The 72,089-nt window shown below is 40.9% G+C and overlaps 3 protein-coding genes across 4 annotated transcripts; all 3 read left to right on the top strand.

The window, feature by feature from the left end:
* On the top strand, positions 20,856–22,398 carry BEX1 (brain expressed, X-linked 1). Its single transcript, NM_001244771.1, has 3 exons — positions 20,856–20,959; positions 21,347–21,424; positions 21,758–22,398. The coding sequence occupies exon 3, from the start codon at positions 21,763–21,765 to the stop codon at positions 22,150–22,152; it is 390 nt and encodes a 129-aa protein (NP_001231700.1). The 5' UTR covers positions 20,856–20,959; positions 21,347–21,424; positions 21,758–21,762; the 3' UTR covers positions 22,153–22,398.
* On the top strand, positions 52,426–52,959 carry TCEAL5 (transcription elongation factor A like 5). The gene is given in 4 exon segments (XM_021079944.1): positions 52,426–52,788; positions 52,790–52,851; positions 52,853–52,928; positions 52,930–52,959. Coding segments are annotated over 4 exon segments (531 nt in total).
* TCEAL8 (transcription elongation factor A like 8) lies at positions 68,008–70,243 on the top strand. Of its 2 annotated transcripts, XM_003135262.4 has the most exons (3): positions 68,008–68,142; positions 68,545–68,618; positions 69,215–70,243. In XM_003135262.4, the coding sequence occupies exon 3, from the start codon at positions 69,255–69,257 to the stop codon at positions 69,606–69,608; it is 354 nt and encodes a 117-aa protein (XP_003135310.1). In that variant the 5' UTR covers positions 68,008–68,142; positions 68,545–68,618; positions 69,215–69,254; the 3' UTR covers positions 69,609–70,243. The 2 variants fall into 2 exon arrangements, with proteins under 2 accessions (XP_003135310.1, XP_013846435.1); XM_013990981.2 differs by lacking the exon at positions 68,545–68,618 and having other exon boundaries at positions 68,012–68,142.

The following is a 72,089-nucleotide window of genomic DNA, read 5'->3' as shown; positions in this document are numbered from 1 at the left end:
AGGTGAGGACAAAGAGGCATTATGTATCAGGGGAAAAAAACCCTCCAATACTTCGGAACTGATACATTCATAAGAGCTTACCAAAAGGTATCTAAATCAGTTTATCTACAATAAAAATTGTCCCAGTTCTTCCTCCAAATCAGTGTAAGAAACAGGTAAGGGTGAGAGAGAAAGAATTGCGGGAGCCATTGGCTTTGTGGGGAGTTCAGTGTTGTTCATTATAACAACAATAACAACAACAACAACAACGCCATCAATAGTACTTCACGCTTATATAATACTTCTTATGTACCAGGGCTCTTCTAAGTTTGCTTTACATATACTAACTTAATTACTACTCAGAATACTATTATTAGGAAGCTAAGGAATACAGGGTTAAGTAGCTCGCCCAAAGTCACAGAATAAATAGTGGAGCTAGAATTTTAACCACAGTATTCTGACTCCAGGTTTTACACATAGTAAAAGTCAATTCTATCCATTTCTCGTGGATGAGAGGAAGAGCATAATTCTTTCCTATTTTATTTTATTTTATTTTATTTTAATTTTTTGTCTTTTTAGGGCTGCACCCCCGGCATATGGAAGTTCCCAGGATAGGGGTCTAATCAGAGCTACAGCTGCCGGCCTACACCACAGCCACAGCAACATGGGATCCAAGTCGCGTCTGTGACCTACACCACAGCTCCCAGCAACACTGGATCCTTAACCCACTGAGTGAGGCCAGGGAGCAAACCCACAACCTCGTGGTTACTAGTCAGGTTCGTTAACCACTGAGCCATGATGGGAACTCCTTTCCTCTTTTAAACTAAGTGAACATGGAGTCTCTAAGAGAATTTCATATAGAGGTCTGCAAGAACAGAGTACTGGTGTACAATCCTTAGATCACTGCTCATCCTGTTGATCCAAAAGAGATAACAAGGCAAAGATAGAGGCATAGTGCACTCCCACCCTTGCTATGGCAAGGATGGGTGAATTTTCTTGTGGGTTATGTAGACACCAGGTTGACTTGCTGGTTCCTTTTCCAATACAGCTTCATACAAGGTGAAGGAACTCTACAACAAATTGTCTTTTTTTTTTTTTTTTTTTTTGTCTTTTTGCCTTTTCTTGAGCCGCTTCCTCGGCATATGGAAGTTCCAAGGCTAGGGGTCGAATCGGAACTGTAGCCACCGGCCTACACCAGAGCCACAGCAAAGCGGATCCGAGCCACGTCTGCAACCTACACCACAGCTCACAGCAATGCCAGATCCTTAACCCACTGAGCAAGGGCAGGGATCGAACCCGCAACCTCTGTGGTTCATAGTCGTATTCGTTAACCACTGAGCCACAATGGGAACTCCCAAATTGTCTTAAAATTGTACAAAATATGCTAAAATAAACCAAATGACAGATGATGGACAAACTGGGATCAGGCATATCCCCCTTCACTGAAGAACTAGATAACTAGACAAATACGTCAAACAACTACAAATGTTTTTAGACTGGAAAATTGGCAGTAAAAGGGCGTGGTCTCTGAAAGAAGAGAACTAATCAAGGTGAGCCCTATGACTGCTTTGGATTTTGAATAAAGGCATCCTATGGATAGTGGCTTAGAGAGAAGGAATGTTTGCCTTCCTGAGTTGACAGGACAGGTTGGAGGTAGAAGTGGCTGAAGTTTGTGAGGAAGAATACCTGAGATGAGGGTTTAGCGCAGGAAAACATTCTCCAAAAGTCTTTAAAAAGTTGCCCTTGAGGAGTTCCCATTATGGCTCAGTGGGTTAATAACCTGATATAGTGTCTTTGAAGATGCATGTTCGATTCCTGGCATGGCTCAGTGGAGTAAGGATCAGGTTTTGCCACAAGCTATGCTATAGGTCACAGATGTGGCTCAGATCCAGTGTTGCTGTGGCTGTGGTATGGGCCTCAGCTGCAGTTGTGATTTGACCCCTAGCCTGAGAACTTCCATATGCCACGGGTGTGACCCTTGCACCTATTGCTATATATTAAGGTGCACATACATAAAGTGAAATTTCATGAGGCTGGGCAAAGAATGACAAATGAGTTATAATGGCCATATATTGTATGACTGTATTTGTATTAAATGTCCATAATAGACAAATCCATAGAAACACAAAACAAAATAATTGTTTCCAAGGGCTAAGAGAGGAGAGAATGAGGAGTGAATGCTTAAGGGGCCTGGGATTTCCTTTTGAGATGAAGAAAATATTTTGTAACTAGATAGTTTTGATAATTGTACACTGTGAATATACTAAAAGGCACTGAATTCTACAATTAAAAATGGTTAGAGGGGAGTTCCCATCGTGGTTCAGTGGTTAACAAACCCAACTAGTATCCATGAGGATGTGGGTTCAATCCCTGGACTTGCTCAGTGGGTTGAGGATCCCACATTGCCATGAGCTGTGGCGTAGGTCACAGACACTGCTCAGATCCACTGTAGCCAGTAGCCTGGGAACCTCCACATGCCACAGGTGTGGCCCTAAAAAGACAAAAGACAAAAAAAAAAAGTTTAGGAGTTCCTGTCATGGTGCAGTGGTTAACGAATCTGACTAGGAACCATAAGGTTACCGGTTCAATCCCTGCCCTTGCTCAGTGGGTTAACAATCTGGCATTGCTGTGAGCTGTGGTGTAGGTTGCAGACGTGGCTCGGATCCTGCATTGCTGTGGCTCTGGTGTAGGCCAGTGGCTACAGCTCTGATTCGACCCCTAGCCTGGGAACCTCCATATGCCACAGTGGCGGCCCAAGAAATGGCAAAAAGACAAAAAAAAAAAAAAGTTTAGAGCTGTAGGCAAGATGGTGGAGTAAAAAGACCCTGAGCTCACCTTCTCCCACAGACACACCAACTTTACAACTATTTACAGAACAGCTGTCTGTGAGAATAACCTGAAGACTAAAAGGAAACATTTTCTACAACTAAAGAAAAAAGAAGGAACCACAATGAGAAGGTAGGAATGGTGGAGGCATGGTATAGTAAAGACCTGCACTCTTGAGTAGATGACACACAAATGAGAGGATAATCATGATTGTAGAGGTTCTCCCCTAGGAGTGAATTGTTCAAGCTCTACATCAGACTTCCCAGTCCAGAGTTCCTGGACTAGGGAAGCAAGTCCTCAGAAAATCTCCTTTGAAAGCCAGTGGAGCTTGTGTGCAGGAGAGCTGGAGGGCTGTAGGAAACAGAAACTGCTCTTAAACAATGCACACAAAATCTAACATGATCCAAGTGGTAGTGCAGAGGCAATAATTTGAAAGGTGCCTGGTTCAGACACTCTCACTAATTTTGGAGAGTCTCCCAGAGAGGCAGGAGGTGACTAGGACTCTCTCAGAGCCATAGACCATGGCAGCAGCCATCTTGAGGAGCTCCTTCTACCACAAGGACACTGGTGCTGGCAAATGCCATTTTGGAGACCTTTTTCTAGCCTATTAGCAACAGGAGCTTATCCAACCACCAGCAAGCTTGCACCAGTCTTAGGCCCCCCCAAGACCCAGCCCTACCCATGAGCAGACTGATAGCCATGACAGGAGGTAAATCCTGGCAACCAACTGGGCTGGGGGCCAACCCTGCATACCAGTGTGCCCACAGTAGTCTGCCCCACCACAATAGAAGAGCCCACATAACCCACATAGGGGGCACCCCAAGAGTATATAGCTCTGGTGACTAGAGGGGAGTGTGCTACTGGGCCACCAGGACATATCCTATATAAGGCCACTTCTCCAAGATGAAGAAATGTAACCAACCTGCTTAATATATAGAAATGAACACAGAGAATTAGGCAAAATGAAGAGATAGAGGAATATGTTCCAAATGAAGGAACAAAACAAAACCCCAGGAGAAGAGATAAGCAAAGTAGAGATAAGCAATCAACCCAATAAGGATTTCAAGGTAATGATCATGAAGATGCTCACTGATCTCAGGAGAATAATGGATGAGTACAGTGAGAATTTCAACAAAGAGCTGGAAAATATAGAGTCAAAGAGAGCTGAAGAATACAATAACTGAAATAAAAAGATACAGTAGAAGGAATCAATTGAAGATTAGATGATACAGATGAATGGATCAGCAAACTGGAAGATGGAATAGTGGAAATCACCCAAGACGAATGGAAAAAATAAAAAAGAATTTTTAAAAAATGAGGATAGTTTGGAGTTCCCAACATGGCACAGCAGAAATGAATCCGACTAGGAACCATGAGGTTGTGGGTTTGATCCCTGGCCTCGTTTAGTGGGTTATGGATCTGCTATCACCGTGAGCTGTGGTGGAGATCACAGATGTAGCTTGAATCCCATGTTGCTGTGGCTGTGGCATAGGCTGTCAGCTGTAGGTCTGATTGGACCGTTAGCTTGGGAACCTCCATATGCCGGGGGTGCAGCCCTAAAAAGCAAAAAAAAAAAAAAAAAGATGAGGATAGTTTGAGGCCTCTGGGACAACATAAAGTGTACTAGCATTCACATCTAAATATATAAAACAAATATTAGCAAACAGAAAGGGAGAAATTGACAGTAACACAATAATATTAGGGGACTTTGACACCCTAATTACATCAATGGACAGATCATTCAGACAGGAAACCGATAAGGAAATACTGAACTTAAATGAAACATTAGACCATATGATCTTAGTGGATATATGTAGAACATTCCATCCAAAAGCAATGAAATACACGTTCTTTTCAAATGTACACAGAATATTCTCCAAGACAGATTACATGCTAGGCCAAAAACCAAGTTAGTAAATTTCAGATTGAAATCATATCCAACATCTTTTCTGACCACAATGGTATGAAACCAGAAATCAAGTACAAGAAAAAAAACTGCAAAAAACTCAAACACGTGGAGGCTAAACAATATGCTACTAAAGACATAAAGGAATAGGAAATATTCTTTGGAATAAAAGGAAAATGGGAACATATATTCCTTTGGAGACAAAGGAAAATGGAGACATAATTATCCAAACCTATGGAACACTGAAAAGCAGTTCTAAGAGGGAAGGTTATAGTGACACATGCTTACCTCAGGAAATGAAAAATCTCAAAGAAGAAACAACCTAACTTTACATCTAAAGCAACTAGAACAAGAAGAACAACAAAACCCAAAGCTAGTAGAAGAAAAGAAATAATACAGATCATAGCGGAAATAAATGAACTAGAGACTAAAAACAAAAACAAAAAAACAAGAAAATAGCAATGAAACTTAGAGCTGGTTCTTTGAAAAGACAAACAAAAATGATAAACCTTTAGCCAGATCCGTCAAGAAAAAAAGAGGGCCCAAATAAAATCAGAAATTCAAGGGAAGTTACAATCAACACCATAGAAGTACAAAGGATCATAAGAGAGTACTATGAACAATTGTATGCCAACAAAATGGACAGCCTAGAAGAAATGGATAAATTCCTAGAATTGTGCAATCTCCTGAGATTGAATCAGGATGAAATAGGAAATATGAAGAGGGAGTTCCTGCTGTGGCACAGCAGGTGAAGTATTCAATGCTGCCACAACTGTGGTATAGGCCCTAGCTATGGCTCAGATTCAGCTGCTGACCTGGAAACTTCCATATGCTGTGGGTGCAGACAAAAAAGAAAAAAAGAGAAGATATGAAAAGACCAATTACCAGTAATGAAACTGAATCAGTAATAATAATAAATTCCCAACAAACCAAAGTTCAGGATCAGATAGCTTCACAGGTTAAGTCTAATAAAAATTTAAAGGAGCGTTAAAACCTATCCTTCTCAAATATTTTCAAAAAATTAAAGAGAAAAGAGTACTTCTGAACACATCCTATGAGTCCAACATCACCCCAATACCAAAATCGGACAAGAGACCACACAAAAAAAGAAAATTACAGACCAATATTACTGACAAACACAGAGGCAAAAATCCTCAACAAAATATTAACAAACTGAATTCAGTAATGCTTAAAAGGATCATATGTTATGATCAAGTGAGATTTATCCAAGGGATGCAAGGATGGTTAAATAAATCAATGTGATACACCACATTAAAATTTAAAGAATAAAAATCACATGATTATCAACAGATGCAGAAAAAGATGTTGATAACATTCAACATCCATTTATGATAAAAAATCTCAATAAAGTGGACATACAGGGAACACACTTCAAAATAATAAGGACCACACATGATGAACCAACATGGTAAACAACACGGAAAACATTATGGAGTTTCCTCAAAAAATAAAAAATAAATGTTATTATTTTAAGCCCCTAAGTACTGAGGTTATTTGCTATGTTTCAATACCAAACACAGACGGTCAAACAATAGAAAGGAACATACCGATGCAGGCAATAACATGGATGAAGCCAGGCATAAAATAATATATACAATATGATTCTTTTTATACAACATTTCTGAGCAGGTAAAACCTATCTATAGTAATAGAAATAGGTTTTTTTGTTTCCTGGAATAAAGTTTATTGAGGTACCAATTGCAAAGTTTCTGAGGTAATGGAAATGTTCCATATCTCCAATGCAGTAATGATTATGTAGGACTATACACTTGTCAATACTCACCACTCATTTGAAATGTATTCTTCATATGTATACAATTTAATGTGTGTAAATTATATCTCTAACAGTTGTTTAAGAAAAGTGATCAATCCTAACGAAAAACCCCAAGGTTAACCTAATGTCTCTGCAAAGTGAGGAAATCAATTTGGACTATGAAAGGCTATAGGGAGCTCTTCAACTGTCATAGCTTTGTAGCATTTTTATCCTAGATAGATATTGCCTGCAGATTGAATGAAAACCATAATGATATTTTGAATAATTGCATGCAATTGTAGAACAAAGAAATAAAGGACTAGTTGTATAAACGGGGAAATCAGAGTTGATTCAGGTGATAGAATTCTTAACAATCCTGATCTTGTTTATTATGAGGTCATTAGGAGACCCTGAGATCTCAACATTACTAGCCTGCTATGATGTTATGATTCTTGAAAAGTTGTCTTAGATCTTATTCATGTTAAAGAGAGAGCTTGTAAGTTTTAAAGCATTTTTATTATAAAATATAACCCAGAGACATTTAAAATGTACAGGTCAGTGAAATATTATGAAGAGAACACTCTTGTAACCATAATAAAGGTCAACAAATAGAACTTTTTCAGCGACTCCAGAAGTTCCGCTGGGTGCCCCATCCTAAAAGAAACTTCCTTCTTTTCCCCTGAAAGTAAATACTATTCTGTTTATAGTAATCACTTTCTTTGGTTTCTTTATGGTTTTATCTTCCAGTTGTACATATCTGCACACTACAGTTTTTCTTGCTCTTTAAACAAAGTTTATGTTTATTTAAAGTCTCTATTTATGTACGGGTTTTTCCTCCACCTCTTTCTTTTCCTTGCAAATTATCTGTGGAAGAGCTTGAGCTGTTTCACTTGTAGGATTTCCCACACTCTGGATTTTGCTAACCACCTATTTATGGTTCAACCTGATCCTCTTTTCTCTAATCCTGCAAATTTGCAACTATATCTAGGAGATGAAAATATTGATTCCAACCGTTTGCCATTATCCAAATGATATCATTTGGTCCCTACCGGTCTATGGGAGCCAACTTGACTTCCAGGCCTTCTGTTGATATTTTGTAGTTCATCTTTGAGTGAGATCTTGTGCTGCCATATTAACTTGTCTAGTTCCTCTGTCTTGAAATTCCAGAGCCTTGTCTGACACTCACTCCTTTTGATGGCCAGTAAGCCTCTACCTTTCTTTACTATGACAGCTGAATCATTATGCTGGTTTAATACCCTTCTGACCTTTCATCTGATCTTTTAGGGCACACTATCTCTGGTGTTCTTCCCTCCATCCTCTCCCTCTCCCCTTTTGAGAGGTTTAAACAAGGTTTAAATTTGAAAGGTTTTGCATGGCTGGTTAGTGTTGAGTCTGGAAACCAGCCTAAGTTTTAGAATGGAGACTGTCTAGGAGTTCCTGTTATGGCTCAGTGGGCTAAGAACGTGGCATAGTATCCATGAGGATGTGGGTTGGATCCCAGGCCTCGCTCAGTGGGTTAAGGATCCAGCGTTGCCGTGAGCTATGGTGTAGGTCGCAGATATAGCTCAGATCCGGTGTTTCTGTGTCTGAAGTGTAGGCCTACAGCTGCAGCTCTGATTCGACCCCTGGCCCGGGAGCTCCCTTATGCCAGGAGGTGCTGTCCTAAAAAGAAAGGAAAAAAGAATGGAGACTGTGTCAATATAACCTCTATGTTCTCTCATACTCTCCAGGCGATCCCTTCCCTTTGTCACGGTTTAGTCATTAGTTACTTTGGGGGCCCCTTCAGATACCCAGCACTTCCCTGTGTGCTCTGAATGATAAGGTTTAGGTCTCAGAGGAGGGCACTATGCTAGTGAAAGTTATACTCTCCCTGGGTAGGCCAAATGCCTCTTCACTTGAGGCCATCTGGAAAAAACTAAAAGAAAAGGTGAACTGTTGGACCAATAGGACCTAGGAAACAGCAATGGCCAGGTTGGCTCAAAATAGAGAAAGCCTCGGAATTCTCTGGGGGCACAGTGGGTTAAGGATCCAGTGTTTCATTGCTGTGGCTCTATTTATTGCTGTGGTGTAGGTTTGATCCTTGGCCTGGAAAATTTCACACGATGTGGGCACAGCCAAAAAAAAAGTGTATTTAATGATAAAGCTTTCATGATTTATACTTTAAATAATTGAAAAGTAGATTAGAAATAGTATGCTCAGTTGGATTATAATATACATCTATACGCATATATATATACATAGAATGTAATAGATAAAATATGTATCAATTGTTATTTCTGAATATTTTTATTTAAAAACAATTTTTTTCTTTTGTCTTTTTAGGGCCACACCTACAGCAGATGAAGGTTCCCAGGCCAGGAGTCAAATTGGAGCTCTAGCTATCAGCCTACACCACAGCTGCAGCAACACCAGATCTGAGCCGCGTCTGTGACCTACACCACAGCTCACAGCAATGCCGGATCCTTAACCCACTGAGCAAGGCCAGGGATCAAACTCGTGTCCTCATGGATACTAATTGGGTTTATTAACCACTGAGCCAGGACTGGAACTCCTGAATATTTTTATATAATCAATATTAAAACAATTTCTACACATAAAACACTGAAAACATGGCAATTAACAAACTAAGAAATATGAACAACATGCATCATGAATTCATTTTAACCTCATTTTCCCATGTTTCAGGAGAAAAAAGGTGATGTACAAAAATCCTTCCCTTTCACATGGAAAATCTATCATTTCTTTCACAAGTTTATTTAGGATAGAGGATAAGCCACTATAATACAGAGAAGCCCCCCCCCATACAATGTTTCAAACAAGAGAGAAGTATATTTCTTTCATACAAAATAGTCCAGACTTAAGCACTTCTGAAGGAGGACTAAGTGGACAGAGTATTTAGTAGTAAGTACACTAGGCCTGGCTTCAGTCAGACAGATCTCCTCTCTTTCCCACCCTACTTCTAAGTCCTGTCCATGTTCTGAGGCCCAAGTCAAGGTCCTTTTCCTTCTTGAGGCTCTCTCTTTCTCTCTGTCTCTCTCTCTCTCTCTTTTTTTTTTTTTTTTTTTTTTTTTTTTTTTTTTTTTTTACAGTGCTCAGGTCATTCGGAAATTCCTGGGCCAGGGATCAAAAGTGCACCATAGCAGTAACTAGAAGTATAGCAGTGACAACAGTGGATCTTTAACCCACTGAACCATCAGGGAACACCTATCCGTAGACACACTTTTATGGTATATTTTATTTTATTTTTAAGATTTTATTTTTCTATTATAGTTGATTTACAATGTTCCGTCAATTTCTGCTGTACAGCAAAGTGATCCAGTTATGTATATATACATACATACTCTTTTTTCTCATATTATCCTCCATCATGCTCCATTACGAGTGACTAGATGTAGTTCCCTGTGCTATACAGCAGGATCTTACTGCTTATCCACTCCAAATGCGAGAGTTTGCATCTACTAACCCCAAACTCCCAGTCTGTCCCACTCCCTCCCACTCCCCCTTGGCAACCACAAGTCTTTTCTCCAAGTCCATGAGGTTGTTTCTTTTCTGTAGATAGGTTCATTTGTGCCATATGTTAGATTCCAGATATGTTATATCACATGGTATTCGTCTTTCTCTTTCTGACTTAACTTCACTTAGTATAAGAGTCTCTAGTTCCATCTGTTTTGCTGAAAATAGCATAATTTTGTTCTTTTTATGGCTGAGTAGTATTCTATTGTCTATATATACCACATCTTCTTAATCATTCATCTGTTTATGGACATTTAGGTTGTTTCCATGTCTTGGCTATTGTGAATAATGCCGCAAGGAATATAGGCATGCGTGTATCTTTTTGAAGGAAAGTTTTGTCTGGATAAATGCCCAGGGGTGGGATTGCTGGTTCATATGGTAGTTCTATATTTAATTTTCTGAGATACCTCCATACTGTTTTCCATAGTGGTTGTACCAATTTACATTCTTACCAACAGTGAAGTAGAGTACCCTTTTCTCCATACCCTCGCCAGCATTTGTTATTTGCTGACTTAATAATGGCCATTCTGACTTGTGTGAGGTGGTACATCATTGTAGTTTTGATTTGTGTTTCTCTAGTAATTAATGATAAGCATTTTTTCATGTGCCTGTTGGCCATCTGTATATCTTCTTTAGAGAAATATCTATTCAGGCCTTCTGCCCATTTTTTGATTGTGTTGTTGTGGTTTTTTGTTTTTGTTTTTTTTTTTTTGAGTTGTTTAAGTGGTTTGTATATTTTAGAGATTAAGCCCTTGTCAGTTGCATCATTTGAAATTATTTTCTCCCATTCTGTAGGTTGTCTTTTTGTTTTTGTTTTTTTTCATGGTTTCCTTTGCTATGCAAAAGCTTGTCAGTCTGATTAGGTCCCATTGGTTTATTTTTGCTCTTATTTCTGATGCCTTGTGAGAGTGACCTAAGAAAGCATTTGTACGGTTGATGTCAGAATATCTTGCCTATGTTCTCTTCTAGGAGACTTATGGTGTCTTGTCTTATTGGTTTAAGTCTTTAAGCCATTTTAAGTTTATTTTTGTGCAAGGTGTGAGAGTGTGTTCTAGTTTCATTGACTTACATGCAGCTGTCCAGTTTTCCCAGCACCACTTGCTGAAGAGACTGTCTTTTTCACATTTTATATTCTCGCCTCCTTTGTCAAAGATTAATTGACCATAAACCATACATTTTAATCATTTAACAGAACTCAGTTATGTGGATAGGCAATAATTTGTTTAAGCCCAATAATCTATATTTGCATATTTTCTTTTTTTCTGGTTTCTTCTTCATTCTTTTTTTTTATTAGAGTGTACTTGATTTACAGTGTTGTGTCAATTTCTGCTGTACAGCATAGTGACCCTGTCACACACATACATATATGTACATTCTTTTTCACATACTATCTTCCATCATGTTCTACCTCAAGAGACTGGATATAGTTCCCTGTGCTATACAGCAGAATTTCATGGCTTATCCATCCTAAACATAATAGCTTGCATCTGCCAACCCCAAACTCCTTGTCCATCCCACTTCTTCACCCCCCGCCAACGGCAACCACAAGTCTGCTCTCCATGTCTGTGATCTGTTTCTGTTTTATAGATAGGATCATTTGTGCCTTATTTATTTATTTATTTTTTAGGGTAGCATCTGTGGCATATGGAGGTTCCCAGGTTAGGGGGTCCAACTGGAGCTGCAGCTGTCAGCCTACGCCACAGCCACAGCAATGCCAGATCCAAGTCACGTCTGCTACCTACACCACAGCTCACAGCAACACTGAATCCTTAACCCACAGAGCGAGGCCAGGGGTTGAACCTGAGTCCTCATGGATGCTAGTCATGTTTGTTAACTGCTGAGCCATGATGGGAACTCCATGTGCCCTATTTAAATTCCACATATAAGTGATATTGTATGGCATTTGTCTTTCTCTTTCTGACTTACTTCACTTAGTATGAGAATCTCTATTGCATCCATGTTACTGCAAATGGCATTATTTCATTCTTTTTATGGCTGAGTAGTATTCCATTGTATATATGTGCCACATCTTCTTAACCCATTCATCCATCAAAGGAAATTTAGTTTGTTTCCATGTCTTGGCTACTGTGAATAGTGCTTCAATGAACATATGGGTGAATGTGTCTTCTGCAGTGAAATTTTTTTGTGTGGATATAGACCCAAGAGTAGGATTGCTGGGTCATATGGTAGTTCTATATTTAGTTTTCTGAGGAAACACCATACTATTTTCCATAGGAACTCTTTGCATATTTTCTTTTTTCTATTGTTTTACTTTATTTGTTCACTGTAATGAACATCTTTGTGCACAAATCTTTCCACACGTCTGACATTTACTGTAGAATAAAAGTAAAAAATTAAACGGCTACATCAAGTAATATGAACATTTCTTTTAATAATTACTGCCAAGTAGCCCTCCAGAATGAATGTACCAAATTACATACCCAACAATAGTGTGATAATTTTTTCTTTAAGTTTAACAATTTACTATGAGAAGAATGATGTATGTCTGTTTTGCATTTAGGAAACGTCTGAATAGAGTATAAAATACAAGTACCCAAATCATAATTACGTAGCTCAATGAAGTTTTACAAACTAAAACCATTTAAGGAACACTCGAAACAAAACAAAAAACCTAGAACATTAACAACACTATGAAAACTCCATTCCAGTCGTTATCCAAGGATGTTACCATGAATTCTAACATCATAGATAATTTTGTCTATGTTTAAATTCACATAAACTCATATACATTACTCTGTTTCATTTTGGTTTCTTTATCATTTTTTTTTCTCTTTATGGATACACCTGCACCATATTGAAGTTCCCAGGCTAGGGGTCGAATTGGAGCTGCAGCTGCTGGCCTACACCACAGCCACAGCAATGTCAGATCTGAGCCACACTGGGAATTCCTGGCTTCTTTATCTTAATATTATGCTTGTGAGATCCATTCATACTATGTGTAGTTGTGATTTGTACATTCTTATTGCTGAACAATATTCCACCGTGTAATACACAATTAACATATACATGTTCTCAGTGAAGAACATTTGAGTATTTCCCAGCTTTTGGCAATTTAAATAGTACTATTATGAACATATAATGTAAATGTTGTTTGGTAAGCCAATGCACACATTTTTATTATGAGTATATCTAGAGTGAGAGTGCTGGGTCATAGAGTACACATAAGTTTACTTTTATATATTCTGCCAAACAGTTTTCCAAAGAGGTAGTACCAGTTCTTGTTGTACTTGTAAAATACTTGATGTTTTCTGTCTTTTTTATTTCAGACATTCTGGGTGGTGTTTAGTGGTATCACATTCTGGTTTTAATTTGCATTTCTCTGCAAACTAATGAAGTCAAGCATATTTTCACAAATTTATTAGACATTTGGAGATTCTGGTTTTTGGACTGCTTTTTTAAGGTGTTTGCCCATTTTTCTATTGGATGGCCTCTCTTTTTCTTTCTTTATTTGTTGTCTTTTGTCTTTTTAGAGCCGCTCCCGTGGCATGTGGAGGTTCCCAGGCTAGGGGTCAAATCGGAGCTGTTGCTGCCGGCCTACACCAGAGCCACAGCAACATCAGATCCAAGCCGTGTTTGCGACCTACACCACAGCTCATGGCAATGACGGATCCTTAACCCACTGAGTGAGGCCAGGGATTGAACTAGCAACCTCATGGTTCCTAGTCAGATTCGTTTCCGCTATGCCACGACGTGAACTCCATGGCCTGTCCTTTTCTTATTCATTTGTAAGAGTTCTTTATACATTGTAGATAAACATTATACATATATTATTTCTCAGATGTGTCTTCCAAAAAATCTCCTAGTTTGTAGTTTCCTTCCTTGTTCTTTTAATAGTGTCTTTTGATTAATAGCAGTTTCTGATTTAATAAATTTCAATTTATAATCTTTTTACCCTTTGTAATTAGTCATTTTTGTGTTCTCCTTAAGAACACTTTAAGAACTGCTCCAAAGTGATGAAGATGACTTCCTGTGTATTTCACATTAGAATGACATTTTCCCCTTTCCTATTTAGATATGCAGTCCATTGGGAGTTAATTTTTGTGTATTACTTTGGATGAAGTTAAATATTTTTCACACATGGATATTCAACTAATCTGCTATGACTTTTAAAACAAATACTTTCTCCACTTCACTACATTGTCTTCTTTCCCATAAATCAAGCAACAGTATGTGTAGGTATCTTTCACAGGTCCATATGTGTATGAGTGTGTGTGTATACACATATATATTAATATTTGAGAAATGATGATACTATTTATTCACTACAGCATTGTATCAAATTAGGTGTCTAGTATGGGAGCCTTGAAGGTCTCTTCTTCAAGGTTGCCTTTGCTATATTTGACTTTTCATCTTCATATAGTAATTGGAATCAGCTTGTCCAAAAAGAAAATAATAACCTGCTAAGATTTTTATATGGATTACATTGAATTTATAGATGACTTTCTGAAGGGTTTTTATCAGAAATGGGTGTTGGATTATGTCAAAGGCTTTTTCTGCGTCTATAGAGAGGATCATATGGTTTTTATTCTTCAGTTTGATAATGTCATGTATCACACTGATGGATTTGTGGATATTGAAGAACCCTTGCATCCCTGGGATAAATCCCACTTGATCATGATGTATAATCCTTTTAATGTATTGTTGGATGCGGTTTGCTAGTATTTTGTTGAGGATTTTTGCATCAATGTTCATCAGTGAAATTGGCCCGTAGTTTTCTTTTTTTGTGGTATCTTTGTCTGGTTTTGGTATCAGGGTGATGGTGGCCTCATAGAATGAATTTGGGAGTATCCCTTCCTCTGCAATTTTTTGAAATAGTTTCAGAAGGAGAGGTGTTAGCTCTTCTCTAAATGTTTGATAGAATTCGCCTGTGGGCATAACGGGAACCTACCTCAACATGATAAAGGCCATATACGACAAACCCACGGGGAACATCATTCTCAATGGTGAAAAGCTGAAAGAATTCCCACTGAGATCAGGAAAAGACAAGGATGTCTGCTCTCTCCACTACTCTTCAACATAGTTTTGGAAGTCCTAGCCACGGCAATCAGAGAGGTAAAAAGAATAAAAGGAATCCAAATTGGAAAGGAAGAAATAAAACGATCACTATTTGCAGATGACATGAGACTATACCTAGAGAACCGTAAAGACTCTACCAGAAAACTGTTAGAGCTCATCCATGAATTTGGCAAATTCGCAAGATACAAAATTAATACACAGAAATCAACAGCATTTCTATACACCAACAATGAAAGATCAGAAAGAGAAATTAGGGAAGCAATCCCGTTTACCATCACATCCAAAAGAATAAAATACCTAAGAGTAAACCTACCTAAAGAGACAAAAGACCTGTACTCTGAAAACTGTAAGACACTGATGAAAGAAATCAAAGGTGACACAAAGAGATGAAAAGACATACCATGCTCTTGGATTGGAAGAGTCAATGTTATCAAAATGACTATACTACCTAAGGCAATCTACAGATTCAATGCAATCCCTATCCAATTACCAAGGATATTTTCCACAGAACTTGAACAAAATATTTTAAAATTTGATTGGAAGCACAGAAGACCCAGAAAAGCCAAAGGCATCCTGAAAAAGAAAAATGGAGCTGGAGGAATCAGGCTCCCAGGCTTCAGACTATACTATAAAGCAACAATCATCAAAACCACATGGTACTGGCACAAAGACAGACACATACATCAGTGAACAGGATAGAAAGCCCAGAATTCAACCCATGCACCTACAGCCAACTAATCTATGAAAAAGGAGGCAAGAGGATACAATGGAGAAAGGACAGCCCCTTCAATAAGTGGTGCTGGGAAACCTGGACAGCCACATGGAAAAGAATGAAATTAGAATACTCCCTAACACCATACACAAAAATAAGCTCCAAATGGATTAAAGACCTAAATATAAGACCAGATACTGTAAAACTCTTAGAGGAAAACATAGGCCAAACACTCTCTGACATAAACGACAGCAACATCTCCTCAGATCCACCTCTTAGAGTAATGACAGTAAAAACAAAAATAAACAAATGGGACCCAATCAAACTTCAAAGTTTCTGCACAGCAAAGGAAACCCTAAACAAAACAAAAAGACAACCCACAGAATGGGAGAAAATCTTTGGAAATTAATCAACTGACAAGGGATTAATCTCCAAAATTTATAAACACCTTCTGCAGCTCCAGACCAAAAAAACAAACAAGCCCATCAAAAAATGGGCAGAAGATCTAAACAGACAGTTCTCCAAAGAAGACATACAGATGGCCAAAAAACACATGAAAAGATGTTCAACATCACTCATTAGTAGAGAGATGCAAATCAAAACCACTCTGAGGTACCACCTTACACCAGCCAGAATGGCCATCATCAAAAAAGTCTACAATCAGTAAGTGCTGGAGAGGGTGTGGAGAAAAAGGAACCCTAGGACACTGTTGGTGGGATTGTACATTGGTGCAACCACTGTGGAAAGCAGTATGGAGAGTCCTCAGAAAACTACACATAGAACTACCATTTGATCCAGCAATCCCACTCCTGGGCATCTATCCAGAGAAAACCATGACTCGCAAAGACACATGTACTCCGATGTTCATTTGAGCACTATTTACAATAGCCAAGACATGGAAACAACCTCAATGTCCATCGACAGAGGAGTGGATCAAGAAGAGGTGATACATGTACACAGTGGAATATTATTCAGCCATTAAAAAGAATGAAATACTGGCATTTTTAGCAACATGGATGGACCTAGAAACTATCATGCTAAGTGAAGTCAGACATGCCATGAGACACCAACATCAACTGCTTTCACTGACGTGGAATCTGAAAAAAGGACAGACGGAACTTCTTTGCAGAACAGATACTGACTCACAGACATTGAAAAACCTATGGTCTCTGGAGGAGACAGTTTGGGAGGTGGGGGGATGTGCTTAGGCTGTGGGATGGAAATCCTGTGAAATCAGATTGTTATGATCATTGTACAACTACAGATGTGATAAATTCATTTGAGTAATTTTTTAAAAAAAGCAAAATTTAATAAATAAAAAAATAACTAGAAAAAAATAATAATAAAATAAAATAAAACTATAAAGCCATCTAAAAAATTTATAGATCTGAGAATAATTGACAACTTTAAAATATTGAGTCTTTCAATCTATATTTCTTCACTTAGGTTTTCTTTACTCTTTCTCAAAATTATTTGTATTTAAGTATTTAAGTAGATTTATTCCTAGATATTTGATTTTTAGTCATCTTTATTGGGGTATAATTTATTTTTTTAATTTTTTAATTTTTTTGTTTTTTTGCCATTTCTTGGGCCGCTCCTGTGGCATATGGAGGTTCCCAGGCTAGGGGTCCAATCGGAGCTGTAGCCACCGGCCTACACCAGAGCCACAGCAACGCGGGATCCGAGCCGCGTCTGCAGCCTACACCACAGCTCACAGCAATGCCGGATCCTTAACCCACTGAGCAAGGCCAGGGATCGACCTGCAACCTCATGGTTCCCAGTCAGATTCGTTAACCACTGAGCCCATCCCCCCACCACCCCCCATCGTGGGGGAACTCCGATTGGGGTATAATTTATGTACAATAAGAGAAACACACTTCAACTATACAATTCAATGATTTAATTAAATATATTTGTTGATAGAGTTACTACTTCGTCAAGATAGAGAACATTTCCCTCAGCTGAGCAAGTTCTGTTATGCTCCTTTTACGGTCAGAAAAATCACAAACTTCAAGCCTGGCAAACAGTGATTTGATTAAATTTACATCAATACAATCTGGTTTTGCCTCTTCTAGAACTTCATATAAATGAAATCATGCAGAATTCACTCTTTTGTGTCTTGTATCTTTCCCTGCATATAATATTTTTGAGATGCATCTTTGTTAATTCTTTTATCCATGGTTTGTTTCTTTTTATTGCTTATAGTATTCTAGTGCATGAATACATCACAATTTGTTTATCTATTTCTTTCTTTCTTTCTTTTTTTTTTTTTAGGGCCACACCAGCAGCATATGGAGGTTCCCAGGCGAGGGGTCCTATTGGAGCTGCGGCCACCAGCCTACACCACAGCCACAGCAATAGCAGTTCCCCAATCTGCTGAGCAAGGCCAGGGATCGAACCTGCATCCTCATGGACACTAGTCAGATTCATTTCTGTTGAGCCATGGTGGGAATTCCTATCTATTCATTTCTTGATGGACATTTGGATTGTATCTACTTTGGGACCGTCATAAATGAAATTTCTATGAACATTCCTATGCAAATCTGTTTGAGGAAATATGCTTTAAATTCTGTTGGGAAAATTCCAAAGAATGGAATTTCTGGGACATATGGTAAGTGTAAGTTAACTTTTCAAGAAACTGTCAAAGTCTTTTGAGGTGGTTGAACTTCTCACCAGCTATGAATGAAAGTTCCAGTTGTTCCATATCCTCAGAAATACTTAGGATTGTCAGTCTAATTTTAGCAATTCTTTTTTTTTTTTTTTTTTTTTTTTTGCTTTTTAGGGCCGCGCACTCGTGGCATATGGAAGTTCCCAGGCTAGGGGTCTAATCCGAGCTACAGCTGCCAGCCTACACCACAGCCACAGCCGCCTCTGTGACCTACACCACAGCTCACGGCAACGCTGGATCCCCAACCCACTGAACGAGGCCAGGGATTGAATCCACAATGTCACAAATACTAGTTGGATTCACTTCCACTGAACCACAGTGGGAACTCCCAGTTTTAGCAATTCTGATGAGCACGCAGTGATATTTCACTCTGTTTTTTTCTTTACATTTTCCTGATAATTAATGAAACTAAGCATCTTTCCATGATGCATATTGTATATATACTTAATTTTTTGTTTCAATCTTTTGATCATTTTTGTTTTCTTTTTTATTTTTCATTTATTATTTCCAATTATTTTAATTGCATTGTTTGCCTTCTTATTTTGAAATCTACTTCCTTACCTTATATATTTTCTGAATACAAACATTTTGTCAGTTACACATAAGTATTTTCTCCCAGCTTCCAATTCCACTTTATTAACCATATCTTGCAAAGAGAAGTTTTTTTTTTTTTTTTTTTTGCCTTATCTAGGGCTGCTCCTGTGGCATATGGAGGCTCCCAGGCTAGGGGTCCAATCGGAGCTGTAGCCACCGGCCTACACCAGAGCCACAGCAACGCGGGATCCGAGCCGCGTCTGCAACCTACACCACAGCTCATGGCAACGCCAGATCCTTAACCCACTGAGAAAGGCCAGGGACTGAACCCCCAACCTCATGGTTCCTAGTCAGATTCGTTAACCACTTCACCACAACGGGAACTCCAAAGAGAAGTTTTTAATTTTGCTAAGTCCAATGGCTAGTACATGCCACTACTCCACTACCTTTACTGCTACATCATAAATCTTCAACCTAGATAAATAACGCAATTCTCCAGATTTGTGGTTTTCTTTATTTTTTTCTTTTTAAAAAAATTACAATTGATTTACAATGTTGTGCCAATTTCTGCTGTACAGCAAAGTGACTCAGCTATACATATATATCCTAGTAGATTGGATATAGTTCCCTGTGCTATACAGTAGGACCTTGTTTATCCAATCTAAAAGTTGTGGTTTTCTTTTCAAAATTATTTTGTCTATTCTAGGTCCTTTGAATTTCCAAATAAATTTGGGGGTAAGTTTGTCAATTTATATGAAGATGCCTGCTGCAGTTTTGATTTTTATTGCACAGAATTAATAGATCAATTTGGAGAGAATTACTCTCTTAATAGTACTGCATTTCTTGATACAGGACCATGGTTTTTCACATTTATTTTGAACTTTAACTTCTTTCAGCAGCATTTTGTTGTTTTCAGTGTATAAGTTTTCTACATTTTCTTAAATTTATCCCTGTGTCTCACGTTTTTGGAAGCTGTCATACATTTCTCTCACACACACACACACAGACAATTATCAATTTCCAATTGTTCATTGCTAGCAGAAAGGAACACAATTGAATTTTTGTATATCTACCTATAACTACAACTTTGTTAAATTAAAATTTTCGTTCAATGTAGGTTTATTATATATCCCTTGGGATTCTTATCAATACAGATAGTGTGATTTGCAAATAGACATACTTGTTGCCTTTTGAACCAGAGCTCTGTGAAGGAGTTTTAGTTCTGAAAAAGAAACAATACTCTGCTGCACATTTACTGGCTCACCTCACGGAAGGGCCTCATTATGTACGGACCCCTCACAAGAGAAACAATCAGCTGCGTGTCCTTTTCCAACTGTTAAACACGTAGCTGCCTGTAGAGTCTATATTTATATAATGACTTGGCAGAGGAGACAGGTGGTTGGGGTTTTTTTTTCCCCAAGATTAATCCTGTTTCTCAAATAAAAATACCTATTCCTTATTTGCTTTAAAAAAGATATTTTGACTTTTTTGGGTTAAAATAAAGGGAACAAAACAGATACTAAGAATGTTTAAAAAGCCACTCTCTTGGGGTCTTTTCCGGGCACATTTCTTCTGTGCATTTTAGTGGAGGGAAAACGGAGAGCACTGGGTAGCAGAAAGGACAGCAGGTGGAAGGAGGGCGTATCCTGGGAGCTGAGGGAGGAGAGGAAGATCCCCAGAAAAGAAGTGGGAATGGCCAAAGACTCCCTAGGAAGTTAGGGCCTTTGGGCGGCTGGCAGAGAAAGGCCCAGGAACACAAACAGAACAGAGTCAGGGCCCAGCCAGGCGCCCAGACGGGGGTCGCGGAGGGCGGGGGGCGGGGCGTGTTGGGGGCGTGGTCGCCCACCGTGATGAAGGCACCACGTGACCGGCCAGCGCAGACTCGCGCGCGCCACTCCTCAGCGTCAGACGCGGCTGTCGCACTCTCCATTCTCGGTCCTTGCTCCCGTCTGGCCTGAGGGAGTGCGGGCCGGGGGCGGCCCCCAAGCGTTGGAGGTGCAGGGAAAGCAGGTAAGGGACTCGGAGAGAGCTCCCCAGAGGTGGCGTGGGCTAGCGGACGCGGCCTGCAGACCCCTCCCCGGGGGTCCAGCTGCCCCAAAGCGGAGACCGCAAAACCCACGTCCCCCGCAGTCGGACATTTGGCCCCTAGAAACGGTCGGCTTTCCTTGGGGCGGGCCTAATGACCGCGAGGCGACTACTCCTCGCAGACACCTGCTTCTCGCACCCCCGCAAGTTTTTCCGACATCCCCGCCCCGCACCCGTTCTTCTTGGTGTGGAAAATGGTGGTCTGTGCGGGGGTGGGGGCGAGGAACGCGGGGAAAGCGGGGGTGTGTGGGGGGGGCGCGGGGCCGACTCCCGGCTGCAGCAGCCCCTCTGCCCCCACCCCGGCCTCTGCAGGTCTGCGGGTTTAGGTGTCGCGGCGGTGCACTCGTGGTGACAATCGGGAGGAGCAGGAGACAGCAAGGATAGGCCCAGGTCGGTGTGGGGGACAGTGGGGGTCGGGGGGAGGGTTGGAAAGCCCTGAGACCCCAAACGAGGCCCCCCCCAGCCCGTCCTCCATTTTGGTGCCTGCAGAGGCCTGGGCATGGATGGGCAGGGAAAATGGTGGGTTGGGGGGAGGGAGGGGGGGAGCCCGGACTGGGGGCCCCCTAGAGGGCCTAGGGAGCCTCTCAGGTGGGAGAAGGAAAATTTGAAAAGCCTTTGACTTGTGGGGAGGGGAATCTCGAGAGGTGCGTAGTAGGGCCTCTGTCCTCGGTGCTGATCGGTCCACCAAGAAAATAGTCCCTTCTCTCGCCTTTTGTGTCCTAGGAGCAATGGCGTCCAAAGAGGAGCAGCAAGCAGTGAAAAATCTCAGCATGGAAAATACCACCAAGGAGAATGAAAAAAAAGAAGAAAAGGGGCAAGATGCTAATAAAGGAGAGCCTTTGGCCCTCCCTGTGGAAGCTGGTGATAATTGCGTACCTAGAGGAAATCGTAGGCGGTTCCGTGTGAGGCAGCCTATCCTGCAGTATAGATGGGATATGACGCAGAGGCTTGGAGAGCCACAGGCAAGGATGAGAGAAGAGAATATGGAAAGGATTGGGGAGGAGGTGAGGCTGCTGATGGAAAAGCTGAGGGAAAAGCAGTTGAGTCATAGTCTTCGGGCAGTTAGCACTGACCCCCCTCACCATGACCATCACGATGAGTTTTGCCTTATGCCTTAAATCCTGATGTTTTCGCTGAAGTTAATGGGGAGACACATCTGCTTCCTAAACTTACATGTTTGTGATGTATTTGTTGTAAACCTTTTGGTGTTACTTGTTTCCTGTGGGTCTCCTATTACCAGCTTCTAATTGAATGTTGTGTTTTTGACCCAATCTGTACGTTTTTGTCAGCAGGAGAGTTTTACCTGTTGCATGGAGAGATGTTCATTATATATTGTGAAGTTAATAAAGCAGTTTAAAAAAGCATTCTCTTTTATTTACTTAAAATTTTATGTATTTTATGTATGAACACACAATATAAAGTAAAAATCAAAGTATCTCTTTATGGTAGAATTATGAATAATTTTTTATTTTTTATCTCTGTTTTCTCATTTTTCAAAACTGAACACATATTGCTAATTGAAGGAGCTTGACCACCTGTTAAAAGCAAGGTGAGCACTTATTAAGTGCTTGGGACAGAATCTCGGTTTAGCTTACCTTGATCTTTTATTTAGAGGTGTAAACCTAATGATAAGAGACACATCTCCTTAAAAATCATTACATTTACTAGCAAGATGAAGATAATAATCACCTCCAGAGCTTCTCTGTGCACTTGATGAGGCAGTAAGTTTGTGAGCTTTATGCTCTTATTCCCACTGGTGTAGATATGGCCCAACCCTTTAGATATTACTTCCAGCTATTTGGGAAAGTACCCAAAGCCAGGTCTTCCCTATACTCACAAACAAGTCCGATAGACTAAGGGGTAGGTACTTGTGGATAAATCCCCTTTCTGTGTTTAGCTTCATAGGTCTTTCTTTTTCTTTCTATGGCTGCACCTGTGGCATATGGAAGCACCCAGGCTAGGGGTTGAATAAGAGCTGCAGCTGAGGCTTACACCATAGCCTCACCAACACCAGATCCGAGCCATATCTGCAACCTATGCCACAGCTTGTGGCAACACTGGGTCCTTAGCCCACTGTGTGAGGCCAGTGATCAAACCACATCCTCACAGAGACGCATTCAGTCCTTAACCCACTGAACCACAATGGGAGCTCTGGTTCTTTCTTTTCTTAGATGGAGTTCTTTTCCAAGAAACCTCCCCTATTCATTAGACTATATAAGATGTAGCTCACTTAGCATTTGAGATAGGCACTTCTCACACTACGCCTTTGAATTCAAACCAATGAATGTAAAAAAAATCCTATATTGAGTTGATTGCTTGGAGATCATGTCAGTGAATTCAGAGGATACCTAAGTATGGACATCTTTATGAGAAGACCAATTGGAAGGCTGTTGGATTTAAGTATCCCAGTAGAACTTGGTAAATAAAGTTGCCTTGCAGTGTGCTAAGTAGGTGAAACATATGTATGAAAGAAAGTCTTTTGCAGAAATAAACTTAGAAGTTAGGATTCTAGAACAGAATTGGCAAACCACAGCCCATGAGCCAAATCTGGCCTACTGAGCTGAGAATAAGTTTTATGTTTGTTAATGATTGAAAAAAATCAAGAATATATTGTGACATGAAAATTAGATTCAAATTTTGGTGTCCCTAAGGTTTTATTGAAATATAGCCATATTTATTAACTTACATATTGTCTATGGCTGGTTTTGGCCTAAAGTGGCAGAATTGAGTAGTCGTGAAAGAAATGGTATGGCCTGCTTGCAAAACCTACATATTTAGTGTCTGAGCCTAACAGAAAAAGTTTGGCAACCTCTGCTCTAGACTATAACATCACAATAGCACTTATGAAACCAAAACAGAAAGTGGGTAGATAGGTGAAAATGTCATGCAACACAGCAAACGCCCAGACATCATGAATCAGATGCCTAATCAATTCCAAAGCCCTCCCTCAGAGTGCTTGAGACACAAGGCACATTCCTGCAAGACAAAAGTTTATAAAAAGAAAGGCTAAAGTTGAAAAGACAGGAAAACTGGTGAACAGAGAAGCTTATGTTCTACCAGACTTCTCACTCTTGTTTGCCAATGTTTGTACCAGTTTCTATGGAAAACAGAAGAATTCTGGCTTTATTGGCTTAAGGATATTCAGCATTTCCTTTGTGAAGAGAAATTGGAGGCTAACATATGAATGAATCCATGACATCTCTCTATCCCTCTCTCTCTCTCTTTTTTTTTTTTTTTTTTTTTTTTTTTTTTGCTTTTTAAGGCTGCACCTGTGGCATATGGAAGTTCCTAGGCTAGGAGTCGAATCAGAGCTATAGCTGCCAGCTTATGCCACAGCCACAGCCACAGCAACAGATTTGAGCCACATCTTCAACCTACACCACAGTTCACGGCAACGCTGGATCCCTGACCCACCAAATAAGGCTGGTATCGAACCACATCCTCATGGATACTAGTCGGGTTTGTTTCTGCTGCACCACAACAGGAACTCCCCATGGCACATCTTTTTTTTTTTTTTTTTGTCTTTTTGCCATTTCTTGGCCCGTTCCCGTGGCATATGGAGGTTCCCAGGCTAGGGGTGGAATCGGAGCTATAGCTGCCAGCCTACGCCAGAGCCACAGCAACGCGGGATCCGAGCCGCGTCTGCAACCTACACCACAGCTCACGGCAACACCGGATCGGTAACCCACTGAGCAAGGGCAGGGATCGAACCCGCAACCTCATGGTTCCTAGTCGGATTTGTTAACCACTGCGCCACGACAGGAACTCCCATGGCACATCTTGATAGAAGGTTAGAGATGCATATTCCGGAAAAAAATGTACATGTCTTTGTGTATAGACAGATCCAAGGTGCACTGTCAACCTCAGAGAAGAGTGAGTTTAGAATTCTAGTACCCAGACAGAATGCTTTCTGCTAACCAACTTCCCTTGACTTTTAACTTGGATCTGAAAGTGCATGTGAGGGAGTACTATGTGGGTGGTCAGGCTCCACCAAAAATGCTCAGGGAACAAACAACCAGCAGAAAATAAGCAAAAAACAATAAGGGAATAGGGCAAGAGATCACCTAGAGGGAAGAGCCATATCATGCAGCAAGAGGTCTGGCTGCATTTGCCTATTGACATCATTTCTATTTGGTGAGCCTCCTTCTCTCCCTCAGAGTGGCCATCCTCCACAAAAGGAATAGGCAGATTACTATCATAAGTGCCTAAAAAAATCTAGCAAAGAGGAGGCATGGAGATTAGGGAGTGTGCCTTTCGTTATTACAGAAAAAAGGGTGTTCAAGAAATGTTTGAGATGTAGATGTGAATTGGGCCATTGGAGTTTTAGCACATCTTGTATAGTTAGCAGACATCTGATGAGTGAAAAACTTAACAAGTATAGATTTAGTGGTATTCAGCAAATGATAACAAGGATACATATTTGAATCTTTATGTCTTTCTAACAAAACTGAAATAATACTGCAGATATCTCATAACTTTTGAATAGAAATAATGACTGGATTTGTTTCTTAAAAACTTCAAATCCATTGAAGTTCAGAAAATAAACTTAAGGGCCACCTTGTGACCAAACAAAGTAATGCAGTTTGAATTTTCTAGCCAGAGGCAGAGCAGGAACAGTGCACTGACACTGGACATTTCCAGGAAGCCCAGATAACATAGGAAATGCATTTTGGTTAGAAGTGAAATAAAGCCTTCATGATTAAAGATCATTTAAAACATCAATCCACATTTATGTTTCAAATAAAAATGGAGTAACAGGAACTGAATGTACTTCCCTGCAACAACTAAAATCTGGACAAAATATGTGAAGCAACATTTTCAGTTATGAACATCAGATAGTGGAGGGAAAAGTTCTCTGAGAGAAGAGAAACAACATGAGCCTTCTTACTGCCATGAACTTACTATGTATTGTAGGATTTATAACGTGTGGGGATAAAATGTGTGTCAATAGTAGCACAAACGCCAAGAGAGGGAGAATGGAAGTATGCAATTTTAAAGTTCTTACTCTATACATTAATATTATTTGAAGGTAGGAGTTCCCATCATGGCTCAGCAGTAATGACCCAACTAGGATCCATGAGGATGCGGGTTCTATCCCTGGCCTTGCTGGGTGGGTTAAGGATCTGGCCTTGCTGTGGCTGTGGCATAGGCTGGCAACTACAGCTCTGATTCGATTCCCTAGCCTGGGAACTTCCATATGCCGCGGGTATGGCCCTAAAAAGCAAATATATATATATCTTCAAGGTAGATTCTGAAATGTTAAAAATGTATACTATAAACCTTAAAAAAATCATGAAAAAAGTACCTAAGAAGCCAACATATGAGATAAAATAGAACCTTCAAAATAGTCCATTAAAAAATGTTAAGATTTCCCGTTGTGGCTCAGCAGGTTAAAGACAAAACGTTCTCTCTTTGAGGATGCAGGTTTGATCTCTGGCCTCGTTCAGTGGGTTAAGGATCCAGTTTTGCCATGGTGTAGGCTGTAGCTGCAGCTCTTATTGGAGCCCTGGTCCACGAACTTCCATATGCTGCAGGTGCAACTGTAAAAAGAAAAAAAAATATTAGAGGGAAAAGAGAATAAAGAATAGATGGGAGAGAGGACAAGATGGCGGAGGAGTAGGGGGACACGCCCTCTCCCACAAACACAACAAAAAAAGCACATCTACAGAATAAATGACTCGCACAGAACAGCAACCAATCGCTGGCAGAGGAACCTAAACTCCAATAATGGCAAGAAGTTCGTGACATTATTGGGCAGAACGGGAGAAAAGAGGAGAGTGAGAGAAGGTGAATCCAAGCGGGACGGGCGCTCCCGAAAGGGAACTGCGGAGGAGAAAGGGATCCCGCACCCTGGAAAGTCACCTACCGGGGGAAAGATCAAACGAACCGGAGCAATCTCCAGATGCAGAGAAGAGTGTAGCAGTAAGTTGGAGTACGGAAAAGCCGATCAAGAACCCAACGGACCATCTGAACTACGGGCACAGTCACCAAAAATTGAGACGCCTGGGTGGGGGCTGGGCACCGAGACCTCGGCTCCAGAGATTAGTCCCTGGGCTAGGGGGGTGGGGCGGAGCGGAAACTGCTTGGGAGGTCTAGAAACCATTTGACGGGGCAGAGACTGCCTGGGAGACTAGAAAACAAAGCTGTCGCAGAGGAAGGGAGCAATAGTCTAGGAGTGGGGAAGTGGAAAGCCGCATCAGAGGGAACCTGGGAGAAGAGCCTGGTCTGCACCCGTGCTGGGGAGGGGAGAGAAGAAGGGGTGGGTCCCCATAGAATACCCCCCACACCACAGCAAGCTTACAGGCCCGCTAGCTAGCTGAAAGCTGTGCTTCCCAGTGCATCCCCTCCCTCCACCTCCGCCACCCCCTACGCTCTCACGGACCTGGGGCTGCCTGCCATCCAGGAGGGCTGGCCTCAACAATTGCCTGAAGCCTACCACCACAGGGGCTGTCCCCGCATAGACCTGCTTGCCCTTTGGAGGGGCTACACTTCCACAGAGCAGCACCAAACACCACCAGCCCCCGAGAAAAGGCCTGCAGCCCAGAAAAGCTAGAACAAGCTTAGCCAGGTTGTGAATAGATCGGCCTAATTCTCGTACGGTTTTTCTGAGTCGGGTTGCCCCGAGGAGGAGCCTCTTGGGTCTCCAACGGCCCTGCTACCCGCCCAAGCCCCCAGGGGATGCTCTAGTGGACCAGCTGCATAGGACTGCCAGCTCTAGGCAGGACCCCCTGCAGCCCAGAAAAGCTGCAACAAGCCTGGCCCAGTCGGGAAAAGATCTCAGACGGTTTTTCTGAGTTGGGCTGCCCTGGGGAGGAGCCTCTTGGGTCTCCAACGCCCCTGCTACCCGCCCAAGCCCCCAGGGGGTGCCCCACTCCCGTGAAATAACTGCTCAGCACCACCAGCCCCCTGGAAGAGCCCCTGCAGCCCAGAAAAGCTGCAACAAGCTCGGCCAGACTGTGAAAAGATCCGCCTACATTCTCAGGCTGTCCTTCTGAGTTGGGCTGCCCTAGGGAAGAGCCTCTTAGGTTCTCAGTGGACCCAGATAGCTGCTCCAGCCCCCAGGGGGTGATGCACCCCTGAAGAGCAGCTGCCCAACACCACCAACCCCCTGCAAGAACCCCACAGCCTAAAAACGCCAGAGCAAGCTCTGCATGACCAAGTGAAATCTGCTACCATCGTGGTGGGGACCTCCCAGGCCTGTCTGCCCTCAGGAAGCCCTCCTTTGGTTCAAAGAAACACTGTTAGCCCCATCAACACTCCAGAAAAGCCACACTGCCTCAAAAAAGATTCACCAACAACGCCAGCCCTCAGGCAATATTCCACGGCAGTGACAAGGCAAACACTGCCCATAACGGAGAGTACAACTCCCTCAGGAGAAAGAAAACAACAAGCAAGATGAAGAAGCTGAGAAACCACCCCCAGTCAAACCAACAGGAGAACTCACCTAAAACAGTCAACAATGAAACAGATCTCTGCAGTCAGACGCACCTGGAGTTCAAAAGAGAAATAGTGAAAATACTGAAGGAATGAAGAGAAGATATGAACAGTAATGCAGATACCCTCAGAAAGGAACTAGAAAGTATAAGGAGGAGCCAAGAAAAACTAGAACATTCATTTGCAGAGATGCAAACTGAACTAAGGGCAGTAAAAACCAGAATGAATAATGCAGAAGAACGAATCAGTGATATGGAAGATAGAATAATGGAAATCACTCAATCCGGTCAACAGACAGAAAACCAAATCAAAAAACTGGAAAGCAATATAAGAGACCTATGGGATAATATAAAGCGGGCCAATCTACGCATAATAGGAATTCCAGAAGGAGTAGAAAAAGATAAGGGGATGGAAAATATATTTGAAGAAATTATCGCAGGAAACTTCCCAAATCTAAAGGATACTGGATTCAAGATACAAGAAGCACAGAGCGCCCCAAACAAACTGAACCCAAACAGACCCACAGCAAGACACATCATAATAAAAATGGCAAAAGTTAGTGATAAAGAGAGGATCCTAAAGGCAGCAAGAGAAAAACAGATGTTACCTACAAGAGAACCCCCATAAGAATATCAGCCGATTTCTCTACAGAAACACTACAGGCCAGGAGGGAATGGCAAGAGATATTTAAAGTGCTCAAAGGAAAAAATATGCAACCTAGAATACTCTATCCAGCAAGAATATCATTTAAAATAGAAGGGGAAATAAAAATTTTTCCCAACAAACAAAAACTTAAAGAATACAGCAACACAAAACCCAGGTTCAAGGAAATATTGAAAGGGCTTCTCTAAACCAAAAAGAAAGGAAGGAAAGGGAAGAAAAAAGAAAAGAAAAAAAAAAAGAAGAAGAAGAAGAAGAGGAAGAACTAGGACTGAGGAAACCACAATCAGAGAGCAGTCACTCAAATAAGCCAGCATACAGATTTAATCATGAACATGCTTCAAACAAAATAAAATTAAAAAGAAAAAAATAAAAAAGAGTCACAAAACCATAAAATGTTGGCAAGGGATGTTAGGAGGTAAATAACCCTTTTTGTTTGTATGTATGTCTCTCTTCTTAATTTTAATATAGTAATGAAGTGTTTGAACTTACAGGACCATCAGGCTAAAACACACAATTATGGGAAGGGGTTAGCATACTTAAAACACAGGGCAACCACAAGCCAAAACCAAATATTGCATTCGCAAAAAATGAAAAAAAAAATACACTCAAGCAGATAATAACAGGAGACCATCCAACCAAAAAAAAAATAAAAATAAAAGAAAGGAAGAATGGAGAACCATAGAATCAACTGGAACACGAGGTTCAAATGGCAATAAATAATCATCTATCAATTATCACCTTAAATGTCAATGGACTGAATGCCCCAATCAAAAGGCACAGAGTGGCTGAGTGGATAAAAAGGCAAAAACCTTCAATATGCTGCCTACAAGAAACTCACCTTAGAACAAAAGATACATATAGATTGAAAGTGAAAGGGTGGGGAAAAATATTTCACGCCAATAGACATGACAGAAAAGCAGGAGTCGCAACACTCATATCAGACAAAATAGACTTTAAAACAAAAGACATAAAGAAAGACAAAGAAGGACACTATTTAATGATTAAGGGATCCATCCAAGGAGAGGATGTTACTATCGTCAACATATATGCCCCAAATATAGGAGCACCCAGATACATACAACAAATATTAACAGACATCAAGGGAGATATTGATGAGAATACAATCATAGTAGGAGACCTTAATACCCCCCTCACATCAATGGACATATCCTCTAGACAGAAAACCAATAAAGCAACAGAGATCCTAAAGGAAACAATAGAAAAGTTAGACTTCATTGATATCTTCAGGACACTACATCCAAAAAAATCAGAATACACATTCTTCTCAAATGCTCATGGAACATTCTCAAGAATCGACCACATATTGGGACACAAAGCTAACCTCAATAAATTTAGGAGCGTAGAAATTATCTCAAGTATCTTCTCTGACCACAAGGCCATGAAATTAGAAATCAACCATGGGAAAAGCGGAGAGAAAAAACCTACTACATGGAGACTAAACAACATGCTACTAAAAAACCAATGGGTCAATGAGGAAATCAAGAAGGAAATTAAAAACTACCTTGAAACAAATGATAATGAAGACACAACTTCTCAAAACCTATGGGATGCTGCCAAAGCAGTGCTCAGAGGGAAATTTATAGCAATACAGGCCTTTCTCAAAAAAGAAGAAAGATCCCAAATTGACAAACTTAACCCTCCATCTAAACGAACTAGAAAAAGAAGAACAAAAAAGTCCTAAAGTCAGCAGAAGGAAGGAAATTATAAAGATCAAAGAAGAAATCAATAAAATAGAGACTCAAAAAACAATAGAGAAAATTAATAGAACCAAGAGCTGGTTCTTTGAAAAGGTGAACAAAATTGACAAACCCCTGGCCAGACTCACTAAAAAGAGGAGAGAAAGAGCCCAAATAACCAAAATTATAAATGAAAAAGGAGAAATCACAACAGATACAGCAGAAATACAAAAAAACCATAAGAGAATACTATGAACAACTATATGGCAACAAGTTTGACAATCTGGAAGAAATGGACAATTTTCTAGAATCTTACAGCCTGCCAAAACTGAATCAAGCAGAAACAGACCAACTGAACAGACCCATCACTAGAAATGAAATTGAAGAGGTCATAAAATCACTCCCTACAAATAAAAGTCCAGGACCAGATGGCTTCACAGGTGAATTCTATCAAACATATAAAGAGGAATTGGTGCCCATCCTCCTTAAACTCTTTCAAAAGGTTGAAGAAGAAGGAATACTCCCAAAGACATTCTATGAGGCCACCATCACCCTCATTCCAAAACCAGACAGAGATACCACCAAAAAAGAAAACTATCGCCCAATATCATTGATGAATATAGATGCAAAAATTCTCAACAAAATCTTAGCCAACCGAATCCAACAACATACCAAAAAATTATACACCATGACCAGGTTGGGTTCATCCCAGGTTCACAAGGATAGTTCAACATACGCAAATCAATAAGCATCATACACCACATTAACAAAAGAAAAGTCAAAAATCATATGATCATCTCAATAGACGCAGAAAAAGCATTTGACAAAGTTCAACATCCATTCATGATCAAGACCCTCGCCAAAGTGGGTATAGAGGGAACATTCCTGAATATAATCAAAGCCATTTATGATAAACCCACAGCAAATATAATCCTCAATGGGGAAATACTGAAAGTCTTCTCACTCAAATCTGGAACAAGACAGGGATGCCCACGCTCACCACTGCTCTTCAACATAGTTTTGGAAGTCCTAGCCACAGCAATTAGGCAAACAAAAGAAATAAAAGGCATCCATATAGGAAGAGAAGAGATAAAACTGTCACTGTATGCAGATGACATGATACTATACCTAGAAAACCCTAAGGACGCAACCCCAAAACTCCTTGAACTGATTAATAAATTCAGCAAAGTGGCAGGATATAAGATTAACATTCAGAAGTCAGTTGCATTTCTGTATACCAGCAATGAAACATTAGAAAAGGAATACAAAAATACGATACCTTTTAAAATTGCACCTCACAAAATCAAATACCTCAGAATACACCTGACCAAGGAGGTAAAGGACCTATATGCCGAGAACTATAAAACTTTAATCAAAGAAATCAAAGAAGATGGAAAGAAATGGAAAGATATTCCATATTCCTGGATTGGGAAAATCAATATTGTAAAAATGGCCATACTACCCAAAGCAATCTACAGAGTCAATGCAATCCCTATCAAATTACCCATGACATTTTTCACAGAACTAGAACAAACAATCCAAACATTTCTATGGAACCACAAAAGACCCAGAATTGCCAAAGCAATCCTGAGGAACAAAAACCAAGCAGGAGGCATAACTCTCCCAGACTTCAAGAAATACTACAAAGCCACAGTCATCAAAACAGTGTGGTACTGGTACCAAAACAGACAGACAGACCAATGGAACAGAATAGAGAATCCGGAAATAAACCCTGACACCTATGGTCAATTAATCTTTGACAAGGGAGGCAAGAACATAAAATGGGAAAAGGAAAGTCTATTCAGCAAGCATTGCTAGGAAACCTGGACAGCTGCATGCAAAGCAATGAAACTAGAACACACCCTCACACCATGCACAAAAATAAACTCAAAATGGCTGAAAGACTTAAATATACGACAGGACACCATCAAGCTCCTAGAAGAAAACATAGGCAAAACACTCTCTGACATCAACATCATGAATATTTTCTCAGGTCAGTCTCCCAAAGCAATAGAAACTAGAGCAAAAATAAACCCATGGGACCTCATCAAACTGAAAAGCTTTTGCACAGCAAAGGAAACCCAAAAGAAAACAAAAAGACAACTTACAGAATGGGAGAAAATAGTTTCAAATGATGCAACTGACAAGGGCTTAATCTCTAGAATATATAAGCAACTTATACAACTCAACAGCAAAAAAGCCAATCAATCAATGGAAAAATGGGCAAAAGACCTGAATAGACATTTCTCCAAAGAAGATATACAGATGGCCAACAAACACAGAAAAAATGCTCAACATCGCTGATTATAAGAGAAATGCAAATCAAAACTACCATGAGATACCACCTCACACCAGTCAGAATGGCCATCATTAATAAATCCACATATAACAAGTGCTGGAGGGGCTGTGGAGAAAAGGGAACCCTCCTGCACTGTTGGTGGGAATGTAAACTGGTACAGCCACTATGGAGAACAGTTTGGAGATACCTTAGAAATCTATACATAGAACTTCCATATGACCCTGCAATCCCACTCTTGGGCATCTATCCGGACAAAGCTCTCCTTAAAAGAGACACATGCACCCGCATGTTCATTGCAGCACTATTCGCAATAGCCAGGACATAGAAACAATCCAAATGTCCATCGACAGATGATTGGATTCGGAAGAGGTGGTATATATACACAATGGAATACTACTCAGCCATAAAAAGGATGACATAATGCCATTTGCAGCAACATGGATGGAACTAGAGACTCTCATCCTGAGTGAAATGAGCCAGAAAGACAAAGGCAAATACCATATGGTATCACTTATAACTGGAATCTAATATCCAGCACAAATGAACATCTCCTCAGAAGAGAAAATCATGGACTTGGAGAAGAGACTTGTGGTTGCCTGATGGGAGGGGGAGGGAGTGGGAGGGATTGGGAGCTTGGGCTTATCAGACACAACCTAGAATAGATTTACAAGGAGATCCTGCTGAATAGCATTGAGAACTATGTCTAGATACTCATGTTGCAACAGAAGAAAGGGTGGGGGAAAAACTGTAATTGCAATGTATACATGTAAGGATAACCTGACCCCCTTGCTGTACAGTGGGAAAAAAAAAAGAATAGATGGGACAAATAAAAACAAGTAGAAAGAGAGTTGATTAAAACACAAACATGTCGATACCAATAATCACATTAATGGAAATGGTCTAAAGACCTCATTATAAGTTAGAGATTGTCAGATTGTATAGAAAAGGATATAAAACTATATACTGCCTATAAGAACTTTATTTTAAATTTAAAGATACAAATTAACTACAAGTAAAAGAATGGAAAAAGATGAACAATCTTAACCCCAATTTGAACAAAGCTTGAGTGGCTATACTGATATCAGATACAATAAATTTCAGAGAAAAGAATAATACCAGGGGATATTATGATCATAGAATTTCATTACATAATTTCAAGTGATGACTTTGTCAAGAATACATAACAATCATAAATATTCACATATTACAGTGGTTCAAAATACATGAAGGCAAAATTGATAGAACTGCACGGAAAAACAGACAAATCCACAATTACAGTCAGTAATTTCAACATCCTCTTTAAAAAAATTGATACAAGGTGTAGATAGAAAATCAGCAAGTACATATAAAACCTGAACAACACTATGAACCAATTTACTTGGTGGACATTGATAGAACTTGACACCAATGACAGTAGAATATACGTTTGTTTCACAAGCACGTGGAATGTTTACCAAGATATCCGTATTTAGGGCCATAAAATAAGGCTTTATATGTAACAGGATTCAAGTCATACAAAATATGTTCTCTGAGCACAACAGAATTAAATGATAAGCTAATGACAGAAAGAACTCTGAAAAATCCCCATATATTTAACATCATATAACACAGGTAAAATGATTCAAAGAAGAAATCAAAAGGGAAATTATAAAGATACATTGAACTAAATGAAAATGAAAACTCAGCATATAATAATTTGCAGGATATGGCAAAAGTAGTACTCAGGAGATTTTATAGCATAAACATCTATATTGGGATAGAAGAAAGCCCTATAGCTATTAAATAAGTGGAAATTTTATTTAAAACACTTCCTACAAAGAAAAATGTGAGTCAAGATGGCTTTACTGGTAATTCTACCAAACGTTTAAGGATGACAAAACACTAATTCTCTGCAAAATCCATAGAAAACTGAAGAAGAAGGAATACTTTCCAACTCAACCTACAAAGCTGGAATTACCCAGATAACTAACCAGGCAATTATATTACAAGGAAAGATAACTACAAACAAATCTTCATGGCCATATATGCAAAAATTCTTAACAAAACTTGAGAAAAATCTAATTATATATAAAAATTACAACATATCATCACCAATTAAGTTTATTCCAAGGATTTGAGGCAGGGTTAATGTTTGAAAGTTGTAATTCACCACATTGACATAAAAGAGAAAAACTATATGAGGGGAAATGAAAACACATTTGCTAAAATTAAAAAATTTATTACTGATTAAAAATACTCCACAACCAGGTGTAGAAGAGATCTTTCTCAACCTGTTACAATACATGTATGAAAAAAAGTACATAATGATGTGTGCCTAAAGACTAAATGTTTTCCCCCAAGAAAGAAACAAGGTTAAAAATTGCTGCTTTCACAAATTAGATTCAACATTGATTAGAGGTTCTAGTAGTAAAATAAGATGAGGAAAAGAAATGAGTCACACAGATTACAAAGAAAAAACAAAACAAAACAAAACAAAAAAACCCAGGACCTTGCATTCCTGCATCTGTGGCATAGGTTGGAACTGCAGCTCAGATCTGATCCCTGGCCCAAGAACTCCATATGCTACTAGGCGACCAAAAAAGAAAAAAGAAAAAAAAATTTGTATGGACTCTCAAGAGACCCTAAAGAGCCAATCAACCTTGAAATTGAAGAAAAAAATTGCAGGACTCGCCCTTCATAGGTTACATAATTTACTACAAAGCTACAGTATCAAACAGTGTGGTACTGGCATAAAGACAGACATATATACCAATAGGATAAAATAGAGATCCCCCCCAAATAACTCATATATAAATCAAATGAATTTTGACAAGGGTGCCAAGAGCATTTAATAGGGAAAGGAAAGTTTTTTTCAACAAATGGTGCTGAGAAAAACTGAATATCCAGTGCAAAAGAATGAAGTTGTTCTTTACCTTATACCATACACAAACTCAAAATGGAATAAAGATCTAAAGATAGATTTAAAACTATAAAAATTTTAGAGGAAAACATAAGGGGAACACTTCATAACACTGGATTTGGCAATGATTTCTTAGATATGCCACCAAAAGCAGAGGTAACAAAAGAAAAAATGGATAAATTGGACCTTCATCAAAACTGAAAACTTTTGTGCATAAAAGGGCATTATCAATAGTGAAAAGACAGAGTTCCTGTCATGGCTCAGTGGTTGGCGAACCCAACTAGTAACCATGAGGTTGTGGGTTTGATCCCTGGCCTTGCTCAGTGGGATAAGGATCTGGCATTGCCGTGAGCTGTGGTGTAGGTCGCAGACACAGCTTGGATCTGGCATTGCTGTGGCTGTGGTGTAGGCCAGCACCTGCAGCTCCAATTAGCCCCTAGCCTGGGAATCTCCATGTGCTGCGGGTGCGGCCCTAAAAAGACAAAAGAAAAAAAAATAGTGAAAAGGCAACCCATAGAATGGGAGGAAATATTTACAAATCATATATATGATAAGGGATTAATATCTAGACTATATGAAGAAATCCTACAACTTATCAACAACAACAACAAAAACAACCCAATTCAAAAATGGGTAATGGACTAGAATAGACAAGTCTCCAAAAACAAATAGCTTTGTGAAAAGATGCTCTGCATCAGTAAGTATTAGGGAAATCAAATAAAAACCACAATGAGATATCACTTCACATCCACTTGGAAGAATATATAAATAACACCCGTTGGCCAGGATGTGGAGAATTTGGGACATTTGTGCATTGCTGGTGGGAATGTAATGTGGTATAGCCACTGTGGAAAACAACATGATTGTTTCTCAAAAAATTATAACTAGAATTACCATGTAATTCAGCAATTCCATTTTAGCTATATATCTAAAAGAATTGAAAGCAGAGATTCAGGTACTTGTATGTCAACGTTCATAGCAGCATTATTCACAATAGCATAAAGGTGAAAATAATTCAAGTGTCCACAGACAAATGAATGGATAAAGAAAATGTGGTATATACATACAACAAGATACCATTCAGCCTTGAAATTCTGACAAATGCTACAACATGGATGAATTTTGAAGATACTATGCTAAGTGAAATAATCCTGATACAAAAGGACAAATATTATATGATTTATCTTACAGGAGATACCTAGAATAGCCAAACTCCTATGGACGAAAAACACAATGGTATTTGCCAGGGGCTGAGGGTAGGGAGAGATGGGGAATTATTTTTTAATTGGTATAGAATTTTAGTTTGGGATGATGAAAAATGTCTAAAGACAGATAATGGTGATGGTTGCACAGCAATGTGAATATACTTAATGTCACTGAAATGTATGCCTAAGAGTGGTTGAAAAGATTAAGAAAAATGTGTATATTTTTCCACAATAAAAGAAAAAAGAACCAAATATGTGCAAAGTTTTGAATTGTCAATTCTAAAAAGAAGATATGTATATATATATATATAGCCAATATTCCCATTGTGGCTCAGGGGTATCAAACCTGGCTAGGAGCTATGAGGATGCAGGTCTGATCCTTGGCCTCGGTCAGTGGGTTAAGGATCCTGCGTTGCTGTGAGCTGTGGTACAGGCTGGCAGCTGTAGCTGCAATTTGACCCCTAGCCTGGGAATGTCCATATGCCACGGGTGATGCCCTAAAAAGGAAAAAAAAAAAGGAAAAAAGAACCAAATACGTGCAACGATTTGAATAGTCATTTCTAAAAAGAAGATATATCCGTGGCCAATAAGCCCATGAGAAATAGCTCAACTTTATTAGTCATCAGAAAAATGCATAGTAAGACCATGATGAGATGCACATGCTAGATAGCATTAATGAAAAAAGTCAGATAATAGCAAGTGTTGACCAGGATGTGAAGAAATCAAAAACCTCATACAATAGTGGTCAAATGTAAAATGGGGCAGTCACTTTGGAAAACAATTTAGCCACTCCTTATAACTTTAAACACAGAGTTACCATTTGACCTGGCATTTCCACACCTAGATATCTATTCAGAAAAGATGAAAATATATGGCCACAAAAATATCTCATGCATGAATGCTTTTACCAGTACTATTCATAATAACCAAAACCTGGAAACAACCCAAATGTCTATTAACTGGTAAGTGGATAAACAATACATAGTATATCCATAAACTGAATATTATTCAGCCATTAAAAGAAATGAAGTACTGTTATGTACTACAATAAGAATGAATATGGAATGATTGGCTAACGGGGACCTGCTGTATAGCACAGAGAACTCTACCTAGTATTCTGTGATAATCTATGTGGGAAAAGAATCTGAAAGAGAATGGATGTGTGTACACGGAAAACTGAATCACTTTGTTATGCAGCAGAAATGATCACAACATTGTAAATCAACTATACTTCAATAAAACTTTAAGAAATGAGAAAAAAGAACGAACCTTGTGATAAATGCAAAAAGTTAATCACAAAGACCGCATATTTTGTGATACCATTCATGTGAGATGTTCAGAACTGGCAAATCCTTAGAGACATAAAATAGATTAGTGGTTGGTTTGGACTTTAGAGGGTGAGGGGAAAGGGGGGGTTCATTATTAAAGAGTATGACATTTCTTACTGAGGTAATGAAAATGCTATAAAATTTATTGTGGTGTTTGTTGTATATATTTGTGAATATATGAAAAGTATTGAATTGTATATACACTTGAAATGGATAAATTTTACAGTTTGTGCATCATATCTTAAAAAAGCTGTTATTAAACCAAAAGGAATAATATAGAGGTACCTTGTACAACTTGTCCAGTTTTCCCCAATTGTAACATTTGAATGACTATAGTACAATATCATAACCAGGAAACTGACATAACTGTAATCAACTGACATTCAGATTTCACCACTTCCACACTATGAAACTCTTTTGCATGTGTATACATCTATGTATTTAGTTCTATGTGTCTATGTATTTAGTTCTATGCAATTTTCTTACATGTGCAAATATGTACGATCACCACTACAGACAAGGTACACCAATGGTCCCTGATTCTACCCTTTTATATCTATAGTCATCTCTTTACCTCCTCCCCTTCCATCCTCTGGCAATATAATCAAACCTGTACATAAATGTTCAAACTAAATTAAACTCCATCCCTACAGTGGTTGTTTTAAGAATGATATATAAATGGATGTATAATTTGATATTTTTGACAGCATAATTTCCTTGCAATCCATCCAATTCTGATGTACATCAGTAGTTCATTCCTCATCACTGGGTACAATTTCATGATATGGATGTACCACAGATTGTTTAATTATTCACTTCTTGAAGAACATTTGGATTATTTCTATCTTTTAGCTGTTACAAATAAACTTGTTTTGAACATTTATGTACAAGTTTGATTATATTCTGGACGCTTTGGTTATTCTGAGATGGTGGATCATATTTTATCTTTTTTTTTTTTCTCTTTTTTTAGGTCCGCACCCACAACATATGGAAGTTCCCAGGCTAGGGGTCAAATTGGAGCTGCAGCTGCCAACCTACGCCACAGCCACAGTAACTCAGGATCCAAGTCGTGTCTGCGACCTACACAACAGCTCACTCTAACACCAGATCTTTACCCCGCTGTGCCGGGTTGGGATTGAACCTGTGCCCCAGCGCTCCCAAGAGGCCCGCTAATCCTGTTGGGCCACAGCAGGAACTTCCTGATCTTATTTTTTTTTTTAGGAGACAGCTCCCCTGTTGAGATGAAGCAAAGACTGGGTGGGTGTGTATGTTTGGCTTCACTCTGAGTCTTGCTGACCTCACCCTGGCAAAAATGCAGAGCTGGTTCACACTGCATCTTTGTAGATGTATGGCATGGAAGTTCAGCTTCCCCTTTGGCCCCCACTGACACTCTCTTGTTGAAAATGGGCGTAAAATGTCACTGCTTCCTTTGCCTCTGAGTAGGGCTGTAAGACCAGCTCTCCACTGGACTCAGTTTCCACCAAGGTGGGTGCCAGGAGAGGGCTGACTAACAAAGGCTTATTGCTGTAGGCTGGCTCCACTTCCTGTTTGAAGCCACTCATACCAAGAGAGGAGACGGGAAAAGCCAGGTGTGGATTAGTTCCACCTTCCACTTCTTTGAATGATTCTTTGATGCCAGGTGTCAGCTCCCCACTAGATCCTGTTGAACTGAGATGAAACCTAGTGGTGACTATCCTCATCTTGCACAGCCTTTTTAAAGTTAAGTCTTGTTGCTGTTAGGTAGGAGTAGAGGCTCAGCTTGCCGCTGGACCTATCTGACTCTACTGTGAAGAGGTAGTCAGAACACTGCCTCGCATCCTCCAGGTGGAGATGGATGAGCTCCCTTTTGGTCCTGCCAACAGTATCTGGGCTGGAGAATCAGGAAGCCAACCAGCTTCTTTCAAATGGTCGTGAGTGGAATGAAATGGAAAGTCAGCTCCCTCTTGCCCCACCCTGTGAATGGTGGGATTTGGAAAGAGTTTTCCCTTTGGCGTTCTTCTAGTATATGGTAGTTGTTGCAAAAGAAAATGTTTTCTCTTCTCTTAGATAACCATTTTCTCAGTCCTTGGTGGGGGGAACAGATTTTCTTGGAGCTTTTCTTGCCCATGACTGTTGGATGCTCCTGAGTGGGGGCTTCTGCAGTGCCCAGTCCAGGCTATATAGGAGACAATAAGGATATTCACACACCTATATTCATAGCAGCATTACTTACAATATGTGAAAAGATGGAGGAGAAGTTATACAAATGGTCAACAGTTATATGAAAAGATGTTCAACATGATTAGTTATTTGGGAAATGTAAATCAAAAGTACAATGAGGTATCCCCTTATGCCTGTTAAAATAGTTATCATAAAAACGATGAGATAAAAAAATGTCAGAGTGGATGTGGGAAAAAGGGAAGCTTTGCACACTTGTTGGCGGGATTGTAAATTGGTATAGTCAGTATGGAGATTCTGCAAAAAATTAAAAATGGGACTATCATATGATCCAGCAACTCCACTTGTGGGAATACATCCAAAAGAAATGAAAACACTAGCTCAAAGAGATATCTGCATCTCCATGTTCATAACAGCATTATTTACCATAGCCAAGACATGGAAACTACATAAGTGTCCACTGATGGATGAGTGGATAAAAAGTTGCAATATGTATGTGAATATTATTCATCCATAAAAAATGAGGGAATCCTACCATTTTTGACAACTTGAATGGACCTTGAATGCAGTATGTTAAGTGAAATAAATCAGAAGTATAAAGACAAATATTGCATAAATTCACTTATACTTGGATTCTAAAAAAAAAAAAAAAAAAAAAAAAAAAAAAAAAAACCAAACCACTCTTCCCCACACCCGCCCACAAACCCCACCAAACTCACAGAAAAAGAGAAGATTTGTGGTTACCAGAGATGGGAGGAGAATTGGAAGAAGGTGGTTAAAAAGTACAAAGTTGGAGTTCCCATCATGGCTCAGTGGTTAAGGAACCTGACTGGTATCCATGAGGACACGGGTTCAATCCCTGGCCTTGCTCAGTGGGTTAAGGATCCAGCATTGCCATGAGCTGTGGTGTAGGTTGCAGCTGTGGATCAGATGGGATCCAGCATTGCTGTGGCTGTGATGTAAGCTGGCAATTACAGCTCCCATCTGACCCTTAGCCTGGGAACCTCCATATGCCACCGGTGCAGCCCTAAAAAGACCAAAAAAAAAAGGTACAAACTTGCAATTATAAAATAAAAAGTTAGGAGATATAATGTACAGCATGTGACCATACTTAACACTCTGGTAATGATATATAGGAAAATTGTTAAGAGTAGATCCTTATAGTTCTCATTACAAGGAAATTTTTTTTCTCTTTTTCTTTCTTTTTTTAATTTAATTTAATTTTTATTTATTTATTTTTTCCTTTTTAGGGCCGCACCCCAGCATATGGACATTCCCAGACTAGGGGTCGAATTGGAGCTGTAGCTGCCGGCCTATGCCACAGCCACAGCAACTCAGGATCCGATCTAATCCACGTCTGCAACCTACACCACAGCTCACAGCAATGCCGGATCCTTAACCCACTGAGCAAGGCCAGGGAGCGAATCCATATCCTCATGGATACTAGTCGGGTTCATTACCACTGAGCCACAACAAGAACTCCACCTCCCTTTTTATTGTATCTAAATGAGATGATGGATGTTAACTAAACCTACTGTGGTTATCATTTCACAATGCATATAAACCAAGCCATCATGCTGTATATCTTAAACTTATACGGTGATCAATTATGTTACATAATTTACATTATGTGTGTATATACAGTAATCTGTATTACATACAGTAACCAGTTAGGACTAGTACATCAATTGTTTCTTAATAAGACTGGAAAAAAAGTGGAAACAACCCAAGTGCCCAACTGACAGAGAAATGGATAAATAAAATGTAGTATATACATAAATGAAACATTATTCAGCCTTAAAAGGGAATGAATTTCTGACACATGTGGCAATATAGATGAATCTTAAAAACATTATGCAAAGTGAAGTAACACAGACAAAAAACCCAAATGTTATATGATTTTATTTATACAAAATACCTAGAATAGTCAAACTCCTAAGGACAGAAAGTAGAATGGTGTTTACTGGGAACTGCAGAAAATGGGGACTAGGACTTATTGTTTAATGTGTACAGATGTTCAGTTTGGGAGAATGAAGAAAGCTCTGGAGATGGGTGAAGATGGTTGCACAGCAATGTGAATGTACTTAAGGCCACTGAAATGGATACATTATTTATTTATTTATTTTTGTCTTTTTGCCATTTCTTGGGCTGCTCCTGCGACATATGGAGGTTCCCAGGCTAGGGGTCGAATTGGAGCTGTAGCCACCAGCCTACACCACAGCCACAGCAACTCCAGATCTGAGCCACGTCTGTGACCTACACCACAGCTCAGGGCAACGTCAGATCCTTAACCCACTGAGCAAGGCCAGGGATCGAACCTGCAACCTCATGGTTCCTAGTCAGATTAATTAACCGCTGAGCCACAACAGGAACTCCTGAAACGGATATTTTAAATAATAGCTAAAAGGGTAATTTTATGTTATGATTTACTACAATTAAAAAAAATCTGCAAGTCAAGCTCCCAGACCCAACACTGCCTTCAAATTCTACAAGCATCTCAGCCTCCTTACAATATCAAAAAGCCACAAAAACATGAATGACATCAACCCTAGTGGATATCTACTTGGAAAGGATACCCCAATCTCACATTCCAAATGGCATAGCCCCAACCCGGAAGCTCACCACTGGAAATGATGTTGCTTCAGATGATATTGTCCCCATCCAAGACCTCACTAATAGAAATGCCTTTGCGGGAGTTCCGTGGTGGTGCAGTGGTAACGAACCCAACTAGTATCCATGAGTCCCTCTCAATGGGTTAGGGATCCTGCATTGCCGTGAGCTCTGGTGTAATGGCTATGGTGCAGGCCAGTGGCTACAGCTCTTATTCAACCCCTATCCTGGGAACTTCAATATTCTGTGGGTGTGGCCCTAAAAAGGCAAAGAAAAAGAAAAAGAAAAGAAAAGAAATAATTTTGTTTCCTACATAGGGGAAAACTTCACACCAGCCACTAAGACCAGAGTCCTAGCAATACCCATGTGCTACCTTTCCTAAGACTCTGACAAATTGGACACAATACATTTATTTTCTTCCTTTGAATTCAGCGATTTTTATGACATGTCCTGAATTATCATTTACTTAGACCATGATCCTGTTATATGTGCTCTCTGCCAAAAGGTATACACCTCTATAGTCCTATGCCTAAAGGGAAATCTTATAGATGTTATATCTATTAACACCATTCTAAAAATTAAGGCAACTACCTCCTAGACCACCTTCAACCACCTGGGAAGAGGACTTCCCACTCTGCAACACCTTATCCTCCTCTCCCACTCCAACTTTCCACCATTACCTCTTGTCTTAATGTTTCTGACCATGAACACAACCACCCCTTCTCCTTGGCTATAAATACCACTAACTTCTTTTTCTGTATAGTTTACTAAATTATCAGTTCGTACCCTCCAACAACATAACTACTGGGCTTGTCAACGAGATATTTTTGTCATAAAATATATAATTCATACTTATAATTATTTACAAGTCTACCAAAAATATTGTTAGAGACCTTGAAAATTTAAGATCTATTTTCTTGGCTAATGCCACATAAGTGAGGAATTTGTTTATGGTTGGCCTCCTTATGCTTCTGTTTATTTTCTTCCTTTTAATCCACACAATAAAATGGTCAACAAATGCCCACTTTCTGTAATTTTTCTCTACTATTTGGGCCACTCAAATATTCCAGATAATCTAGCTTAAAACAAATGTCAAGACATCAAGGGGTCGATTGTAATATTTTTGGAAAAATGCCTTTTATCCATTTGAGTGATAGTATGTTGTGCTCTGCCATCAAAAGATGGGCAAAGGACGTGAACAGATATTTCTCTAAAGAAGATATATAAATACCCAATAAGCACATAAAAAGATGCTCAATATCTTCAGTCATTAGGAAAATTCAAGTCAAAGAAACTTCTCACCCACAAGGATTACAAAAATTAAAAACAGAAATTAACAACCTATTTGCAGATGACCTGATACTATACCTAGAAAATCCTAGGGGAGTTCCCATCGTGGCACAGTGGTTAACGAATCCAACTAGGAACCATGAGGTTGCAGGTCGATCCCTGGCCTTGCTCAGTGGGTTAAGGATCTGGCGTTGCTGTGAGCTGTGGTGTAGGTTGCAGACGCAGTTTGGATCCCAAGTTGCTATGGCTCTGGTGTAGTCCAGTGGCTACAGCTCCGATTTGACCCCTAGCCTGGGAACCTCCATATGCCATGGGAGCAGCCCTGGAAAAGACCAAAAAAAAAAAAAAATCCTAAAGACACTACCAGAAAACTGTTAGAGCTTATCAATGAATTTGGCAAAGTCACAGGAAACAAAATTAATACACAGAAATTTACTGCATTTCTATATACTAACAATTAAAAATCAGAAAGAGAAATCAGAGAGACAATCCCATTTACCATCGTATCAAAAAGAATAAAATACTTAGGAATAAACCTACCTAAAGAGGAGAAAGATCTGTATTCTGAAAACTATAAGATGCTGATGAAAGAAATCAAAGATGACACAAAGAGATGGAAAGACATATCATGTTCTTGGATTGGAAGAATCAATATCATCAAAATGACTATACTACCCAAGGCGATCTACAGATTCAATGCAATCCCTATCAGATTACCAAGGACATTTTTCACAGAACTCGAACAAAATATTTTAAAGTTTGTTTGGAAGAACAAAAGACCCAGAATAGCCAAAGCCATCCTGAGAAAGAAAAATGGAGCTGGAGAAATCAGGCTCCCTGACTTCAGACTATACTATAAAGCTACAGTCATCAAAACCACATGGTACTGGCACAAAGACAGAAATATAAATCAGTGGAACAGGATAGAAAGCCCAGAAATAATCCCAAACACTTACAGCCAACTAATAAATGACAAAGAAGGTGAGAATATACAATGGAGAAAAGACAGCCCCTTCAATAAATGGTGCTGGGAAAACTGGACTGCCACATGGAAAAGAATGAAATTAGATCACTTCATAACACCATACACAAAAATAAACTCCAAATGGATTAAAGGCCTAAATATAAGACCAGATACTATAAAACTTTTAGAGGAAAACATATGCCAAACACTGTCTGACATAAACCATAGCAATATCTTCTCAGATTCACCTCCTAGAGTAATGACAATAAAAACAAAAATAAACAAATGGGACTTAAAAGTTTCTGCACAACAAAGGAAAACCTAAATGAAATGAAAAGACAACCCACAGAATGGTAGAAAATATTTGCAAATGAATCAACTGCCAAGGGATTACTCTCCAAAATTTATAAACACCTTCTGCAGCTCAATACCAAAAAAACAAACAAGCCCATCAAAAAATGGGCAGAAGATCTAAACAGACAGTTCTCCAAAGAAGACATACAGATGGCCAAATAACACATGAAAAGATGCTCAACATCACTCATTATTAGAGAGATGCAAATCAAAACCACTCTGAGGTACCACCTTACACCAGCCAGAATGGCCATCATCCAAAAATCTACAAACAATAAATGCTGGAGAGGGTGTGGAGAAAAGGAAACCCTCATACACTGTTGGTGGGAAAGTAATTTGGTGCAATGAGTGTGGAAAACAGTATGGAGATTCCTCAGAAAACTAAAAATAGAATTACCATTTGATCCAGCAATCCCACTACTGGGCATCTATCCAGAGAAAACCATGACTTGAAAAGACACATGTACTCCAATGTTCACTGCAGCAGTATATACAATAGCCAAGTCATGGAAACAACCTAAATGTCCATTGACAGAGGAGTGGCTAAAGAAGACGTGGTACATATACATGATGGCATATTACTCAGCCATTAAAAGGGACAAAATAAGGGCATTTGCAGCAACATGGATGGACCTAGAAATTATCATGCCAAGTGAAGTCAATCAGTGAGACACAAACATCAAATGCTATCACTTACATGTGGAATCTTAAAAAAGGACAAAATGAACTCCTTTGCAGAACAGATACTGCTGACTCACAGACTTAGAAAAACTTACGGTTTCCAAATGAGACAGATTGGGGGCTGGGAGGATGCGTTGGGGGTTTGGGATGGAAATGCTATAAAATTGGGTTGTGATGATTATTGTACAACTATAAATGTAATTGAGTAATTAAAAATGCTGTAAAAATAAAATAAAGGAAGCTGCCCTCACAATAAGAAAAAGAAGGGGGAAAAAAAAGGGGGGATCTGGCATTACCACAGCTGCAGCATGGATTTGATCTCTGGTTTGGGAACTTCCATATGCCATGGGTGTGGCTGAAAAAGGAAAAAAAAATTCCTAAAAAAAAAAGGAATAGATCCTATCCTAGGCAAATGTACACACCGAGTAAAAATGTACAAATCCTAACCCCCCCAACACACGTGCACATCATTTTGAACATAATTCCAGGGGTTTCTTTAGTTAAGAATGCCTGAACCTCCCTGGCCATCTTGGTGGCTGCTCTTGGTTGGGAGCATCCTCATTGTGAAAAGTGGAAAGTATGTTCTGGGGTACAAGCAGACTCTGAAAATGATCAGACAAGGCAAGGAGAAACCGGTCATCCTCGCCAACAACTGCCCAGTCTTGAAGAAATCTGAAACAGAATATCATGCCGTGTTGGCCAAAACTGGTGTCCGTCACTACAGTGGCGTTACATTGATTTGAGCACAGTGCATGGAAAATACCACAGAGTGTGTGCGCTGGCTATCATTGATCCAGATGATTCTGCTATCATTAGAAGCATGCCAGAACAGACTGGTGAAAAGTAAATCATGCACAATTTTTCTTTAATAAAACCAGGCGGAGCTGGTTTAAAAAAATAAAAAGGGAGCAGGTCCCCAGAGTTCGCGAAGAGACTGCTCCCCAGGCTGTAGTCCATAGGAAGGTCCCCAAATACAACTTGGTTTTTCTTTAGTCAACAATCTATATATTCTTTGCCATTTTTTTTCTTGTATTTCAAATCACTTCAGGGATAATTTCCCTTCTTCCAGAAGTATGTTCTTTAAAAATTCCTTTGCTGAGGGTCTCTTTAAGGTAAACTTTGTTGCTGTTTGTCTGAAAATATGTATCTTTATTTTGCCTTTTTTTTTTCTTTTTAGGGCCACACTTAAGGCATATGGAAGTTCCCAAGCTAGGGCTCAAATCAGAGCTGTAGCTGCCAGCCTACACCACAGATCCAAGCTGGGTCTCCAACCTACACCACAGCTCATGGCAGTGCTGGATCCTTAACCCACTGAGCAAGACCAGGGATCGAACCCACACCCCCATGGATACTAGTCGGGTTCGTTACTGCTGAGCCATGACAGGATCTTCCAGTAGCCCTTTTAGATAAAATAACAATCCCATACTCTGTAGATTAACTGTACAGAGAAATCAAACCATGTCTTCCTTTGTTGAAGAGCCCTCCATATTTTTTCACTTAGCTGGCTCTATTCAGTTTGTTGAATCACTTGAAAAACATTACATTTAGTTGCTTTTGTGAGATTCTCTAGTGTCCGGGTAGAATAAATAAATCCTTGTCAAGGATTTCTCCAGTGAATTTTCTTCAAAATATCTAAGTTAGGGCATATCTAAGACCACATTCTGACTTTCACAGGCCCTGAGTACTTTTTCCTTTGTGAACCCCTTCCACCAACAAAACAATGTTTTAAATTGTCTTTTATAGAAAACATAAATAAAAAGGATACTTGAACCCAAAGAGTAAATGCTTCCCTTTTAACATAGCTCAGCTGCTATTTGTCTCTTCCTTCCTGTCTCATTACCAACTAAGCTTCTTCCCCTTCTCCTCTTTGTCATTTCTCTACCTCATAGATTGTGCTTCTTCATGATGTCAACCTGCTCATTTATCAGGGTTTCTGAGATTCCTAGGGTACAGATCTTTTCATAAGTGCACATACTCTATTAGCTTCCAAACACATGCAACCTTGCATATCATTTCAGGTGTTTTCCACAGATTTCCTCAGTTAAAGACACCTGGTCCAGGTCAATCAGTATGGTCAGCCTGTCACAGTTCCTTAGACACTGGTTTCAGCCTGGCTGAGAATGCACCAGTGTGGGTAGGCACTGGCAGGCAGCAACCCTGCAGGGTGGCTAGGCTCCTCCTAGGTGCCCTGGAGGGAAAGATAAGAGAGTTAAAAGACCCCAGCAGGCTGCATCTTCTCAGTTAGGTGGTGGGCAACAGAAAGGGTCGGGGGAGTTTCCACCTGGGCACTGGGAATAAGGGCAAAGAGCAGGCAGGTCTGGAGCCCCACCCCTGGCAATCACTTCTCCAGGCTTTATGGAAGCCCATGGCTCCAGGGATCTAGAAGGCATTTGTTTTGGTCTCCCATTGTCAGAAACAGCATTCCTGTCTCTGCTGGAGTTGAGAAACCTCTATGGGAATTTAGGGGAGAGAGGGAAGGAGCCATAAAGCCTTTACTGAAGTTACCACCTTGGTTACCTCTCCATGTGTATTTTTGGAGCAAGCAGCAGTCAGATGCCTGAATGCAAAGGATGAAAGGTTCTGGAAGGTGAGACAGAGTCAGGACAGCATATTTCTCCCCCTCTTGATAGGGAAGGGAAGACCAAACCATGCCGCCCCCCCCCACCCGTCATATCCTCAGCTGCCTTTGCCCACAGCTAAACCTCTGAATGACAATAGCCAGGGGCCAAATTTTCAAGACTGATATTTTTATTAGCCATGAGATTTCAGCAAGTGTACTAAGCATTCAGCACTCAGCGACTGTCTGGGAACATTAAATACATGTATTTTGAATCGAACATGACAGACCAGCTATTTAGGAAAACTTAAAGTCTTTTGTATGTTGCCAATCCAATCCATTTTCTATACTGTAAAAATTAATATTAGGAACTTCATTTGCTCTCAGAATTTGGGGATCTTGGTTTCTCCCTCTATCTTCAACATGTTCTTTTTCCCAGATGAAAAGAGCTTTATTTAACTTTTTGTGTATAGGACTAGCCTGTGCTGAGGGGAACACAATAAACACAACTGAAAAAAAAATATTTAGAAGAAAATGAAATCCCTATTTCAACTACCTGCTTCCCTCCCCACCAGTCCACTCTGTACTTATTATGTGAAGGACTGGAAGACAGGAGTGAGCAGCAGTGACCAGGTGGAGAAATAGATGGAGGGGGGTAGGTGCTTTGAGATCAAAGGAGAGAAAGAAAAAAACAATCCTCAGACATGTACCAATGGGGCCAGTAGCCCTGGGAGAAGATGCAGCCCCTGATAAGGCAGAAGAACAAATACATACCATTGGGCGACCTGGGCCACTTTTGACCTCTGGGATTAGCCAAGACCAAAATGAATGACAGGGCCTCAAGTGGTGAGGGGAGGGGTCAGAAGGGGGGGCGAGGCTGAAAGGGGCTAATGAAGGGAAGGCGTGGGCTGGCTCCTGATGCATTTTCTGCTGGTGGGAGGTGAACTAGGGACCCAAGGCCACTGGTGACGTTTCCTTCACTGGATCAGGAGCTGACCGCATGCAGAGGTCCTTCTCCTCGAGGTATGAGCCCTTATTTCCTTGGAGAAAGATTGATTTCAGACTGAGGGGACCAAGGGGGCTGAAAACTGCCCTATAGCAGGTCGCAGGTTAGTTACCAGCCTGAGCGGGGAAGGGGACACCTGAGGTAGGGGTGGTAACAGACAGAGGCTACCTGGGATCTGGTCTGCTTTCCAGATCCCACTCTCCTCCCAACCCCCATTCATTTTGGTGCTGAAAATTGTGGGAGTTTGTGGGGAGAGGTCCGGGTACCATCCATCTCTTATTTCCCTGGGTAAGTACTGGCTTGGGGCAGCAAGAAATGTGAGAAGGGGTTATGCTCCTGAGATGGCCAGAAAGCCACTGCTGTCTTCTGACCGCTGGGGTGGGGGTGGCAGAGGGCAAAGACCAGAGCAGGTCCAAGACTGGATTCTCTCTACCCCTTCCCTGATATCCATCCTTTTGGTACAAGAAATGGAGGGCTTTGTGGGAGGTGATGGAGAAGGGCCAGGGGTTGAGAATGGGGATGAGTTGGGATTTCATAGGAAGCAGGTTATCAGCAATGTCTGATCAAAGCCTGTGAGCCCAGGATGAAGAGGGCAGAGACCCCTTCGAAAAGGGGCCAGGTCTGTGTTTCTCTATCTCTTCTCCACCTTAGGTCCATTTTGGAGCTGGAAATGGTTGGAAGAGGGGATGAGGGGAGGGAGAGAGGTGCTACAGAGAAAGGGGACAACAAGAGGTTCAGTCTGGAGACCAGCTTCCTACAGCAGAGGGGCAGCTTATGACATAGGGATAGTGGAGAGGAGGTGACATGGACCAAACTTTTTACTGTGTTTGGAAATAATTTCTCTTGCATGGTGGGAAAATGTGGTCTTTCTACGCATGTGGAGAGGGAGGAGGTGGCCAAAATGCTCTGGACATTTCTGCCCTGTTTCTTGACTCTACCACCTGCTCCTTGACTCTGTGATCACCATTTTCAGAATAAGTGGTGGGCACGTTGCTACTGGGTGTCCTAGGGAGGGGGATTGAAAGGCAGAGACCTGAGCACAGCTGGATCAGCCTTCTGAACATCACTGTCCCGAACCTTACAAGAAAAAGTGAGATAGAAATGTGGATGGAGGATCCGGAAGTGTAGAAACATGCTGGAAATAAGCCTTCTCTGCCATTGGAGAAAAATGCAGGTTGTTAGGGAGAGACTGTAGAGGGGGATCAGAGCAGCAAGGGCAAGAGAATGGTGCGAGTTAGGAAAGTTTTGACAACTAGAATCTAAGAAGATGCGGTGTCCCTTCCAGCTGCCAGTCATTCACTTCTCAACCCCCTACTCACCATTTGTCTCCTGTCTCTCTACAGGTCTTTGGGTCCGTGCTTATAGGCACCAACTCAGACAAGAAAAGGACCTGCATTATCAGTGAAGGTCAGTGGGAGAGGGCAGGACCCCTGGGAGTAGGAGTGACTTAAGCCTGAACAGAAGCTGGGAAGGTCGCTCCCTGCCACCCCTCCTCCAAGCCTCCCTGTTCCTATCTCAGAATATATGGCCTCTGTCAGGACCCCAAAGGAACAGGAAGTTTTATGGCTGGTGAGGACAGAGGGGAAACACAAGGAAATGAGAAAAGGGAGGCATGAAATCTGGGAAGCCCCTTGAAGATATCAGAGCATCCCCGACATCTGAGAACCGGCCATTGTTCTGTTGTGTCTGCAGTTCTATAAGTCTTACCACTGTATACAAAGGGGAAAAGAAACTGGCCAGGATTCTTGAGGGTCAGTCTAAGTTAGGAATATCCAGTTAAAATTGTTTTGGGGGGGAGGGATGGGATGAGCTTTGGGATGGAAATGCTGTAAAATTGGGTTGTGATGATTGTTGTACAACTATAAATATAATAAAATTCATTGAATTAAAAGCCCCCCTCCCAAAGGAAAAAGAAAAAGACACTGGCAGCCTGAATTCAGAAAAAAAAAATATTATGGGTATGGCCAAGGACAAAGCAAAGTTTAGGGACAAACCTCTTTAGGGACACTTGTCAGCACAGCCCACTTAAACATAGGGAGAAACACCCATGAAAGTGTCTGTAAGGTTAGCTCATGTAACCCAGAGTGAAGTGGGAAGGAAAGGAGAAAATGTATGGGCGGGAGTGCACCCAGAAGTTGGAAAATCCTAAATCATAGAGGCGAGTACCTGTATTTTGCCACCCACATCCTCAGTCTCCTTTGTCTCCATTTTGTCTCCTAGGACAAGCAAAGGAGGGCAAATCTCAACATGGAGAAGGTCTACAGAGAAAATGAGGGAAAGCCAGAAAATGAAAGCAACCTAGACAAGGTGGGAAAGTCAGAAGATGTGGTGGATACAGAAGATGAAGGAAATTCAGATGAGGAAGAAAAGCCAGAACATGAGCAAAAGCTCCAGAACGAGGGACAACCAGAAGATGAGGGAAAACCAGAAGACGAGGGGAAGCAAGAGAAGCAGGGCAAGTCTGAAGATGAGGGAAAACCACCTGGTGAGGGCACGATGGAGTTCCAGGCAAAGCCAGAGAGTGAGCCACGGGCTGCCGAAAAGCGCCCTGCTGAAGATCATGTACCCCGGAAAGCCAAAAGGAAAACAGACAGGGGGACGGAGGATTCCCCCCAAGGACAATGAGGAGGACTTACAGGAAAGGCATTTGGGTGGTGAGCAGGTGATGAGAGAAGGTGGAAGAGCTAAGGAAAAGACAGAAAATGGGTGGTTTTCATAGGATGCAAAGAGGTATACAGGATCCATTCACCCCAAGGGGGCAACGGGGTGTCAGGGGAATGAGGGGCGGAGGTAGGAGCCAAAGGGGCTTATATGATATCCCCTATCTTTAATGCCTTTGGCCTTCAATTCTGATTCTCTGATGAGAATGTCACTGACCCTGCTTTCCCTGGCAGGCATTTGCCAGGCTGTGTGCTTTAACCTTAAGCTGATATTTTGCTTTAGGTGTCACTGTTACCAGCAGCCTTTTGGTCCAACTACAGTGCTGTCTGTGTTTCAGTAGGGGTTTTTCACCCATGTGCATGAAAGAGATGTTCATGGTACACTGTAAAATAACAATAAAGAAAAATAATTTTCAGAACTGCATACACAGCATCACCCCTTTTTCGAAAAAAAAAAAAAATACATACCTGTGTAGGGAAAACTGAAACTGAGTAGACCAAAGGGGAAATACTGTGTTTCTGTCATCAGTGAATTGGGGCTAGAACTTGCCTTCCAGGGCTGTGGTGAAGATCCGATGAGACCCTGAGTGTGTGAGCTGTGTTGGGCTGGCTCCTGCCCTCTCTCCTGCACGAGCAGGACCAGAACCCCATCAAATGGGAGAGGGATGTGGGAGGTCTCGCATGTGTCCATAAGTAAGTCCAGACAGCTGAGAGGTGGGGGCCATTCTCCCCTGGGAAATGCCAGGATTCTTGGGCACCATGCCTCTTCTAATGGGTCCTGTACTCTCCTAAGGGCCTCTCTGCTGCTCAGGAGCCAGAGTCCTCAAGGTAACAAAGCCCCTTTGATTTCCCCAGAGTTCCTAGTCAGTTCCACCCCATTACATTCCCTTTTAAACTATGGAGAAGGTCCCTCTTCTCATGTTGTTTTATTAATCCTGACATGAACTGTGAAAAAATGCCTTGGACAATCCTAATTAATGCATTTTTCAGACCTTATAATTAGCCCACTAGACTTGCCATTTTCAAAGCAAAGAATTTATCTTAATCTGTTCTGGTACCCACAACACATAATAGAAGCTTTAAAAAAATCAATACAGAGAGTTCCCCTTGTGGCTCAGCGGAAATGAAACTGACTAGTATCCATGAGGATTCGGATTTGGTCCCTTGCCTTGCTCAGTGGGTTAAGGATCCAGTGTTGTGGTGAGCTGTGGTGTAGGTCGCAAATGCAGCTTGGATCTGGCATTGCTGTGGGGGTAGCATAGTCTGGCAGCTGTGGCTCTGATTCCACCCCTAGCCTGGGAACTTCCATATGCCACAAGCGCGGCCCTAAAAAAAAAATTAATGATTGAGTCAGAAAGCCTCAGTTCTTTGCCCAGTTTTGTCCCTGATTGAATACATAGGCTTGAGCATGTATTTTCATTCTTTAGCAGTTGAAACTTGCCACTCCAAAAGAAATACAGCAAGAGAGGGATTATACTACCATCCACTCTAAATGATTTTATCATTGGATATAGCAGTGTTTCTCAAAGTTCACTAGCTACCAGCGGACCACCTACATGAAAATCACCTCTATTGTTGAAAATGCAGAATCCTGGCTCCTGCCTCATATCCAGTGTTTCAGAATCTCTTATGACTTGGCCTCAAAATGTCTCTGTGGGGTAGGTGTCTTTTGTTTTTAGGTCATTTTTATGGATACGTGTATCAAATTTAAAAATCTGATAGTGTAAAAGGGTTTATTATTAAAAATTTCAATCAGCTTCATCCTTCCACATTCCCACTCTCCAGAGGCAATTAACATAAACATTTTTGTTTCTTCTGGCACTTACCTCCACATTTCTAAAGAATATGCTTACTCTGCTGTTTCTTTTTTTAATACCATTATTGAAATGTAATTCACATATCACAAAACTCAGCCTCTTTACATAAAAATTCACCATTAAATTAAATTAAATTAAATTAATTAACTAATTTTGCTTTTTAGGGCCACACCCGAGGTATATGGAAGTTCCCAGGCAAGGGGTCAAATGTGAGCTGCAGCTGCTGACCTATGCTGAAGCCATAGCAATTCACGATCTGAGTCTTATCTTTGACCTACACCAAAGCTCAGGGCAACACTGGATCCTTAACCCACTGAGTGAGGCCAGGGATCGAACTGCATGCTCATAAGTACTAGTCGGATTCGATTCTGCCATGCCACAATGGGAACTCCCCAGAATTCACCATTTTAGAAAGAATTTTTTTTTTTTTTTTTTTTTTTTGCCTTTTCTCTAGAGCTGCTCTTGCAGCATATGGAGGTTCCCAGGCTAGGGGTCTAATCGGAGCTGTAGCCGCCAGACCACACCACAGCCACAGCAACGTGGGATCCGAGCCACGTCTGCAACCTACACCACAGCTCACGGCAACGCCGGATCCTCAACGCACTGAGCAAGGGCAGGGATCGAACCCGCAACCCCATGGTTCCCAGTCAGATTTGTTAACCACTGAGCCACGACAGGAACTCCAGAATTCACCATTTTAAAGTGCATAACTCAGGAGTTTCTGTTGTGGCTCAGTGGCTTAAGATCCTGACATGGTGTCCATGACGATATGGGTTGGAATCCTGGCCTCGCTCAATGGGTTAAGGATTAAGCATTGCCACAAGCTTCAGCATAGTCTCAGATGCAGCTCGGGTTGGGTGTTGCCCTGGATGTGGCGTAGGCTAGCAGCTGCAGCTCCAATTTGACCCTTAGCCTGGGAACTTTCATATGCTGCAGGTGCACTCATAAAAAGAAAATAAATAAAGTGCACAATTCAGCAGTTTTAAATATACTAACAGAGTTCTGAAACCATCACCATCATTTAGTTATAGGACATTTCCATCACCTTAAAAAGAAACCTCATATCCATTAGCACATAATGGTGTTCCGATTCCCCCTCTCCCTGGCACCTGGCAAAACTGATCTGATCTGCTTTCTGTCTCTATGGATTTGCCCATTCTAAGTGTTTCATAGAAATGGAATCATACAATACATGGCCTCTGACATCTGGTTTCATTCATGTAGCATGTTTTCAAAGTTTATCCACATTGTAGCAAATATCAGTACAGAAATTTGCATACTTTTTCTCACCTTTTAAAATAAACCCTTTTGGGAGTTCTCATCATGGCTCAGCAGAAACGAATCTGACTAGCATCCATGAGGACACCAGTTTGATCCCTGGCCTTGCTCAGTGGGTTAAGGATCCAGCGTTGCTGTGAGCTGCTGTGTAGGTCGCAGATGCAGCTCAGATCCCGTGTTACTGTGGCTGTGGTATAGGACAGCAGCTACAGCTCCAATTCGACTCCTAGCCTGGGAAACTCCATATGCCTCGGGTGCGGCCCTAAAAAAAAAAAAAAGACACACACAAAAAGATAAAATAAACCCTATTGAGAAATTAAACTTTAAAATTTACAAATACAGAAATGATGGTTCTACCTTAGTTTATTATGGAGATAATCTCAAAGCATGCTAACGATAGTGTCCAAATTTGTTTTAAAAACTTCATTTGAATGCTTTAATTCATTTCAGAAAGAGGTACTTTAAATTTAACACCCTGTTTGTTTCTGGTTTAAAGAAAACAGTTAATTCTTTCTGCTGGAAGAAGCAAAGATAATCTTTTATTATTTTTTTCTTTTTTTTTTTTTTGTCTTTTTTGTTGTTGTTGTTGTTGTTGCTATTTCTTGGGCCACTCCCGCGGCATATGGAGGTTCCCAGGCTAGGGGTTGAATCGGAGCTGTAGCTGCCAGCCTACGCCAGAGCCACAGCAACGCGGGATCCGAGCCGCGTCTGCAACCTACACCACAGCTCATGGCAACGCCGGATCGTTAACCCACTGAGCAAGGGCAGGGACCGAACCCGCAACCTCATGGTTCCTAGTCGGATTCGTTAACCACTGCGCCACGACGGGAACTCCTATTTTTTTCATTTTTTAATGTTTTCCCAGTTTCGTTGAGATATAATTGACATACATCACTGAATACATTTAAGGTATACAGCTTGACTCAACGTATATTGTGAAATGATTATACCACAATAATTTTACTTAAAAGAAAAAGAAAAACATTTTTCTCCCTGTCATGAGAACTCTTTGGATTTACTCTCTTAAATTCTTTCACACAGACCATACAGCAGTGTTAGTTTTTTGCACGTAAATATGTTTTCAATTTTCTTGGGTATATACCTAGGAGTGGAATTGCTGGGTCCTGTGGTAACTCTGATTAACTTTTTGAGGAGCTGTCAACTTTTTTCCAAAGCAGCTATGTAAGATGACAATCCCATCAGCAGTGTGTTAAGGAGGGGAGCCTCAAAGTTATATCTGGAACAGAGGAACACATGAACACGTGTGAAGATTATACCACCAAAACTCAGGTTCACAGTGTTTGCCTAAGATGAGGATCTGATCAGAACATTAGAGAATGCCTGTCCCTCTCCTCAACACCACACCAACAAACATTGAGTAAAAATAACAGTAGAGGATGGCAAGAAACAGATTCTTTCTGGGGAAAGGTACAAAGGGAAACTGCAAAGTCAAGTGGAAAGACTCAGAGCCAAATGGGAAGAAAATATCAAATGAATCTAGCCCAACTTCTAACTAGATTAAGGCAAAACCTTCACACTAAGAGCTTGGTAGGCAAGATAGGCTCATCTCCAATTATAGACTCTATTTAATTCAGTAATTATTGTCTCATACAAATCTTGTTTTCAAGTACAAATTATGAGAAATATAAAAAGGCAAGAAAATGAAAGATTCTGAAGAGACAAAGCAATAATCAGAAATGACACTGATCTTGACACTGTCAGACAGGAAATTTAAAATAATTGTGGTTGGTGTTCCACTTCTGGCAAGGCAATATGAAGAACTCTGAGAATACACTCCCCAGTGAAATTGTTAAAAGTTATTTTCTTAAATTACAACCATTTAAATTATTTGCAAATTGTCCTAAGGGCATACAGCAAATGAAGAAACTTTTTTTTTTGGCTGCCCCTTGGCATATGGAAGATCCTGGGCCAAGGATTGAATCCAGCCAAAGCTTCGACCAGTGCCACAGCGGCAGCAACACCAGATTCTTAACCCACTATGCTGGGCCCAGGATTAAACCCATACCATTGCAGAGACAAAGCTGATCCTTAATTTGCTGTGCCACAGCAGGAACTCCATTAAGAAACATTTAAAAAAGAAAATCTACTATAACAATAAGAACAGTGAGAATCTTTGGCATTTGAACCAATTTTCTCTCCTTCACATTCCTGATCCCAGCTTAGCTTGAGGGAAACACCACTCCAGAAGTGTACAGCCAAAAACAGGTCTTGGAGTTCCCACTGTGGTGCAATGGTAAACTAGTATCCATGAGGAGGCGGATTCCATCCCTGGCCTCGCTCAGTGGGTTAAGGATCTGGTGTTGCCCTGAGCTGTGGTGTAGGTCGCAGATATGGCTCAGATCATGCATTACTGTGGCTGTGGCATAGGTCAGCAGCTGTAGCTCTGATTCAGCCCTTAGCCTGGGAACCTCCAAATGCCGCAAGTGTGGTCCTAAAAAGTGAAAACAATAAAAAACCAACCAAACAAAAAACCCTACAGGTTCCCTTCTCCCCCTAGCTCACTCCTGGAGGATCCAAGTATCTTCCCAGGAGAGACAGAACTTCTCATCCTGCCTTGAGTTAACTTGCTTAGGCTAAGTTCCCGATGAATACAGCTAAAAGGTGGGGGGCTTTCTTCTGCCCAGCCCCCATTCATCAGAAGGAGGCTCTACCTCCAGCACAGTGTGCTAATAATACTGAAGACTCAATTTCCCAGTAGAGGGATGCCAAGAAGACCTGAAGGTATTTGTCCACCCAGGGTCAAGTGCACAGTTCTTAAAGCAGCAGTGTCACTCAGAAAGAACTGCGCTACCATCACCATCCTTAGCTCCAGAGCCTTATCTCAGATTTTTTTTCCCCCAGAGTGGGGATGAGGGAAGAGGCAGGCTTTAAAACAGAGAGCTCCAAATCTCTTTCCAAAGGCACTGACATCATTTGCCACACAATGTGGAGAAGTTGCAGGCTCAAAGTGGTATAAACAATGGAGGTTGTGGTGAAAAACAGTTAAGGAGGTTAATAGATTCATTACATGTAGGCTAAATGTTAGGTCAGCTGGTTTGCCAGAGAATTAGGGAAAGAGACAGCTAAGTATCATCCTCTTGGGGTCAAAACAAGTATCAAACCATGACCTCAAAAATTCTATCTGATGAGGATCCTAAATGTAATTATATGAATCTGTGGAGCAATTTCTGTTCCAGTGCACTGTCAAAAGCAATCAACCAGGCAAGTATGTTCAGGGAAGGAGACAGTAAAAGGAGGTCTGCCAAAACCACTGTCATCCCAGAATGACTGACTGTGGGCATGCAGGATACTCTGCCCTTAGAATCAACATAGAGGCTCCACACAGAAGGGGGGAAAGAGACATGACTGAAACTATTCAGCCAGTCACTAAACAAACAGGCAAATAACAACCATAATAAGCCCCTGAGGGAGAGGATCAGTACTCAGAGTTGCTGAAATTTATTATCTAAAAAAATTGTAAGACTTGCAGAGAAACAGGAAAATATGACCCATATGTGAGGAACAAAGTAGGCAGTAGAAAATGCTTGTGAGAGTGACCAGATGTAGAATTTAACAAATACTTCAATTGCCCAATATAAATATGCTCAGAGAAGAAAAAAATACTATGATTAAAGAGGTAAAGGCAGATATGATGACAATATTACAGCATATAGAAAAACAATCAATAAAGAGATAGATATTATAAAAAGAAACAAAGGGAGGAGTTCCCATCGTGGATCAGCGGTTAGCAACCCAACTAGCATCCATGAGGATGCGGGTTCAATCCCTGGCCTCACTCAGTGGGTTAAGGATCCAGAGTTGCCCTGAGAGCTGTGGTGTAGGTTGTAGACGCAGCTCAGATCCCACGTTGCTATAGCTGTGGTGTAGGCTGGGAGCTGTAGCTCTGATTGGACCCCTAGCCTGGGAACCTCCATATGCCACGGGTGTGGCACTAAAAAGACAAAAAATGACCAAAAAAAGAAAAAGAAAAAGAAAAAAAAACAAGTGGAAACTCTGAAAAGCAGAAAGACTGAAATGAAAAATTCACTAGAGGAGCTCATTTGAGTCAGCAGGAGAAAAAAAATAGTGAACTCTAAGATTCATAGATTTTATATAATCTGAAAAAGAGAGAGAAAAAATACTGAAGAAAAATGAATAGAGTCTCAGAGGAATGTGGGACACTATTAATTGCACCAACATATACATAATGAGAACATCAAAGGTGAGAAAAGGGAGAGAAAGGGGCAGAAAAAATTCAAAGAAATAATGTATGAAAACCTCCCAATTTTGATGACATTCATCTGCATATCCAGGAAGTCAATGGATCTCAAATAGCATAAAAGTAAGAGACTGACAGATGCAACACTGTAAAAATGCTGAAAGCCGAAAACAAAGAGAAAATGTTGAAAGCAGCAAGAAAAAATTGCCTCCTAACTTACAAGAGAACCCAGTAAGACCAGTAGCTAATTTATCATCAAAAAAATAGATGCTAAAAGGAAGTAGGATTATATATTCAAACTGCTCAAAGATACAAAGTGTCGACCAAGAATCCTGTATTCATCAAAGCTACCTTTCAGAAATGAAGGCAAAATAAAGACATTCCCAGATTTTTAAAAAATGAGAGAATCTTTCACCAGTAGACCCACCTTACAAGATTTACTTACTAAAAGAAGTTCTCGAAGTTCCTATTGTAGTGCAGTGGAAACAAATCTGACTAGGAATCATGAGGTTGTGGGTTTGATCCCTGGCCTTGCTCAGTGGGTTAAGGATCCAGCGTTGCTGTGATCTGTGGTGTAAGCCAGCGGCTACAGTTCCCATTGGACCCGTATCCTGGGACTCTCCATATGCTGCGGGTGCAACCCTAAAAAGACAAAAAGACAAAAATAAATGAATAAATAAAAGAAGTTTTCTAGTTCTGAAAGCAAATGACCATAAACAATAATAAGAATCCACAGGGAAGAAAGCAAAAACACACATACGTGTGATTATGTAATTATAAAACACAGTTCAAATGCATATTTATTCCCCTTCCGTCTCTTAACTCATTTTAAAAAGCAACTGGTTAAAACAATACATTTATAATGTATTATTGGGCCTATAACAGAGAAAAAAAATACATTTGCCAATACAAAAACAAAGGAGATGGGTGGAAGCAAAGCTGCTTTGGGCTAGGGAAATAAATCCAGTGAATAACCATACTCCTCTGGAAGGAATGAAAAAAACCAGAAGTGATGCCTAAGAAGGGTAACAGTAACTTCTATAAATATATACTTGCTATCTTTCATCTTTCGTTAAAGACAAAGTTATATAAAGTAATAATGATAAGAATGGATGGGTTTATAACATTTTTGTTGTAACATGTTTGACAGTACTACCACAATAAGTGGATAAATGGAATAGAACTATATAGGAATGATGTTTCTATATCTCCTGGAATTAAGTTAGTATAAATCTGAAGCAGATCCTCATAAGTTAACATATATATGCCAAGTCCTAGGGCAACCACAAAGGAAATAACTCTAAAATATATAGTGAAAAAGTCATTAAAGAAATTCAAATCCAGAGTTCCCATTGTGTCTTAGCAGAAACGAACCTGACTAGTATACATGAGGACGCAGATTCGATCCCTGGCCTCGCTCAGTGGGTTAAGGATCCGCAGCTCGGATCTGGCATTGCCATGGCTGTGGCATAGGGCAGAAGCTGCAGATCCAATTTGACCCCTAACCTAGGAACTCCATATGCCTCAGGCCTAAAAAGACAAAAAAAAAAAAAAAAAAAAAAAAAAAGAAAGAAATTAAAATCCTTCATTAGAATATATTTGATTAATGTAAGAAAAAAGGAGAAAAAGAAGAGGGGAAAAAAACTACATGGGATATATGACAGACAAAAAATAAGTTGGCAGAAATAAATCCAATCATATTAATAATATTATATGTGACCGGATGTAACAATTCAGAGATTGTCACATTAGATTTTTTAAAAGATCCAACTATATGCTGTTTACAGGAGGCATGCTTTAGGTTTAAAAATATAAAGGATGAAAGCAAAAGTATGAATAAAAGGAAAGAAAATATGTTTTGCAAAAAAAAAAGGATGAAAACATATTGTGAAAACAATAACCGTAAGAAAGCTGGAATAGCAATAATATTATCAGACAAAATAAAATTTAAAATATAAAGGTTACTAGAGGATCTCCTGCTGCAGTGCAGTGGGTTAAGGATCCAGTGTTGCCACAGCTGTGACCTAGGACGAAGCTGTGGCTTGGATTCGATCCCTGGCCCAGGAACTTCCATATGCCACAGGTGAAGCACAAAAAAACAAACAAAAAAAAAATGGAGAAACGAAGCAGACATCACTTTAAGGAAATGATCAAAGTTAACATCACCAGTGATCAGTCATGTTGATGTCAAGTAACCCTGACATTGGGATGAAAAGGGCACTTTGATGTCACATAACCCTGACATTGGGATGAAAAGGGCACTTCACCTCTGCAGTGTTCTTCTCCAAATCAATAACCCCAATGTAATTCTAAGAAAACATAAGACAAACTCAAACTGTGGAACATTTTACAAAATACCTCACTCTTTAAATGTGTCAAAGTTATGAAAAACAAGGAAAGACTGAGAAACTGTCATAAAGAGACATGTTTACTAAATGTAACATTGTATCCTGGATTGAATCCTCGAACAGGAAAAGGACAATAGTGAAAAACCTGGAGAAATCTGAATAAAGTCTGTAATTTAGTTAATAGCATGGCACAAATGTTAATTTCTTTGTTTTTATAAATATACCAAAATTATTAGGCAAAGCTGGGTGTAGGGTATACAGTAAACACTTTGTATTATCTTTAAAACACTGCTTTAGAGCTAAAATTATTTCCAAAAAAAGTTTATAAAGATAAACCAGACTTGAGTTTCAAGAATCCAAAATAAAACTCTCTTAATGAATGAAAGTGACTGCAGAGTCGAGGAAACAAACTGAAATGCTGTTAATTCATTACTCAGTGAATTGAAGGGAAAATTTGACAGACCACAGCTGACAGAAATTACTGGAAAAAATAAAATTATTCCATGTTTATTCCAGAAAATTAGGATTATTTAGTAAACGACTCACATGCATATTTGTGTATGCATTGTGCGTATCTGTGTAGAACAGTATTTTCTAAGTACTGTTCTGCCACTTTTTTCACTCAAAAATATAACTTGATATCACCATATGTGAATTACTTTATTCCTTTTTATAGCTGTACCATTTTCCTAGTATGGATAATTTATTTAACCATTCCCATATTAAGTGAAAATTTAATTTTTTTCCACCAACTTGAACTTTCAACATTGGAGTGGTTACAAAGTTGAACCAGATAAGGTTTTTGTCCTTATGGCACTTACAGATAAGTAAAGAATACAAAGTAGAAAGTCAACAAAACAGGATGAAAGTGTTAGGATGGGTAAATAGAGTGTCTCAAGGATAACAAAGCGCAGGCCACTAAAGCGGAATCAAGAGGTCAGCAAAGATTTTCCATTATAAATTTAATTTTTAAAAGCGCCCAGCCAACAGCAACAGCACTCTCTCTCCAAAAGCTGAAGTGTGCCTGCCTGCAACCCAGCAAGATCCTCTACATAAATGTAAACTTCAAGGCTTAAGCAAAGCAATTCCAAGAATCTAGCTGGGGTGCATCTTGAACATTTTGACACGTATTAAAAGTCTAAGCAGACCAACTCTACGATTCCTATTACTGGGGTCAACATAGACACCATGGAGAAAATGGCAGTGGTTATGACACAGCATTTCAGGTGCACAGCAATTCATAAGCATCATGCTCTCGATATAAGCAGAATAACTAGAGACTCTGCCACAGCAATCCACAATGTGTGTGGCATTTAGCTCTGAGTTCAGGAAGTGGGTAGAATTATCTGGAAGAGATGAGAAGTTGGGCTTCAAGTTAAGTTCATTTACTTGGACGTGGCCAATGGCTATTCCGAAGAGTTTGTGGAACTTTTGAAACTCGTCCATGCCAAATTTCCAAATGTCAGGGAGTATAGTGACAGGAGGGATAGTAGAAGAGTTTATTTTCTGAAGCAGAAACATACAATCTAAGTGGAAATCAGCCTGGGCTCTGTGTGTACCACTCACATCAGAACATGAGTGGATTACCTTCAGTTGAGCAAAGGTGAAATGTGTTGGGTCTGCTTGCATTCTAGACAGGAAGGTCATCTCAGATACCAGCCCCTTGAGCCCTGGCTATGCAGCCAAACCTTTGGACCTGGAGCAGATTTTGACATGCTGAGAGGAATGTTTATGAGCCACAGATAGCATGCTAGAGAAGTGTGGGAGATCAAGCCTGAGATCTTCTATGGAATGAGCTTTGAAACAGCAATAAGAAATCCATAGGAGGAGTTGCTGAATACAGAGTCTCAGAACATAAGGCGATGGAAATGACTTCTAAAGGGAACATAGAAAACAATATTCTGGATATCATAGTCTTGTATAAGGGTTCTTTTCTCCTCCCCTCACACCACCTGAAAGACTTTGGACTTTGGAGCTACCCCTAGCCGTCTTGGTGCACAAAAACAGAACACTGATAGGGTCAGAGACTCAGGGTGTCTACTTTCCAGAATTCGTGTCTTCATTGTTTAAATTAATTTGTGCCCCCTTTTCATACTTGTTTTCAGCTGCTTTGACACAGCTTTTACTTTTTTTGGTTAGTTTTTGTTTTTGTTTTTTGCTTGTTTTGTTATGGCATTTGGAAATTCCCAGGCCAGGGATTGAACCTGTGCCAGAGCAGCAACCCAAACCACAGCAGTGACAGTGCCAGATTCTTCTTTAACCCTCAGTGCCACTGGGGAACTCTGTCATTCCTTTCTAAAAATAGTTTTTAACCAGTGAGCTGACTGATTTCTCTCTCATGACTATTTAGGAAAACAGGGCAATATCTTCTGACACTAGCTCCATAAAAATGGTGTTAGGGTTGCTCTGACTACCTATAAGCAGAATAAGCAGAGAAGGGGACAATGAAACTTCTGCTGCAACATTTGTATAAGCAGAAAGAAGGTTCATCTAGGAGCCAATTGGCAGACAGCTCCTTCTTACTCTCTGAGATTTCTGGGAGACACACTGTTTAAAATCACAAGAGCCAAACAAGCAGCAGGAGACCTGGAGCCTGACCCTCACACCCCCTCTGCAAGCCACATCTGATCATCTGCCTGATTAGATAACCCACACCCACCACACACACACACACACAGAGGAAAGGGGAAAGGAACAAGGCAAAGTTTGCAAAGGGCAACATGAGGGGTGCAGACCCTGTGTGCAGTGTCTTTGACGGGGGAGGTAGAGACCGCTTCCAGCTGGGGTGGCTTCAGAGGCTGGATGATGAAGGCTAGATTCCTATGAAAGAACAGGATCAGGATCTAGAAGGAAGAGGAGTGCAATCTGAAAGAAGAAAACGGCATGTTAGGACAAAGAGAGAGAAGGCAGGCTGGGGCACAGTGAATGACAGTTCCATTTGGATGGGGCAGAGAAGTAGATGACAAGTGTGGCTCAATTCTGATCAACACTGAATGTCAGGATAAGGAAAGTAGGATTTACTTCGAGGATGGGGTTGCCATCCAGGGCTGAGTAGGAGAATGGCAAGTTGAAAATAAGGAAGAGTGAAGTTTAATTTGATGATAATGCACAAGGAAAATTGAAGAGGGAGAGGGGGGCACAAAGGTAGATCAGAGAAGGGGTTACTGTAATAGTCCGGTTTGAAGCAATTAGAGCTTTAACCGGTACACAGATGTTCATAGCAACTGTTTTCATTATTACTCAAAACTAGGAACAACACAAATGTTCTGCTGAAGGTACATGGACACATAAACTGGAACATCTGTATAATGGAATACTACTTAACAAAAAGAAAAGAATGAGCTACTGATGCATAAAACAGCCTAAATGATGAATCTCCAGTGCATTATGCTAAGTGAATGAAGCCTGTCTCTAAATGTGACATATTGCAGATTCCATTTCTATAGTATTCTGAAAAAGACAAAATAATAGGAGTTGGGAATATATCAGAGGTTGCCAGAGTTCTGCGAAGAGGGTAAGGTATGATTGCAAAGGGGTAGCCTGACAGAGATTCTGGGGAGTGATTGAACTGCATCTTTTTTTTTTTTTTCCATTTCCTGGGCTGCTCCCGTGGCATATGGAGGTTCCCAGGCTAGGGGTTGAATCGGAGCTGTAGCTGCCAGCCTATGCCAGAGCCACAGCAATGCGGGATCCGAGCCGCGTCTGCAACCTACACCACAGCTCACAGCAATGCCCGATCGTTAACCCACTGAGCAAGGGCAGGGATTGAACCCATAACCTCATGGTTCCTAGTCGGATGCGTTAACCACTGCGCCACGACAGGAACTCCCTGAACTGCATCTTGATTGCTGTGGTAGATCCACAAATCTATACATTTCTCTCATAGAACTGTACACCCCAAAAAAGGTCAATTTCACTATATGATAAATCAGAGTTGTCCCCTGTTAAATACAACATCTGAAAGAATGGAAATATTTTGTGGTAATTACAGGTCACATCTTTGTAATTTAGTAGCTATATGTTAAAAACTCTTCCTCCAATAATAGAAATTGTATCCCTCAACCAAGTAATAAATTCTTCATGCTTAAATTATAAAACATTAAGCCAGCAAAAGTATCTATTTTTTCCAACCCTTCCTCCTCTACAATGGGCTCTGTTGTTAGCTACTGCATCCCTCATCCCACTGCGAGCATCCTAGATAAGAGACCCCGTCTCTGCCTCCTTCCCCTGACTCTCCAGCAGGCTTCATTGGCCAGATTGCCATTCCAGGCACCAACATACTTCCAAGTAACAGTGGGTTCTGAGTTGCTGGGATATCAGTTTCCTCTTTTAACTAATATTTTTACAGCAATGATGTTGTCTCTGCTCTCTGATCATCACAATTATGCACGTTGATAATTCTCTTTTTTTTAATGGAACAAAGTAAATGATACCAGACTATCTCGAGAGGCATGCGTGAACAACAACTCCACCTGCTAATAAGTCTCACACCAAATGATGAGATACAGGGAATTCTCTCCTTTCCGTGTATTTCAAGAGTGTTTCTTTCCAATGTTCTTTTTTGGGGGGGCTTCTAAAATAAAGTTGACTCCACGTACGGGATGATCTTCTACAGACTCATCTGATTAGCAAGACTCCACATACGGGATGCTCTTCTACAGACTCATCTGATTAGCAAGGCCCTACAGGGGACAGGGAAAGAGGAAGTCTGCCTGAACCCTCCATTTAAAACTTAAGAGGAAGCCATGCAGCAGTTGTCAGGAAAAGGTAAGACACCTAACACCTGATAACTTAAGTTCAGTCAGACAGAGAAAAAATTGTGGATTGCTTACTAATATAAAATTGCTAACAGGAAACTGGGCCTCTTTCCACAGATAAATTGGAGATCAGTTTTTTAAAGGTGCTGCTTTAATAAGATTTAAAACACCTTTTCTAACACATCGATATGTTGTGAAAACTGCCTTTTCATTTGCAGCCATTACAAAACTTTTCCAGAATCTTATAAATTGATAGAACTAATTTGTCCTCCATATTGTGTCAAATATTGCTTATGTCATCTTTTTAAATCTAATTTTAAAAAGTATGCTGATTGTTAAATACATAAACAAAACAGAAAGCTATTTAAGAGAAGCAGTTAAAAAAAAAAATTCCACGCCTCACTCGGAGATTCTTTTCCAGATGCCCTCCCGCCCCCATCTACCACCTCTGCCCATTTCAAAGCTAGACAGGACTCCAAGGGAAATGGTGGACTGTAGGGCCTTGGGGGATGGGGAGGGGGGCGAACTGGAAGCCGGAGAAAGAGATGATTTCCCAAAGAAGCAGAAATGGTCGATTCACCCCCAGGGGCTGATCCTCTCGGGTAACCTGAGAAAGACGAATAGAAACTGCTGGGAGAAGGTACCAGTTTTATTGTCTCTGATTGGCAAATACGAAAAAAGATTGACAGTATCAAGTGGAGGGAATGCAAGGGGCGGGCTGCAGTGTTAAATGGGAGGGGTAACCAAGGACTAGAGCTCATTGATGACGCGACCCTCACGTGACCAGGAGTCGACGTGTGCAGAAGTCCTTATAGTCCAGGGCCTGTTTCCCTGTAGCTGCTCCCTATTGCCGGAGAAGGAGAGGAGTACCTCGGATCCTTTCAGGTCGGTATAAAGGTGGGCGCTGCCTTCGGGACCCTGGGGTCTAGCAGAGAGCGGAAACCAAGCGTGGCCGGTACTGCTTTCCCAACACTACGGTTCCGCCAAACTCCCATTTTTGTGCAGGGAATTTGGGGCTGTTTGGGGGGTGGGTGGGGGTGGAGAGGGAGAAGGGTAGCCAACTGAGGGTCCCGCGAGAGAGACATAGAAACAATTTAGAAATAACTTGTCTCCCACTCCGTACTTGCAGGACACCGGTGGGCACCGGGGAGGGAGGGCGGGGTTGCCTCAAAAAGAGGGAGAGGATGAGGACGTGGGGAAACTTTAGACGAACGAGGCCTAGAATCTTGAAAGGGACCCGTGATTCAGGTACTGACCTGCTCACCGAGCACTCCTGTCGCTCTGCAGGACTCTTGGTCTTTTGGGAGCGACCCAAATCGAGTGAGGGAAGAGGGAGGAAACACCCCCCCGGATCCCTGCAGGTCAGTGTAAAGGTGCAATTGCCTTAGGTCCCTGGGGGTGGGGGTGGGAGGTTGTGAGTGCGGATGACACCAAAGCCCATCCCCGGGGTCGCTGCAGCCTCTCCCCCTCCGGCTGAAGCGCCAGAGGCCTGCGCCAAGCCTGCAGCGGAAATGGGGCGGGGGCGGGGGGGGGCTGGGGAGATGTGGAAGGGGGAGGGGAAACCAGAGACTGGACCAGCCGGTCTCAGGTGAGAGGCAGGAGGTTGGGATGGCTTGAGAAAGCCCAAAAGGGCGGGAGTGTTGGAGACCGGGGGCGAGGGAGGGGTTAATTGCTTCCGCGCTGCTCCCGTTTCGGTGCTAGGAGAGGCCTGTGGCAGGGCCTGCTGGGAAATGGTGGGCTGGAGCGGGAGGAGAGAAGATGGAGCTGGAGAGGGAGGGGGAGGAAGGGGCGGAGCCAGGGGAGTTCTGAGCCTCAGGATCTGTGTAGCCTTCTCTACTTGGAAAACTTTGACAGTTTAGGGACCTGAACCAGAAAAGGCCAGTCTCTCTGGAAACCCAGAGTCTGGCTGCCGGTCTGTTTGCCTGGCGTCTAGTCGTTTTGTTTCCTTGTTTTCCAGGATTAATTTATTCAAAAAGGAGAATAGAAAAATACTCAATATGCAAAAGTCTTGTGAAGAAAATGAAGGAAAATCACAGAACATGCCAAAGGCCGAGGAAGACCGCCCTTTGGAAGATGTACCACAGGAGGCAGAAAGAAATCCTCAACCTTCTGAAGAAGGTGTAAGCCAGGAAGCTGAAGGAAACCTTGGCACAGGGCTGACTCAGCCTAGCCAGGGATATAAAGAGGACACTCCAGTTAGGCATTTGGACCCTGAAGAAATGATAAGAGGAGTAGATGAGTTGGAAAGGCTTAGGGAAGAGATAAGAAGAGTAAGAAACAAGTTCGTGATGATGCATTGGAAGCAAAGACATTCACGCAGCCGCCCTTACCCTGTGTGCTTTAGGCCTTGAATTTTTTTTTTTTTTGGTCCGATATTAAAATCTGGCCCCTGCTTTCTTTCTGTTAGCGTTTTCTGATGTATCTTTGACTTTCTTTTTATTCCTAATCATCTAGTGGAGTTTCGTTTTAGGTAGTTTCCCTGTTACCGGCAACTGGATTTTGTATTTTGACACATTTTCCAGGTCTGTTTTCCAATTGGGAAGTTTCACACATGTGCATGAAAATATTTTCATTCCATATTGTAAAGAAAAACATAACAGGTTACAGAGCAGCATATTTAGTATCAGCTCACATATGTAGGGGAAATTCTCAAATTTGTGTGTGTGTGTGTGTGTGTGTGCTAGCACGTGCGTGTGTGTGTGTGTGGGTGTGTATACATACATGCATATATTGAGAATTTGTGCTTATTTCTTGTGTGGTGTGAGTTTTCTTTTTGCTTATACGTATTTTTTAATGAACACGTCACTCAAAAAGAATTAAAGTTTTTTTTTATATAATTAAGAGTCAATCAAGTAATTGGCAACCAGCTTATAAGGGCAATGGGGGCACCTAAACTGATGAGAGAACTATTAACAAAAAATGTAAACCTCAAGTTTACCTCTGGATCTCTTAGCCAGGGGAATAAAACTGGCAATTATTACCGATACACTTGCTTAAGACTCCATCTTTTCATGTTGAAAACGTTTGCCTAACAGGGCTGCTGTGGGGAAGAAGTGAGGTGACTGTGCTTGGTGGACCCTTGTTCCCACCTATGCATACAGAACCCCAACCCACTACAGAACATCAGCTAGTTGAGGGAGGGCCCTGGCATGACCAGTGCTCAGGAACAAGTCCAATAGGCTGGGGAGGGTGGTGCTTCCCTGCCAGGCCTCTGCTGTTGAGCCCCACTGCTGGCGTCCCTGGGTCCTGCCATGCCTGCTGGGCACTGCTGCCTTTTCGGCTGTGTCCTTTGCTTTCTGCTGGCTCCCACTGCTGCTGGTGCGCTGGAGTCCTTGTGTGCCAAGACTCCACTGACTTTCCTGGAGTCCCCAGCGGGCTGAATCCCCGCTCTTCTAAAGCTTCTTTCTCTGCTTTATAATGACGTGTAACACAAGTGGAGACTGTCCCAGGATTGCTTGGGCAACAATGTCTAGCAGGGCTCTTGGTAGAATAGCCCCTTCCATTTTCAATCACAGGACATCTCCATAGGAGCCAGACATGCCAAGTCCATTTGGGGAGTTGGACCAGGGTACAAGTTTGAGTGAAAAACATGCTATAGCTAGAGTTGCCCTAGATCTGACTGAGATTTCTTCTTTTTTCCTTTCTTCTCTTGTGAGATTATCTGTGCCTGAAGGCTCCTGGCAAGCCTGCCCTGCTGGTTCAGAAGACTCAGAATATGCATAAATTGCACAATGTAATTCAGGAAGCAGATATAAGGGAACAGTTCACTTTACCCCCATCCCATACCCAGATGACAGGTTAAAAAAAAAAAACACTTGAAAAGGTAAAAACTTTAAATTACTTTGAGAGTGTCAATACTCTTATTTAAAGTCGAATGGCTACTATGTAAATGTGAGGAATTCTATTTTCCCTGCAGAACAAAGACTATCTTTTCCTCCCCATATCCCCACATGTTTTTGTGTCACTGACACATCATGTTTCAGTATTTACTTGATTTCTTCATTGATTATTACTGAGGAGCCAGTAGGTTTGTCCAGATTCTGCTATGGACTCAATAATCTCCCACAAGTCTTTTTATTTTTCTGGTATTATGACAAGCAGTTTCAGAAAAAGACGGTTTCAGTGTTCCTGTCGCGGCTCCGTGGAAACAAATCTCACTAGCATCCATGAGGACGCAGGTTCGATCCCTGGCCTCAGTGGGTTAAAGATCTGGCATTGCCATGAGCTGTGGTGTAGGTCGCAGATGTGGATCAGATCTGGGATTGCTGTGGCTGTGGTGTAGGCCAGTGGCTACAGCTCCAACTCGACCCCTAGTCTGAACCTCCATATGCTGGAGCTGCGGCCCTAAAAAGATTAAAAAAGAAAGAAAGAAAGAGTTTCTTGGAATGGATTGCACTACAAATGTTTTATCAAAGTATAGCATAATCACTGCATCAGAATCCCTGGGGAGGAGTTCCCGTCATGGCTCAGTGGTTAACGAATCTGACTAGGGACCATGAGGTTGCGGGTTCAATCCCTGTCCTTGCTCAGTGGATTAAGGATCCGGCGTTGTTGTGAGCTGTGGTGTAGGTCGCAGTCATGGCTTGGATCCTGTGTTGCTGTGACTCTGGCGTAGGCCAGCAACTACAGCTCCAATTAGACCCCTAGCCTGGGAACCTCCATATGCCGCGGGAGCGGCCCAAGAAATAGCAAAAAGACAAAAAAAAAAAAAAAAGAATCCCTGGGGAGCATCTTTAAAATACTGATTTCTGAGTCGGCTGAAATAGCTCAGCTGGGAGAGCGCTAGATCAAAGATCTAAAAATACTGATTTCTGGGCCCCACCTAAGACGGC

Source organism: Sus scrofa, chromosome X (assembly GCF_000003025.6).
Source record: "Sus scrofa isolate TJ Tabasco breed Duroc chromosome X, Sscrofa11.1, whole genome shotgun sequence".
Classification (NCBI taxonomy): Eukaryota; Metazoa; Chordata; class Mammalia; order Artiodactyla; family Suidae; genus Sus; species Sus scrofa.
The sequence above is the reverse complement of the archived record's forward strand: the minus strand, read 5'-3'. Positions and strand labels throughout refer to the sequence as shown.

Bases quoted from the DNA above. Each gene is read 5' to 3' on its own strand.
- BEX1 (NM_001244771.1), top strand. From the start codon at position 21,763: ATGGCGTCCAAAGAGGAGCAGCAAGCAGTGAAAAATCTCAGCATGGAA.
- TCEAL8 (XM_013990981.2), top strand. From the start codon at position 68,021: ATGACGCGACCCTCACGTGACCAGGAGTCGACGTGTGCAGAAGTCCTT. The intron at 68,143-69,214 runs GTCGGTATAAAG...CTTGTTTTCCAG, and splicing joins AGTACCTCGGATCCTTTCAG to GATTAATTTATTCAAAAAGG.